This window comes from Cibotium barometz, chromosome 46 (assembly GCF_041138505.1).
Source record: "Cibotium barometz isolate CiBa-2024 chromosome 46, ASM4113850v1, whole genome shotgun sequence".
Lineage (NCBI taxonomy): Eukaryota > Viridiplantae > Streptophyta > Polypodiopsida > Cyatheales > Cibotiaceae > Cibotium > Cibotium barometz.
In genome coordinates, this window is record NC_141091.1 from 26,059,329 (window position 1) to 26,131,417 (window position 72,089).

The window sequence follows — 72,089 nt, forward strand, 5'->3', positions numbered from 1 at the left end:
TCTTTCCATAATCTCCTCTTCTTTGCTCTAATCACCTAAGTGCTCTTGTGAGGGCTTGTTGGCTGATCCTTTTTTTGAGTTGTCTTCATCCCATAAGCCAAAGAGGTTGAAGTTTTCTGGTTTTTCATCAACAAACTCAGTTTTTTTGACTGGTTTAAAGTTGGCACATGTACACTAAGTGCTCATCTTTAATGGTTTTGTGTATCACCCTTGAGGCTTTTGTTTGTAAGAGGCATAGGCATGTCATAAGCCATATGCTCTCATTTCCATGCCCAAGGCATGTTATTCCGCTGCATATTCAACTTTTTCATCTTCTAAGATGAGTTGTAAGGTTGAGCATACCATCACTAAGTGCTTGACCTTGTTGTTTGTCATGTTTTTAAGCATCTCTTGACATTGTCTTGTAAGAGGCATAGGCAACATTATGAGCCATGCCCTCACCTTCTTGAGCCAAGAATGATGTACCTTATTGGTTTGAGCATTTACCTCAACCACTTACTCACTTTCATTAAGCTTGTACCTTCAAACCCTAATGGGTATCATGTAACCAAAAGCACAAAAGCTTTTGTTGTAATCAAGGAGTAGACACTACCCTTCACCAATCTATAAGGCAAGTGGTAAGACCCTCCCTTTCCCTTTCCCATATAAAGCTACCTCATAACCATTACTCTAAGGAATTCCCTCATTGCCCATGGAGGAGGTATGGTATGCAGAAAAGCATCAAGTATGTTGAAGGAACATCTATGTGCAAACCACTTAAGCAAGGGTGGCAGCCTTGTTTTGATCAGTGTGAGAATTGTCAAGGTGGAAAGCAAATGGCATGTATGTCCAAAGCATGTGGATGCAAATAGCATGTATGTCCAAAGCATGTCAACTACAAGAGGTCAAGCAACCATCATTAAGGTGTACCCCACAAAGAGTGGGGTGCACCATCATTAAGGTGCACCCCACAAAGAGTGGGATGCATCATCATTAAGGTGTACATCTTCATCGACATCAAATAAAGAGTGGGGTGCACCATCATTAAGGTGTACATCTTCACCTTAATGATGGTGCACCCCACAAAGAGTGGGGTGCACTATCATTAAGGTGTACATCTTCATCAACATCAAATAAAGACTTAGATGGCATCATTATTAGCCTCCAAGGCTCTAGGAAAATAGTTGTAAGTCCTAGATAACCACACCACCATGAACATTCTATAAAGGCAACCTATGTCCAATACCACCTATTCCAATTTTCTTTCATAGTTGGTATTGAGGGGGGGTATTAAGAGACTAAGGTTTTGTAAAAGGGAAAGAAAAAGGTGTGTGTGTGAATGGACTTATGGTCCACTAGCTCACCTATTTAAAGGTGGAGCTAGAAGGTATTTGGTATTGAGCAAGAAGCCTAGTTGTATTTGAGCAACTTAATAAGCAAGATATTTTCTTGTATTTTGTGAGTCTCTCTCCTCCACATAGTTGATCTAGCATGAGCACCACGAAATCTTAACATAAGGAGGATCCTAGAGGGTTCTTACCAGGTGATGCACGGGCTCACGGTTGCTAGGACACCCATGCGTGCGTCGAGGAAGTTTCGGATGAAGTAAAGAGAAAGATTTTTGTGAATCAAATTTTGATATTGGATCTCGTTGGTTGGCCAGCTGGTCTTCAACAGAGAGTCCAGATGACTTATTTTGTAACACAATGGACTCAAAATTTTGGGAGGATGATGATCAGTAATATTAGGATTTCTATTGAAGGATTGTTTTAAAGACAACCAAATCTATTATAAATGGCGATTTCATATTGGGTGTGTCTGTGGAATGCCTACTTTAATTTTTGCATGAAACACCGGCTAGGGGGCCTGGGAACTCTTTTCCTCAGTACCCGGGCAAAACACAACCAAATCTTTATAAAGAAATCCCACTAATACAATGGTCTCGGGTGGTTGGCTAACCCATGGGCTAGATTGGAGGATTCCTGCGAAACAATTAAGATACGATTAGATATGCTAGTTAGATTAAGTCCTAAGAAGATCCTTGTTCTGTGGGAGGGAATCAGCGGTTGTGCCTCGTTAAAAGAAGGAAAAAAGCGGTGATTCTATGGACCAAGTGCAAGTCTCTTCTTCGATCTGACCACATGACTTCTTCAGGTTTGGTCGGATCAGTTTAACTAGTTAAGACTGACTCGTTAGATTAATTCCCCCGTTAGAAGATTTTTCCATGACGAATCGCACGTGCCTTCCAGGCGAGGGAAGTTTTTCTAGGCTTGGTTTTGGAGGAACCGCCGGGCTAGTCCCTTTCTAAACATCCGCGGCGGGCGAGGCCTCGAGTGTGGCTCCCCACCCTGCATGGGAGGCTAATGCTGCTTCCGCTGCCAGCACCCTCGGAGAGGGCACCGCAAAGGAGGGGCAGGGGATCTCACAGCTGGTATCAGAGCTTTGTCGAAAGCTAATAAGAAGAAATGAATTCTTATCAGAAAACTGTAATAAAAACTTAAAAAGAGCATTTACATATTGTATTTTCATTCCTTAAGCTTCATTAACGAAGAATTTTAATCAAAGAGTTTGGTTTTATAGATGGAAGTTCCACACTTATCTGGTGTTCCTGACCTCACTGCATTTGCCTTCGAGCATCTCATCTCTTCTGAGAACAAGTCGAGCCAGACTCGCAGGCCATTTTGAGGATCTATATTTTCCTGACCCAGCGGAGAGACGGCAGCACAAGTGGTTTGCAGGGCAGCATAAGTGGTTTGCAGGGCAGTATGTCCACGCCTCTTGTGACCAACGTGCGATGCTGAGGCAGAATCTCTCATTGACCATGATTCTCATGAAGCTGAAAGTGATACATGGTGTTATTTTATATCACTCAAGGCCTCGAAATTTCAAACTTTCCTGTCAAATCTACTGACTCCTTAGTCGCTTTATTCCTAGGGAGAAGATAGTAGCTCCCTTGGCAGTAAGGGAACATTTGTATCAGGGCATGTCTATAGCCCAGTATCGTCATCTTATGTGTCTCTCGAGGAGATTTTGACTTCTAGAGCCGAGCTGCTCTATGTACATATTGCAACATTTCTATAAATAAAGAAATGTTTTGTGGAAAAATTCCCTGTTGTATAAGTGATTGTTTATTAACGAATTGATGAAGTAAAATCTGTTACCAGACATATGTCATAGATCTCCAATAAGATCATTTATCTTGTTTAAGCAATTAATTTTCAAACCTCTTAAGTCTTAGAATCTCGTATACGATATCAAAATAAAAATTTAATAATATATCATTTTTGGCAGAATCATGAGGTGAGGAAACCATGGCCATCAAAACCAGACCCTCTCTCTAAAGACAAAGAGCTTGACCCCGACATTTGCAAGGCTCTTCACAGAACTCAACCACCAGGATCCTTCAATGGAGAAGGGGAGAACCTGGGCGAGGCTGTGGAGAAATGGGTGGAAGCTATGGAAGAGTATTTTGATGTCATAGGCTACAATGAGCGGACCAAAATGGCTCTTGCTAGGCTGAAAATTGTGGAAATAGCCAGGGTGGCATGGAGAAACCATTGTGACACCAACCATCTGGATAGGAATACTCAGTCCTGGAATGATCTTAAAACCTATTTGAGGAATAGATTTTGTCCCCCCCGGGTTCTTAGAAACCAAAATGAATGAATTTTTAGAGCTAAACAGGGGAGCAAAACCATCGAAGAATATCACCAGGCATTTGCTCTTCTACTCAAGTATTCACCACCCTTAGACGAAGAGCAACTTATGGCCAGGTTCATTCGAGGAATGAATGAAACCTTAGACACATTGGTCAAAAATGCCAAGCCAGTATCCATGGCAGAAGCTGTCAGAATGGCGAAAGACTTCGCCAAAGCTTTCATAATAAAAGTCCCACCAAAGCCAGCTCCCTCATCCTTCAAGAGATTCCAGACATCGGGAAGTTCTTCTAACCTTCCGCCTCCAAAGAGACACCAAGGTCCCAACCAGAATCTAGAGACGAGAAGCTTCAGGAATGAAGGAAGACCTTTCCCTCGAAGTTCTTTCTCAGTAACTTTGGCTCTTTCAAGAATGCAAAGGGAAGAGCTTCGAAGTGAGAACAGGTGCTTTGGATGTCAAGGATTTGGGCACCAGCTCAAGGATTGCCCATCTCCTTCTGTGGGCCAAGGAAGCCAGGGTCCCAGAATCAGAGACAAACTCCTTCATATCAATCCAATCAGGGTCCCCCCCACGCCAAAATCAAGGCAACCCTAGAAGAGTGCCAGCTCAGCCTACAGCCTCCATGCAAAGTAGTCTCCGAGAACTCCCTCCCAGAATTGGAATAACCAAAGAGAGAGAGTTCCACCTCAGACTACAGCAGCCAGAGCTGTCACCATAGCTGATGAAGTGGAGGAAGAAAAAGGACAGATCTATGCAGCAGCAATAGAGCATCAGGGGAATAACCATCAATTTTCAGTCCTCTAGAATCCAGCAAAGTACCAAGGTAAGCAATTCAAGCTTTTGATTGATTCTGGCTGTACTCATTCTTTTATTTTCCTAGGATGTTTGTGTAAATTAGTCCCAAATCAAAAATCACGGAAACCTAAGCAAGTGGAATTGGCCAGTGGAAAGATTCTTTTCACACACCTTAAGACAGACCTTATTCAGTTTAGCCTAGATGGGAATGTAATAGAGTGCCAGTCCAGAGTCCTACCCTTGGGAGTCTATGATGGAATCCTTGGAATAGATTGGCTCCAAAAGAATCAGGCTGACATTCATTGTCACAAAGGAACCATCGCTTTCCTTGACCTTCATGGGAATAAAGTTCAAGGAACTAGAATTTTTGGATCCCCAGTGCTACAATTAGTCAAGGCTTCTAAATTGTTAAAAGGGTTCAGAAAGAGGCAAGCTGTTTATGTCGTTAAGATGAATCCAATAGACATAAAATGCAAGGCTAAAGAACTAGAGTGGTTAAGTGAGTATGCAGATGTGTTCCCTGAAGAGCTGACTGAGATGCCTCCGTCTTGCAAAGTAGATCATGAGATCAAGTTAACCCCTGGAGCTTAGCTAGTAGCCCAGTGTGCATACAAAATGCCAGTCCCTGAATCCATAGAACTTAAGGAGCAGTTAAGACAACTGTTAAAGCAAGAATTCGTCAGACCCAGTGTCTCACCTTGGGGTGCACCCATTCTCTTTCAAAAGAAGAAAGATGGAACGTTAAGACTCTGTATTGATGACTACTACAGAGGACTAAATCAATTAACAATTAAAAATAAGTATCCTATCCCTAGGATTGATGAACTTCTGGATCGGTTAAGTGAGACCCAAATGTTCACAAAGATAGATCTCAAATCCGGGTACTAGCAGATTAGAATCAAGGAACGGGACATCCCGAAGACAGCATTCAATACTCGCTATGGGCATTATGAGTTCAGGTCATGCCGTTTGGATTGACTAATGCCCCGACAACATTTAATCGTCTTATGTAGGATATTCTCAGAGAATACTTAGATGATTTTGTTCTTGTCTTCTTTGATGATATCTTGGTATACTCAAAGAATGCTACAGATCATAAAGATCATGTGCGCAAGGTCTTGGAAATCCTAAGGAAACACCAACTCTTTGCAAAAAAGAGCAAGTGTTCTTTCTCTGTTGACCAGGTGGAATACTTGGGATTCATAGTGTTAAAGGATGGGATTTCTCCTGACCCCACAAAGATCCAAGCAATCGTAGAATGGCCGAAACCCGACAGTAAAGGAAGTCAGAGGATTCCTAGGATTGGCCGGATGGTATAGGATCTTTATACCTAGGTATGCTCAGATAGCATCCCCTTTAACTAACATTCTCAAGAAGAGTACACTTTTTCAGTGGACTGCAATGTGTCAAAGTGCCTTTGATAAACTAAAGACACCCTTAGTAACCAACCTGTCCTCAAATTGCCAGATTTTACCAAACCCTTTGAGGTAGTTACTGATGCCAGTGGGTTTGCCTTAGGCGGTGCTCTTATGCAGGAAGGTCATGCAGTGGCCTATGATTCCAAAAAACTCTGAACACATGAGAGAAATTATACCGTCCATGACTTGAAGTTACTCTCAGTAGTTTATGCTCTGAAGTTGTGGAGACATTATCTTTTGGGACAAAGGTTCACCTTGATGACAGATCATCAAAGTTTGAAGTGGATCTTCACCTAAAGGGATCTCAACATGCATCAAAGGAGATGGATGCAGACCTTACAGGAATTCGATTTTGAAATTAAGTATCAACCAGGGAAAGAAAATGTGGTGGCAGATGCGCTTAGCGCAGAAAAGCATCCTTGCTTGCAATTACAGTAGTGTCAAATCCATTGATCAGTGAAGCTATTAAGAGACTAAGGTTTTGTAAAAGGGGAAGAGAAGGGTGTGTGTGTGAATGGACTTATGGTCCACAAGCCCACCTATTTAAAGGTGGAGCTAGAAGGCATTTTGTATGGAGCAAGAAGCCTAGTTGTATTTTGAGTAACTTAATAAGCAAGATATTTTCTTGTATTTTGTGAGTCTCTCTCCTCCACATCTTTGATCTAGCATCTTTGATCTAGCATGAGCAACATGAAATTCTAACATGGTATCAGAGAGCTTGGCAAGATTAGGTCTTTTGTGGTGTAGAATAGGTCAATTTTCTTATCTTTTCCTTTATGGAGTTGAACCTCCTACCAATGGAGGCCTTCCAGTAACTTGTGGAGGCAAGAACTCGACGTGCTTTGATCTAAGAAAACGTAGAGGAGGTCTGGGCGCTCAGTTTTTTACAGCTCATCAAACGATTTCTCCTCTCCTGGCCGCGACATTGCCGCCTAAGCAAACCGGCGCACGTTTTCCTGCATAGCTAATGCCGTACACGAATTTGCCATGTGTAGGCATTGGCAGCCCTAGAGAGCTTAGGGCTTTTGAAGCCCAAGGTCCCAAGATCCTACAGCTTAAATCTTAGCCCTAATGGTGGGCTGAATCAACTGCTACAGTGGAAAAACCAGGCTGCTCTCCTTGAAAGCCATTGAAGCTTCCATTAAAGCTTCAAAATCAAAATTCTTTTTGCTCTAATCCTCTCCTCTTAGATCTAATCAATTAAGTGCTCTTGTGAGGGTTTGTTTTGCTAATCCTAATTTGAGTTTGAAGTGGTGGGCATACACCATGAGGTATTCATGAGCCTCATTCTCATCAAGCTCCATCAACAACATCTTCAAATGCACAAAGCTCTTCAAAGTGTGCTTATTATAAGCACTAATAGTGTTGATTAACACTAATGAGGCTTCTAATCCAACCAAAGGGGAGTCATTCCAAAGTGTTTTTAAACACTAAGAGTGTTCTTAAACACTAATGGTGAATCTAATCACCAATGCAAGTGTCATTAGTAGATGCTAGAAATGTGCTCTTAAGTACTAATCATGTTTTTAAACACTAATGGTGATCTTAATCACCAAACAAAGTGTTCATTGACACTAATGAAGCTAATCTCCATCAAAATTAATCACCAAACAAAGGGTTCATTGACACTAATGAAGCTAATCTCCATCAGAATTAGTGGTTATGCACAAACCCTAAATGCTAAATCATAAGCTTCACCATCTTAATCTCCTTTTTATGCAACATCCTTGGCTTGATTAAGGGTTGTTGCACTCTCATAAGCCTTTCTCTCTTTACTTAAGCCAAAACATCACAAATTTCTATTTTGGGTGTTCTCGAGAGAGGGCTTCCACACTTGGCAAGTCCTTGTCAAGTACAAGATGATGTCCAAAGGTTTTTGGCCATTCATTTCCGGCACTAAGGTTATTGATCGAACTAAGGCTGAAGATATTGAAGATGATGAGAGGGTACAAGCCATCATCATGCTTCATCTTGATGAGGCTCTCATTCACCATGTGGACCAGCTTCCGACTGCTGCAAAGGAGAAATGGGATGAGCTTGTTAAGCTCTATGGAGCTCGTGGTAAGAATTCCCAAGATCTCACTCAAAATAGAATTTTTCAACTTGGAACTCAAAGAGGGAAATGGCATTGGAGCCTTCATCTCTCACTTGAAGGGCCTTATGGCTCAACTTGCATCAGTGAATGCGAGAATGGATGAAGATGATCCAGTGGCTGTTTTGCTAAAAGGAGTCAAGAAGGTGTATCCCACTTTAGTCACCACCCTGAAGAACATACCTAATCCCATCCTTGAAGGAGTCAATCTTGTCTTGTGATGAAGAAAAGAGGCCAAAGGGAGAAGCTGAATCTTCAAATGCAACAACTTCATCGAATATCGAACAAGCTTTATCACATCAAGTGATCAAAGTAAGATGTGCAAAAAGGTGGGTCATTTGGCAAATAATTGTTGGATCAAATATCCCAACAAAATGAAATGTAACAAGTGATCAAAGTAAGATGTGTCCATTGCAAAAAGGTGGGTCATTTGGCAAATAATTGTTGGATCAAATATCCCAACAAAATGAAATGTAACAAGTGTAAACAATCGAGACATATCACTTCTAAATGTCCTAACAAAGAGTCAGAGGTTAACTTTGTATCAGCCTCTAACTCCACTAAGAAATTGTTTTAAATCTCAATGTAACCACACCTATATTCCTAACCTTGTACGCCTAATGTTATAAAGGCAACCTATGTCCAATATTACCTATTCCAATTTTCTTTCATAGTTGGTATTGAGGGGGGGTATTAAGAGACTAAGGTTTTGTAAAAGGGAAAGAGAAGGGTGTGTGTGTGTGAATGGACTTATGGTCCACTAGCTCACCTATTTAAAGGTGGAGCTAGAAGGCATTTTGTATGGAGCAAGAAGCCTAGTTGTATTTTGAGCAACTTAATAAGCTGTGAGTCTCTCTCCTCCACGTCTTTGATCTAGCATGAGCAAAAAAAATTCTAATAGAAGCAAAGGAGAAAATCATGCAGGACAAATTCTTTGCCCCTATTGCTACCCTTTTGATGCAGGAAAGCAAGACTCCTTAGGAAATGAGTCAAGTTCTTAGGTACAAATTAGATGAAGGATGCATGTATTATAATAATCGGCTATGTATTCCCAATGATGAGGGAATAAAGGGAAGAATTCTGAGAGAAGCCCATGATAGCCTGATAGTTGGACATCCAGGGTTTATAAAAACCTATATGTCTGTGAAGAAAAGCTTCTTCTGGCCAGGAATAAAAAAGGATGTACTTGATCATGTGCGGAAATGCTTAATGTGTCAGAGAGTCAAGGCAGAGAGAGTCAAGATGCCAGGGAAACTGGAGCCTCTAGACACAGATGAAGTGGGAATATATTAGTATGGACTTTGTCACTAGATTACCTCTAGTGCAATCAGGTTACAACTCCATTTTGTGGTAGTTGACAGGCTAACCAAAGTTGCTCATCTGATTCCAGTGAAAGAAACATACACTACAGTGGATGTTGCCAGAGTTTTCCTTAAAGAGATCTTCAGATTGCATGGCTTGCCTAGGAGGATAGTAAGTGACAGAGATCCCAAATTCACATCGAAATTTGGGACTGCATTCTTCAAAGCAGTAGGAACTTTCTTGGATCTCAGCCTATCACCTCGAACAGATGGCCAGACTGAAAGAGTGGCCCAGGTAATAGAAGATATTTTTCGGTCATGCTTCTGTGGGGCAAGGAACCCAAGAAGTGGTTAAGCCATTTGCATCTGATCGAATTTGCTTACAATGCTTCTTATCATCAAAGCATTGGGATGAGTCCTTTCAAAGCTTTGTATGGACAAGATTGCCTTACACTGTTGACCTGATCCGACCCATTGATTAGAGTCAAGATGTCCAGAAAAATGCTTGATGACATGGACTAGCAAATGCAATCAATCCGTAAATATATAAAGGTAGCCCAAGATAGGCAAAAGTAGTATGCAGATAAGAAGAGATCAGAGAGAGAGTTTGAAGAATCAGATATGGTCTTCATTCGAGTACGACCAAAAAGAAGTTCCTTATCCTTAGGGAAGTACAAGAAGCTCTCTCCCAAATACTGTGGACCATATGCTGTTATAAATAAAGTGGGCGATCTAGCCTAGAAACTTCTTCTGCCTCCCCATCTCGAGGTACATAATGTATTCCACATTATTTTACTTAAGAAATATGTACCCAGCCTAAGCCACATACTTGATGATGAATAAATAATCTCTCCGACTCAAGGCCAGATGGTACTCCAACCTAAGGAAATCCTTGACGTTTGGGAGAAGATTCTCAGGAGCAGCATCTGCCTGACTGGATATTGCAGCGACGTCATGGGCAATTCGCACCCTTTTGGGGAGGGACTCTGCATCCAACGCCTTCATGCGCTTGCTCTTGGCTCTTTGCTCGCTCCATACAACGTCCCATAACTGTAGACGTTGCATGTTGGCTTCAGGCGGGGCAGCATCTCTAAGATCACTGCAAGCTACTCGCATGCTCCCCAAAATGGTTCGTGTTATGTGCTGATGGTTGAAATCTCCAATCTTCTGTCTATCTAGCAGCTCAGCGTTGCCTCCGCTTCGAAGCCGACGCTGTGCATTTTCCCATATTTGGTCTATGAGATCTCGCATGAGTATCTCAGACTCGTTGATCTTTTTGACGACATCATCAGTACATTGTGATACCGTGATGACCGCTTCAACGCGAATTGCTCGCAGAACAATTTTGCGCTCTTCGGGAGAAAGCATGTTGATCGTCTTCGTAAATCTAGCAACTATCACTAAACACAAAAAAACAGAATATCAAACATTGTTGAAATAAACATCAAGCAAACGTGAGAGAACAGCAACAAGTATATCAATATCATCAATGTTCATACAAAAACGGAATATCAAATAATTTTAATGAACTCAGCATCATCCAATACATCATCAAACGTGAGAAAACAGCAATAAGTGTATCATTACTTATCAATGATCAAACAAAAACAGAATATATCAAACAACATTACTGAACTCAACATCATGCAATACATTATCAAACGTTAGACAACCGCAACAAGCGCATTATTACTTACGAAGTGTATACATTATCGAATGAGAGAGAGAGAGAGAGAGAGGGGGAGGAAGAGAGAGAGGTGTGACAGATAGAGAGGAAAAATTAAATGACATTTTTTATAGATTTGTGAGTTCCTAAAGAGAGAAAAATAATGTTTTGTAATCCTAAAGCACTCCTCATCTACATACCTATCGTGATAGAGAGAGATGTGAAGTGTATCATGAGAGAGAGAGAGAAAGAGTTGTGAAGTGTATCATTGCGAGAGAGAGAGAGAGAGAGAGAGAGAGAGAGAGAGAGAGAATTGTGAAGTGTATCATGAGAGAGAGAGAGAGAGAGAGAGAGAGAGAGAGAGAGAGAGAGGAAGAGAGAGTTGTGTGACAGATAGAGAGAAGAAACATTAAATGACATTTTTAATGTTTTTGTGAGTTCCTAAAGAGAAAAATAATGTATTGTTTTAATTTTTAAGTAAATAGAGGGAGAAAAAAGAAATTATTAAAAATTATGTATATTTTAAGAGAAATTAAAAAAAATCATTATCTACACATCTATCGTGTTGTGAAGTGAATCATGAGAAAGATAGAGAAAGAGTTGTGAAGTGTATCATGAGAGAGAGAGGGGGGTAAGAAGAGAGAGATTCATATTTTTCGAGTTACGAATCACGATATTATAAAATAAAACGTTTAGACAATATGATGTAAACTTTGATCCATGAAATACTAATGTCGCGTTAGCAACCAAGTATCGCATGGATCAAACACAATAAAAACAATACAAGTCAAATCAAACAAATTTACGATATTTATTCGACCGCGTTAACGATCATATGCCGAAATACGCAAGCAAATTTGCGACACTTTTTCGACCGCGTTAACGATCAAATGCCGCAATATGCAAAAAACATTTTATGCACTAGCGGACGACACCAACTTGCCGTGTTAACGACAAAATGCCGCCCGATTCTATGGGAATACCAATAGGATACGAACATACACTGGCCGCGTTACCGACCATATGTCCGCATTTGACAAAGGGAAGGGAAGGGAAGGTGACATCGCCATAACGATACTATGCTTGCCGCGTTACCGACTAGTACCGCTACGGCGTGCCATACTTACCATAGGACACAGACTAGCCGCGTTACCGACTAAGTGCCCCAGGGTAAGCACCATTCCGAAGAATGGCCTTACACACACACACCAGTCGTGTGGCGGGCCACCCAAATCCTGCCGCGCATTGCGACAATGGGCGGCTGCCCGCACGAACTCACCCACACACACATCCCTCGTGTGGCGGACCACCCACATCCTGCCGCGCATTACGACAGTGGGCGGCTGCCCGCACGAACACACCCACATACACACACACACACACACACACAAGTTTTCATTACCTGTGTATGCTGTCAGCAATGAAATCCCAAAGGGCCCCCCGGGCCCATATATATAGAAAAATGTAGCCCGCCGGGATATGTGACGACCCCTCCGGGACCCGCCGGGCAAAGCAAAAGCCCGGCGGGCCCGCCGGGGTATAGCAAAAGCCCGGCGGGATTTTTCCCGGTTACCAGGTCGCTTGCCACCGGCTTTTTTGTGAACATGTTAACATGTGAACATGTTAATAACATGTTCACACATGTTATTAACAAAAAAAATTTTGTGATCACGTGAATATAAAATCAGAGCTTGAGGCTCTTGGTCCTACTTCCGCTCCATCACTGGAGCTTCGCCCAAAAATAGAGCGATTTATCAACTTTTTTCATAAAATTTATGGTGATGTTTATAGAGCTAGTTGGTGAATCTAGAGCTTGGAGGATCGTGGGTGGTTCTTGTTTCCTAGTATCATGTTGTTCCTCTACTCACCTCTATGTTTTGTTAGCTCGTTTCCTCTCAAAGCTCTTCGCTTAAGGTGGATCCAAAGGTCTCTAGCCTTCTTAACTATAGGAAGCATTGTGTTGAGTGCTAGTTGCTTACTATGATAAAAGGCTTGGTGGGTTTGAGAAAGTGTGGTTTGATGTGCTACAATCAATTATATTATCATTTCTAGCTATTAGTCTAGATCATCAAAGATGAAGGTACATTATCACTTTATGAGGGAGAAGGTTCTAGTAGGTGATGTAGATTTGATATATGTCATGCACAAAGGAATAGGTGGCTGACATCTTCATGAAGGCACTTGTTACAAAGAAGCTCCACAAGTTAAGGAGCTTACTTGGAGTACAATGTGTGGATTTGAGCTCAAGGATAAGTGTTGAGATATTGAGCTCAACTAGCACTCATTGATGATCCACTTGGGTGGAGTACAATGTGTGGATTTGAGCTCAACTAGCACTCATCATTGATGATCCACTTGGGTGATAGCCTTTGCACTTATGCCACTAGCATGGTTGGTGAGATTATGGTTGATGTGCTGCCAATGGGGATGACAAGCTATGTGACAGCCACTTTGGAGTACTAGAGTTATGGCATAGTTATAGCAAGTCAGGTTCACACTATGGACCAACAATTGTATCTTATAGTAGGCTCATTACTTTCCATTATAGTATGTACTCTTATCTCTTTATAGTCACGTTCACAATATGGATAAGAGATAAGAGTACATAGCGTAAACCTTATCTCTTTATAGTCGGTTCGCACTATGGACCAACCATTGTATCTTATAGTAGGAGAGTACTTTCCCTTATGGTATGTACTCTTATCTCTTTATGTTAATGATTGTACCAAAGAGAAGAAGATAGAAGAAAATTTAGCCATCCATCTCTCTCTTGTCTTGCTCTAGGAGAGTACTTTCCCTTATAGTATATACTCTTATCTCTATAAAGGAAAGTACTCTTATCTCTTTATAGTCAGAGAGTATTTTCCCTTATAGTATGTACTCTTATCTCTATGAGGGAAAGTACTCTTATCTCTTTATAATCGGGTTCACGAGTCTAGGGTTTGAAAATGTCCACAAAAATTGTGAAAATTTCAAAAACTAGGGAAAATGAAAGAAAATAAGAAAGTGGCCAAGAGATGGATCAAAAACAAGAGCTTTGATACCATTGAAAGGAGGGAGGGAGATGAATGAACTCGTTTACATGGAGTTCCACATGGGCAAGGTTTCCATTGAAGCTTGCTCTTGTCAAGAAGAAGATGTATTATGAAAATGATTAGTAAGTGCTAATTATGATTAGGCCCAAGGCTATGAGCTAAGTGATGCCTATGTACATTAAAGTGGTCCATTCATGGCTCATGGATCCTGTTCACACATATACATGAAGTATGTCTCATGGAAACCACATTTTAAAATAACACCCATCACCATAATTCTGAGAGATCTATGCCATCAAAATACACATACAGTCACTAATATGCCTATATATAGGTACCAAAATGTCATTCATGATCCATCAAGTCCTGGACCATGTTTCTAGATTTAGTAGAAAAGAGATAGTGTGGGTTTGCTTATTTGAATAGAGGGAGGTGTTGTTGTTGAAGCCATTTTTCATGTTATAAAAAATGGAGCGTTGATTTCTAATACCTTATGCAAGTTCAGAAAAGAGTAACGAGATGATGTCATTATGGTTTCTATCTTCCAAGTGACTTGGGTTCTATCTCCAACTAAAAGGGTCCCATCTGTATTTAATATTTTTTCGTAGACATATGAATAAAATGAGAATAAAAGACACAAAGTATTATCCATCCTGAGGACTAACCATCTAGGACAAGGCATATCATTAGCTTCTCATTGTTTCATATTCAAGTCACTCATTGCTTTATGTATAGGACAAGGCAAACCATTAGCTTCTCATTGCTTCATATTTAAGTCTCACCCATTTTTAGAATGGCACATTTGGAAAATGTCATTTATACAATGTAAAAGCACTTTTTAAGAGAATAAAGCCTACACCTTTACCCAAAGGAACATTAGAAAAACTTAAACATGAAAACTTATGGATTTGCCTATCTTTAGAAAAATGTAAACATCTTGTGTGTGCTGCATGCAAGTATCCACATGTCTTTACCCCTACAAGGAAGATGTCTACTCTAATGAAGGATAAAATACTAATGGAATTGCTCTTTTTATGCTTGCATGCACGCACACACTTGCACGTGTGTAGCTAATAAATAATGTCTTTTGGTGTTCTTTTTGAGATATTTTTCCTACATCTATACAAACGTGGTAGGGCCTACATGTGTGTAGCCAATAAATAATGTCTTTTGTGTGTTCTTCGTGAAAGATTTTTCCTACATCTATACTTAAAGCAAAGGCGAGACGCCCCAAACCCCTTACAACCTCGTCGCACCTAGCAGGGTTCAAAACCAAAGACATCCCCTTGGGACTTACCACTATGCTACACGATGGTTGGTTGTTCTTTGTGTTTTCCACACAAATCTACACTATTGCACTCATTTTGGATTTGTATTTTGCATGCTCTCTCTGTCTCGGTCTCTCTCTTTACACATTGTGGAATTGCCATTTGCCCTTAAGGATTTTTAAGATTGCCAACCTTGTCCCCTCCCAGCCACACTCCTTGACCCTTGTTTGATGGCCCCCTCATCCACCCTGACTCTTGCCAGAGCTACGCCTCCCCATCTCTAATTCCCATCCTCCCTACTTGTTTACATTGAAAGCATAATAGAGAGAGGTTCGTTGGGCGACCACACCAATTCTACAATGTGGAGAGAGAGAGAGAGAGAGAGAGAGAGAGAGAGAGAGAGAGAGAGAAAGAGAGAGAGCTTAGTGCACACAAATAAAGAATTAAGAGAATGACGTTTGTAAAAAATGATATTTTAGGAAGAATTATTAGGTCATTATTAAAAGAGGTCAAAATGCTATTAAAAGAAGTTTAGACCCCTCCTTAGAACATTGTCCAACAAATTTCCAGCTTAGTTTAATATATAAGGTATAACCAATTTAAAAAAAACGAATTAGTTTGGGTGCATATTTAACTTGAGAGGGATTTCTTTTCGGAAGAAAAGCAAATTCATATCTATTTTTCAAGCACAAATAAATACTATAAAAGCAATAATATTGCCATAGTTCAGGAAGCATAGCCATGGCTGCTCTGTCGATGACTTGTGGCATCTGCCAGACCCAGCTGCGTAGCGTGCAGGAAGCTCAGGAGCACGCCGAGCTCACCGGCCACACCGATTTCGCAGAATCAACAGAGCCGGTATGCACAGTGGAATGTCATTGCTTTTTTTAGGGTTTCTTAAGCTACCCGGTTTGGGTTGTAGGATTTCGGGTTACCCTCTGTGTTGTTCTGATGCATATTCTGATCTGTTATCAGGTACTCAATCTCGTCTGCAGGACCTGTGGGAAGCCGTGCCGCACAAAGACGGTCTGTATAGCTGCGTGTGTGTGTGTGTGTGTGAGAGAGAGAGAGAGAGAGAGAGAGAGAGAGAGAGAGAGATGGATCTGCTCTCTTGTCTGCTTTTTGTTTTTTTTTTCTGGCTCAGCTTTTCTCTTGACGGATCGCAGGAGTGCGACCTTCACACAAAAAGAACAGGACATGAAGAGTTTGATGACAAAACCAGCGAAGCAGCAAAGCCCATCTCGCTGGAAACCAAAGCAGAGGAAGGCACTAGCGCCATGGAGGGCACCTCTGAGAGCGCAGGTGAGCATGGCAATTCTGTCAAACCTTTACATGTCTTTATGCTCATGATTGCATCCATAGACCATAGAACCCTAGAAAGACTGCATCCCTATGCCATATGGGGAAAATGCTAATTTCCTGGTTGATTTTTATGCCTATGATTGGATCAATAGGCCACAGAACCAAGAAAAATGCATTTTTCTGGTTAATTCTTATGCTTGGGATTGCATCAATAGGTGGGACAGCAGAGAAAAAAGGCTATTTTTGGGCAAATGTGTTGTTAACGGTTGCATCATGAGGCAGTACTACCAAGAAAAAGCCCTCAGTGCAGCAGCCTACTTGCACTGATAACAAATCAGTGTTGCTTATGAATATTGCATTAAAAGGCTAGTTTTTGCTAGTGTGTGGTCCTTTTTTATGCTAATGATTATATCGGCAGCCATAATCACAAGGAAAGTCTAAACTTAAATAGGCTTATTTTGCATTAAACTTATGTTTATATTTGCACTAATGTATGCATTGATATTGCGTGTGCCATGCCCTTCTTGTCTATGCGTTAGATCATCTCCCCTCTCCCTCCGCTTCCCCCCCGCTTCCCTTAGTTAGCGTTAAAAAAAAGGGTAATCCCTTGAGCTTTCTTTTTTGTTGGTTGAACTTACAGACCTGGTGATTCCTGAGGTTAACAAGCAAATGTTGGAGGAGTTGGAAAGTATGGGTTTTCCTCATGGACGCACAATCCGGGCTCTTCACTTTTCTGGTATGATTGCCTTTGTTTTTTCATGCGTTTTTCTCTTTATCCACTAGGATGCCTTAACTCTAAAGAGACATATGTCAAGCCACCATTTTGCAAAGGTATGCAGCATAAAATGTTCATGAACTTGAGTAGGCTAGGACTTCAGGTAACGGCGGCCAAATTATGCAAGTGGGAGACATAATTTGTTTTAAGGGAGATGCAAGGGTCCAAAACCCTAACCCTAGCTGATCATCTCTCAAGCACACAAATGTAGAGAAGAAGATGAGTGAGTGCTCATAAAAAAAAGCAAGAAACCCTAGCATGGCATGGATTATTTAACCTCCTATCCATATATATGCTAGCGACCTTGGGGCGTCCAGTGTGCACTTGATCAGCACACCATACGTAGGTGTCCCTCATGTCATCGTTCTGGCGCTTCACATCAAAGTCCCTAGGTATAATGATAGTCGCAAAGAACCTCATTGGTACGCAAGCGTTCACGCTTAATACGCTAAGTGGTGGTGTGTCGTCCTCCTATGCCTCCATGAATCATACACTTTCGAGTGCTCGGATTACTGGGGTCATAACATTTTCACCTCCTTTTAAGAATCATTGTTCTCGATGACAAAGGGGCCTGGGCTCCAATTGCATAGGAAAGTGGCCTGATGTTGTTGCATCCAGTCTCAGCATAGTCACAGGAAACAACTGAAATGGCACCCCTACATGAATGAAAATAAGTTTTCCCATTTGCTTGCAGCACAAAATTCACTTCCGTTTGGTTGATGGTCTCCACTGAAACGGAAATGGAAATGGGGAAAATGGCAAGGGGAAATAATGCCCTAGTGACATCAAGCATTTCTCCTCCAAAACCCCCTATTTCAGGGTAGTAATAGCTTCTCTTGTTCCTTCTCCTCAACAATCTCCTTTCTCCCAATCTCCAATCATATACACTCCTAAGTTCTTAGATGTCCGTGTGTTTATCCTCTCCCTTTCTTCTATTTTATATCTCCCTTCTTGTTGTGGCGTTCTCCGTTTCAAACAGAAAAAAATTGTCATTTCTGACCAACTCATGCAAGATCACATTTAAATTCTCAGAGCAACTCAACGAAGAAAATACTGGTCTTCTTACAATGATCAGCAGCGCTTTATTTATGACATCATGATGCTAGACTTGACCCTCCTTGTGCCTGTGGCAATAGTTCAAGCACAACAATATTGCTTAGTGTCCATGTCTATACCCAATGTAGCTTAGAACCAAGCAAAAGATAGGTCACATGTGCCTTTACACACAGTAGCACCCATGCATGCATTCATGACGATAAGGGCAGCAATGATTACAAACATTATGATGCACAGCTTCAAGATGATCTTCAACACTGGATAAACTTCACGATTATGTGACTCTCTCTCTTTCTCTCAGAAATGACAACATAAATAGTTGTGGCAATCTTCCAAAAAGTAATTCACACATGTATTACTCAAAATAAACTTAATGTTTACAGAGGCTTGCTATTGCTACCCACAAGTCTACACATTATTCCTATCTCAACCCTCTTAAGGTTTTGCTCACTAGACCTTCACAAGATATTATTCATCCTACACTAAGATTCAAAGAGATTCATGGCTTGGTCACCTACTTGTTAACAGATTTTGTCAACAAGCAAGTAGGATGGGGTGTCCTGAGGACATGATTATGCAGACAAGTGCAAGGATGAGAGGCTGGACACCGTACCATGTATTGTGAGCTCTTGTCTAGGGATAAGTCGTCAGTGTATTGCCTAGGGTAGTCAGGTCAAGTGGTGGAAGTCTCACATGATCCAGTCAGGCTAGTCTTGCACTGAACTTGTAACCCACTTGAAATAAGTAATGATGGACAGGGTGTCTAGATGCTTATTAGACGTATATCAGGCTTCCAGACAACCCTGGTCACTGTCTAGTGCTTAGGATAGTGTCCAGTTGCGTGTGAACCCATGCATCCAAGGTACCAGCATTAACTATTGATAAAGGGAAGTGTGTAGGCCTGTTTTATGGGCTGTGTACAGCTCCATGAATAGCCAAACAGGCACCCAATACAGTTGGCCAGATGGGAAAGGGAAGAGTGGCCATGGGCGACCCCTTTGGGCCTTTTTGGGGCCACAACCAGCTCTAGGCCAGTTCAGCCAGGCGATGAGTCCTGTAGGGGTTCATATAAAGGGCTATTCTGCCCATGGCCTCTCATCTCACATTCATGCAAGCGTCTTTCTGCAGGCAGCTGATTGTAGCCGGTTGAAGCAAAACACAAGCACTTCGTGACGTCCTGTCAAATCCCCATAGGATCTCCTCGTAGAACGCTCCTGGTACAAGACTTGAAACTTGCAAACAAACCAAACAAACGTGAAGGGGGTGCAGGCCTGACTCACCTCCCAACCTTGACAGCCGTGGGCAAGCCCACAAGTCGTGGCTGTCCCCACCGAGCCACGAGTTGAGCTAACTAGATGGACGTAATGACCAATCTCTACCTCGTGACGTCCCATACCACCACGAAGCTACCCTCGCGGGCCTCGAGACTGCTGCCGGCCTCAGCTGCATGAAGCAGGTGCACGTTTGCACTAGATCCAGGCTCCTGACCATAGAGCTCTCACAAAGTCACGCGAGACTCTATGACTGATGACTAACCATGGCCACCCTTTTATAGACTCTTGGCCGGTCATCGGGCGTCCACACTTGGATGCCCGCCTGTCCATACTTGGGTGTCCGCTCGTTAGTCTATCCCTAACTCAGCTCGCTAATCAGCCTGCCTAGCTCCAAGCTTCCCCAAACCTCGAAGCTAGTCTTGTGTGCGTGTAGCACACGGTAGATACACACTGTGCACATGACATACTCCCCTTCCTCTAAGAGCTCACTCTTGAGCTCACTAAAAAGCCATGGTAATCTCTCTGAAGAGTAGTCAATGTCTCCCATGTAGCGTCCTCCTCAACACGATCCTTCCACTTGATCTTGTATTCCGTAATCTTCTTTTATGAAATCCAAGAATCTTTTCAGGTTCGTGTGGAACAAATGTCATGTCCTCGACATCTATGATTTCTTGAGGAGTAACTAACTGGTTTGTTCCACCCAGTACTTTCTTAAGTCTACTGACATGAAATACAAGATGAACTTTTACATGAGAAGGCAAATCCAATTCATATGCAACTAAACTAATCCGTTGTGTAATACAAAATGGTCCACAGTATCTAGGGGATAATTTCGGAGATCGACCTGTTCATAAAGTCTCTGAATCTTTCAGAACTCGCAAATACACAATCGTTCTTTCAGAGAACTCTCTATCTATTAGAATAAAATCTGTCTCGGTCTTGAGCACTTCTAATAGATTCCTTCACAACTTGTAACATTTCTTGCATATCTTGCAAAAAATTACGTGCTGCAGCATGCTGAAGTTCTGAGAATCCCACTGTAACAGGTGATCTAGGTTGAAAACCATACAAAAGCATGAAAGGACTAAAACTTGGACTCGTATGCTTAGTACTGTTATATGGAAATTCTAACATAGGAAGATAATCCTCCCATGAACTCTGTCTTTTGGATACATATGCTCGAAGCATATCCTCCAAAATTTGATTCACTCTTTCAGTCTGGCCATCAGATTGAGGATGATCTGAGGAACTCAAATTCAAAGTTGTTTCTAACTTTTCAAAAACAAGTTTTCAAAAATCACTCGTAAACGAGTCCCTATCACTGACTATGTCCTCCGGTATTGCTTGATAAATTACCTTGCTAATTGCATAGCTGTAATGGTCTTCCGGATCGGTAAAAATCTAGCCATTTTTGTCAAGCGATCTACCACAACCCAAATAGAATCGTGGCCTTGATGTGTTCTTGGTAATCCGGTAATAAAATCCATGGAAATACTTTTCCATTTATTACCTGGGATTTGCAAAGGATGCAACAGCCCAGCCTGTCTAAAGTGTTCAGCTTTATTTGCTTGACAAACTTGACACTTGAGAACATAATCTTCTACATATCCTTTCATCTTTGGTCAATAAAAAGTGTGTTTCACTAACGATAATGTCATGTTTACCCCAGGGTGTCCAGCAGAAGGGGCGTCGTGACACTCCTTAAAAATCTTGAACCTAATGTCCGGGATCTGTGGTACATAAATTTTGTCATTACGGAATAGTAAACCATTCCGAATCATCCACTGGCCTCCTGCTACCTGAATGGTAGGCTGCTCAGTCATCGAGTCTTGGTCAATCAATGAGCTTCCGTCCTAGATCTTCTGCCAAAATGGACCAAAATAACTATCAGTCCTGCAAAGCCCTCTCGATGACTGAAATATGTCAGTAGAAATCTCGGTGAACGACAAAGTACTCACCTCTCTAATTCGACTAAGCGCATCTGTAACACTATTCATGGACCCTGTTCTATAACGAATCTCAAAATCAAAATCTTGCATTAATTCATCCCATCGAGCTTTCCTTCCTCTCAAATCATCCGAATCACACACATACTTGATTGACTGATGATCAGTCAATACCACAAACTTGGAGCCATATAAATAATGTCTCCAAACCTTGAGAGCGTGAATCACAGCATAAAGCTCCTTTCCTCCTTCTCAAGGGTTGGCCAACGAGATTGAGTGTCGTCTAGTTTTTTACTTTCAAAAGCAACAGGTCTACCATCTTGAAATAGAGTAGCCCCGATGGCATAGTCACTGGCATCAGTTTCAAGAACATAAGGCCGACTAGGATCGAGTAATGCTAAGATAGGTGCTTTCTTGACTTTATCTTTCAAAAGTCTGAAGGCCATATCCAGATCGTTATTCCAAGTGATAGGCTAATTTGACTTACGTCCACGACCTTTCAACAAGTCGGACATCGGTAGTGTGAGCTGAGAGTACTCACGCACAGATTTTCGAAGAAAAACAACAAAACCGAGAAAAGAACGAAGTTGTTTCACTGTTCGCGGTATAGGCCAGTCCAGAACCTTCCGAACTCGGTCATAGTCAATGCTGAATCCATCTCTAGTGATCTTGTGTCCCAAGTAAATGATGTCTGTCATGAAAAACTCACATTTACTTAATTTAGCATATAGTCGATTCTGTCTTAAAATAGTTAAGACAATCGTGAGGTGTCTAACGTGATCCTCAAGAGTACGACTATATATCAAAATATCATCCAGGAACACAACCACAAATTTTTCCAAATGTTCACGAAAAAGATCGTTCATCATTTGCTGAAAAGTGGGTGGAGTATCGGTTAACCCAAAAGGTAATATGAGAAACTCGTAATGGCCATTGGTAACCCCGATGGCAGTTCCTTAGGAAATACATCTTGAAACGAATCAAGTATCTTCTGTAATTCTTTGCTTTCAAATACACTTAATTCATTGACATCCATAGAAGGTATGAGAAATGAAGAAAGTGGAATCAATACACAATGGAAAGCAGTATACAAAGAAGAATCCATTATATTATCAAAATCAACTGTATTTACAAGAGGTCCCTGAGAGGGATGTATACAGTCACCTAAAATACTATACTGGGTGTTCTATGTTCAAAAGAAAAAATATGACTAGACCAATCTATTTGGACTTGAAGAGTCTTAAACCACTCAATCCCTAATAATAAGTCTACATGTTCTAGGTGTATAATATAGCATTCCAGAGTATCTTTGTAGTCTTGAATCCGGATCGGTAGCGTCTCCAGCTTTCGATCCCATACTTGCCGACCTGCAGATAGGCGTACCTCATAGTTATGATCGCTGGGCGTTGTATCAAGACCCAATTTCTCCACAAGTTTGTAATTAACAAAGTTGTGTGGAGCTGCCAGGGTCTAGAAGAATGTGGATTCTATGGCTATTCACTTCTCCATAAACTCGGAGAAGATCATGCAAGCCAAAAACTTTAGAGTTGAACAGACAATCAGAACATGTACTAGGACGAGAAAGTACAGTAACTGACGTACCTGTCAAAGACAACTGGTTAGCTGCCTTTGGCTTGGGTCCTGCGTTGGTCTTTGCACCCTTTTGCTTCGAGCACTCGTGACGCATATGTCCTTTTTCTTCGCAGATGAAGCAACGTCCCTCCTTCTTGAGCTTCAAAGCCTTAAGGAGACGTTTCTTCTTCGCTGGTGTCAAAGTTGAATTCTTCGAAGGTTGGTCCGAAGACTTTCCTTCAGTCGTGCTAGCCATTGGTGCGGAGAACTTCCTTTTGTGCTTGTTCCCCTGCACAGTAACGGGTTTAGACTTGGAAGAGACCATTGTATCATCATAGATACGAGCGGAATGAATGGTCTCGTCCAAAGTTTTGCATTTGTTGTTTTTAACCTGTAAACGGTATGAGTCGGGTAAACCGGCTACGAAGAAACCCAAAAGAGTTGTGGGATCCATCTTCGTAGCTTTCATCTGCAAGTCCCTAAATTTCTGGAGATAGACCTCATAAGCGAGGTCATGGTCAAAGTAGTAAACAAGGCAACAACATCATAGTCATCCTCTTTCTTAAGGAATTCTTTCTTGAAGACGTCTTCGAACTTTGTCCAAGTCGTTGGTTTAGGGTTGAGTTCCTTCCACCAAAGCAAAGCTTTGCCTGAGAGGAAACCTGTTGTTGGTCGGATCTTTTTCCCATCGTCATATGGATGGAACTGAAAATGGACTTGCCACTTATGTAGCCAAGTGTCAACTATCTCCTTGGTACGTTGCTTTTGCTCGCCCCTAAATTGTTCCGGAGTAGTATTGGGGCCTAAAGCAGATGCCAAGGTATCCATACCCGAAAGAGTAGATAGGGTAGTGGTCAACAAAGAGATGGAGTTCTGTAAAGCTTGCATCTGCACGGCGATTTGTGCTTGACGTTCTGAGGAAGAAGCTTCGAGAGCAACTTTAAACTCTTGGAAATCTGATTTTGATACATAATTGTCGAAAAGATCGGCATCGGTAGCTTCCGTAGGCAGGTCTTCACGTTCGATAAAGGGCTCCAACTCAGATTCTTGGGTCGACATCTTGAAGAGAGCAAGGTGAGAGAAAAATATTTATCTTGCACAAGGAGAGTGCTAGAGAACTTGAGAGCTTGAGAACTTGAGAGATGTGTGGCAAGAAGCCCGCTTAAGGGGAATATATAGGCTTCCCCAAAAGCTAACTTTAGCTTTTACTTTTGTGTTTTTTTTGGGACAAAAAATAAAAAAATAAAAAAATAAAAATAAAAATAAATAAATAAATAAATATATATATATGTATATCCTATTTTCTTAAAAAAAAGAAAAAAAAAACACTTATAAAGCAATACTTGGGTTTTTAAAAACCCTTTCTAAGGTTCAACAAAAAGAAAACGAAAGCAAAGACAAACGTGGGTTGTTTTTTTTCAAAAAAAAAAAAACAAAAGCTAAAAACTCCACGCCACGCTTTTGTGCTGTTCGCTTTTCTGTTGCGCCCATTTTCCTGCCACCCGTATGCCTGTAATTAGCGCCCGCCTGCCTGTGGGGACCACCTGCGCACGTGGTTAGCCGCTTGCACTCGGTTGGTGAAATGTACCTGGCCGTAACCGCCTGTGCGTGTACCTGCGCGTGTATTTGGCCGCCTACTGAAGTGCGCCTGTGACCCGCTGTCACCTGCGATGGCCTGCACGTAACAGCATGCCTACGTTGCCGCCTGCACACCTGCGCCTGCCTACGCATACAGCCCTACTGAAACCGATCCCGTCAAGTGGGAGGAGACTCCGTTGGACACCCACACGCGTAATAGCACAACTTAAATATCACACTATAAATGGACAACTCAATAACAACTGAAAAAACTGAAATGAAATGATGATCAATGGACACCAGCACTGGGGCCGGAATAGGCCGACCCCCCCCTCAATATATAATATATTATTGGGAGTATTTAAGTGATACAATGCTCCATGGGTTCAATGAACCAGATGATATCCATGTACAACTGAAATGAATACAGCTACCAAACAAGAGACTTGAAGTAGACCTTCGAGGAAGAGCGATCCACTTGAAGAAGTTTAGTCTCTACGGTCCCGTGCCTTCATTGGAATCCGCAGAGCGCGCCCCACTGGTGTTCTAAGACCACGCACAAACAGGCGCTCCCGTACTAATGCCTGTCTCTCCCGATCTCGGCACCCATGGACCGTGGTTCTCCAAAAGCTTGGACTACCCGGCACCAAACGGGTGTTTGTTGGGGTAAAGGCATTATGCCCACCCTTATAGTGTGTACTAGTCCATAAGTTTTATAGTACATAGTACACTTAGTACTTTTAATGTACTAAGTGCACTATGTGTACTAGAGCAAATATACATGTGTGATAGGGGAGTCACACACTCATACTCTTGAGTTGACTTATCCCCACAACTCTCTCTCTCTCTCCCTTCTTCTCTGTGTGTATGTCTCCCACATGAAACCCTAATTCTTCTCTCCTATCAACTGGTATCAGAGCCACGGTTGTGTCCGTGTGTGTGCGGGCGGGTGTGCGGAGTCGTCTTCATCGCGAAGAAGAAGCTCGGCTATGGAGCCTTGAGCTTGGCACGAGCAGAGGAGAGCTTGCTGTCGTGTTGGGCGTTGCAAGACAGTAAAGAGGCGGTGGCAACAAATAAGGCTGGCCAGTTCAGGCGTGTCAGCGCTGAGCAGGTACGCGCATGTGTGTCATCGCTGGGCGAGCACAACCCGGCACCACTAGGCGAAGGCGGCGGCAACATTGAGGTGCGCAGGCGTGTTATCGCTGGGCGAACACAACCCGCCACCACTAGGCGAAGGCGGCGGCAACATTGAGTCGGCACCTTTTCTTCGTTTTTTTTTTCTCTTCGCACGGAGGCGACAAGCGGTGCGAGCGAAGGAGGCGTAGGTGTTTACCGGCGTCGTCTGGTCCCTCGCCTGCCCAAACAAGGCCCACGTCTTCGACCAGCCCTTACCAGCGCCGTCTGGTCCCTCGCCTGCCCAAACAGGGCCCACGCCTTCGACCAGCCCAAGCTTGACCGTGAAGTGGCATCTCGACCACCTCTCTCCACAGCCGTTGCAAACAGGAGCCCTCCATTGGCTCAGTCTTCTGCAGTACGCTGAGGAGTCCTTCACCTGCACAGCAGCAGCATCATCAGCACGACTCCTCCCTTTCTGCAACATTAATAAAAAATTTCAGAGGTACATGCTTTAATTTTTTTTTTGGGGGATTTGCAATTGAGCAGGTACAATCATCAATTGAGCAGGTACAGGTGCCAAATTGCTCAAATTTTGAGCAAAATTGGCAAAATTGGGTGACATTGGTCTCATTTAGAGTCAATTTGCAGGAAATTGGATGTCAAAATTTGGGGCTTTTGATGTAATTGTGCCATTGGGCATTCATACATGTTGTATGATGTGAGCAATCTCACATTCAAGCCAAAATTGCAGGAAATTGGAGTGCAAATCAAAGGGCTTTTGTGCCGATTGGGTTGATTTGCATGCAGGCACTGGCATTTGATGCTTTGGGCAATGTGTTGATGCCTGTCAAGCACTCAATGTGCCTGTAAATCAAGGGGCTTTTATGTATTGGATGTATATGTGGCCAGGGGGAAGCATTGTGAAGACTCTGGATGCCTTCAAGTGCGTGAATGTACCATGTATGATCAGAAATTGATCTTGAATCAAGGGGCTTTTCAAGATTTTATGCTTGTTGAACTTGGCAAAGAAGCAGGGAATACTTTTATGCCTTGAACCCTCAGAAATCCACTTGCAGTCAAGGGGCTTTTGCTCAATTTCTGTCCAGGACTGTTGTATGCAGTGGTGGGGACTGTCAAAGTCTGATTTTGCCTCATTTGGACAGCGAGGAGAGCATTTATTGCTATTGTACCTGCTGGTACAGATTTGGTACAACTTTGTACAAGTTTTGGCATGGTTGCACATTGATTTGAGTGAGAAAAAGGCTCATTTTCAGTTGTTGTACTTGCCGGTACAGATTTGGTACATCATTGGTGAGCATTTAGTACTGTTGTACAGTACTTTGGAAGGGGAACAGAGCACATCTAAGGTGCTGTCCTAAATCTGCAGCAACCAGATTTTGGTGATTTTATCACATACAGTGGGAGTAGAGTTGCATTCGTGCTTCCGCCGCAGTGGGAGATAAACTTTGGGAGAACAACTGTGAGCACTCTGTGTGCTTTTGGTGCAGTGTTTTGCACATCTTGCAGGGAGTCAGGCATTGCAGGGAGTCAGGCATTGACAAAGGTTGCATATTGCTATGGCAACCACAGGTGAGAGCTCTTCATTGCTTCACATCAAGAAGCTTGAAGGCTCACATAATTATGATATTTGGCAAACCCAGTGCTATAATGTGTTGCTCCAGAAGAAGCAGCACAAGCCTATCAAAGAAAGGGGTGTAATGCTCGCTTCTCTTACTGCTGAAGAATGGGAAGATATGGATGAGCTAGCAAGATCCACTATCATGTTGTCTGTGTCAGACACTTTACTTTTCAGCATACGTGAAGAGAAGACAGCTTGGGGAATGTGGCAAAGATTGCAAGACTTGTATGCCCAGCAAAGTGCCTCAAGCAAAGTGTATTGGTTGAAGAAACTCATAGGTCTTCAAATGAAGGAAGGGGCGTCTATGACAACCCATCTAAATGAGTTTAATGGTGTTGTCAGCCAGGTAATCAATCAAAAGTTGGCAATGGACGATGAGTTCAAAGCCACCTTTCTCTTATGCACTTTGCCAGAGAGTTGGGACACATTCAGGACAGCCACTAGCAATTCAAATGCTATGCTGTCATATGCAGATGTGGAGGGTGCTCTTCTTCAAGAAGAGATGAACAGGAAGAACAATTCTGTTGGAAAGTCCAATGCAATGAATGCACGTGGGAGATCCCAGCAAAGGGGTAAAAGCCAAGAACGGGGAAGGAGCAAGTCCCGCTCCAAAAAGGACTCGGAATGCCTTTATTGTGGCAAGAAGGGACATATCAAAAAGCAATGCTACAAATGGAAGAATGATCAAAAGGAAAAGGGCAAAGGAAAAGACAAAGACAAAGATGAAGCCAAAGATGCAAAGCCAAAGGGCAAAAGTGGAGTCAAGATTGAAGAAGTCAATATGTCACATGCAGGTGATAGTGAGGATGAAGTCCTATTCACGTCTTCACTTGATGCCCATTCACTTCTTACAGGAGATGGTCATGGTATGCACTCATGGATCATTGATTCAGGTGCCTCCTTTCATGTCACAGGTTGCAGAGACTTGTTTGTCAGGTATACTGCTGGCAATGGAGTAGTAGTTTATTTGGGTGACAACCATGCATGCAAGATTCTTGGCAGAGGTGATGTGAGGCTTGTGTTTTCAGATGGCTCACAGCTTATGCTCCATGATGTCAGGCATGTGCCTGAGATCAAGAAGAACTTGCTTTCTACTGGACAGCTTGATGATGCTGATTATGTTACCACATTTGGTTGTGGAAAGTGGAAGATTAGTAAGGGCTCATTGGTTGTTGCCAGAGGCTCTAAGGTGGACGCTCTTTACTTCATGCATGCTGGTGTTTGTCACCATGCTAATGTAAATGCAACCGAGCTGCCGGAAATCTCTATGTGGCATAGCCGGTTGGGACACATGAGTGTCAAAGGAATGGAGCAATTGTCTCGTTTTGGTTACTTGCCTTCTCTAAAGTTCTCAAGTTTTCAGTTTTGTGAGCATTGTATATATGGCAGGCAACTCCAGTGCCCCCACAAGAAAGCTCTTGGACAGAAAGATGCTCAGTTAGAGCTTGTGCATACAGATGTATGTGAGATGCCTTAGCTTTCTTTGGGAGGGGCAAAATATTTTGTGTCTTTTATTGATGATGCCACACGCAAGGTGTGGGTTTATCCTCTTCGTTTGAAGAGTGATACATTCTCAGTGTTTGAGAAGTTTGTTGCTCATGTTGAGAATCAAACTGGCAAAACACTGAAGGCTTTGCGTTCCGACAATGGTGGAGAGTATATGTCCAAACAGTTTCAGGACTTTTGTGATGCTAAAGGCATCAAGAGGGAGCTCTCTACTCCTTATGATCCTCCACAAAACGGGACAGTAGAGAGGATGAACAGGACCATTCAGGAGAAGGTCCGTTCTATGTTGTCACATGCTGCATTACCTCATGGTTTTTGGGCTGAAGCTGTTATGACAGCCGTTCATCTTATAAACAGGTCACCTAACACGAGGTTGGGTGGGAAAGTGCGAGAGGAAGTATGGTCAGGGAAGCCTCCGTCCTACAAGCACTTGAGAGTGTTTGGTTGCGTTGCGTACGTGCACATACGCAGGGAAATGCGCACCAAACTTGATCCTAAGTCTCACAAATGCATATTCCTAGGATATGGTGACAGAGGTGAAATGGGGTATAGACTTTGGGATCCAGTGAATAGAAAGATTATACGCAGCAGTGATGTCATTTTTAATGAAACATGCATGTATAAGGAGCCTGGCAGAGTCATCTTTGATGATGATGGACATCATGGACAACAACCAAGGGCTGTAAATCAGCCATTACAGCATCAAAACCAGCCCTTAAATGGTGCTGAAAATGGTCCAAATGGACAGCCAGAGATGGCAGAAGATATCCCTATGGATATCTTACAGTTAGAGGAGATACCGGGCATGATATTTCAACCTTATGGCATGGAACAGGAGCCACCAATAGGTGATATGCAGGCTGGACAGCAACCTGCAAATGATGGTCATTGGGTACGGAGGTCCACAAGACCCTCCAGAGCCCCTGACAGGTTTGTTCCAGGGGTCGACTACTTGATGCTCACTGACTGTGGGGAGCCCTCATGTTATAAGGAGGCTTTACAGAGGGCAGACAAGGCTCTTTGGGAGCGTGCCATGAAGTCAGAGATGGATTCTCTGCACAAAAATGGAACATGGAAGTTGGTGCATTTGCCTACAGGCAAGAAGGTTTTGCCATGCAAGTGGGTTTACAGGCTCAAAGTTGCACCTGATGCAAAGCCAAGATACAAAGCCAGGTTAGTGGCTAAGGGTTTCAAGCAGGAATATGGTGTGGACTTTGATGAGATCTTCTCTCCAGTGGTCAAAATGACCACACATAGAGCTGTATTAGCTTTGGTTGCTCATGATGATCTGGATTTGATTCAGATGGATGTGAAGACTGCTTTTCTTCACGGTGATCTCCATGAGGAGATATATATGCAACAGCCAGAGGGTTATGCAGTGAATGGAAAGGAGAAGCTTGTATGCAAGTTGAAAAAGAGTCTTTATGGGCTCAAACAGGCACCAAGGGAATGGTATCATAAATTTGATACATTCATGAAATCCCAGGATTTCAGGAGAAGTGACATAGATCACTGCTTATACACCAAGAAAGCTTTGGATGGCAGTCTATTGATCCTCATCTTGTATGTTGATGATATGTTGATTGCCGGGAAATCTCGTAAAGAGATGGATGCCTTGAAGAAGAGGTTGCATCAGATCTTTGATATGAAGGATTTGGGTGATGCAAATCACATTTTGGGTATGCGGATACTTCGGGACAGAAATCAGCATGTGTTGTATTTGTCTCAGAAGGAATACATTGGCAAAGTTTTGCAGAGGTTCAATATGGATGGGGGGAAGAAGACTAGTACTCCTTTGCCTCCATATGTGAAACTCAGTGCTATGGACAGCCCACAGTCGGATAGTGACAGGGCTGATATGGCCAAGATTCCGTATGCTTCAGCTTGTGGCAGTCTCATGTATGCCATGGTTGCTACTAGGCCGGACATTGCATTTGCAGTGGGAGTGGTTTCTAGATACATGGCCAAACCTGGCAAGAAGCATTGGGAAGCAGTGAAAGGTGTCATGAGATACCTGAAGGGCACACAGGATATGTGCATATGCTTTGGCAAACAGGATGCATTAGTGCATGGTTACACGGATTCGGATTATGCCGGTCATCCAGATAACCGCAAGTCTACTACCGGTTATGTATTTACATTCACAGGAGGTGCTGTGTCATGGATATCCAGGATGCAGAAGTGCACTGCCTTATCTACTACAGAGGCCGAGTATATTGCAGCCACAAAGGCTTGCAAGGAGGCATTATGGCTATCTCGGTTAGTGGTTGATTTGGGTTATACAGGGGATATTCCATTGTTGCATTGTGACAGTCAAGAGTGCCATCCAGTTGGCAAAGAACCTTGTCTTTCATGCAAAGACGAAGCATGTGGATGTGAAGTATCACTTCATCAGAGAGGTGATAGAGAACAAGCAAATTCAGCTTGTCAAGATTCATACGGATGACAACCCGGTTGATCTGTTGACAAAGAGTTTGCCTCCAGAGCGATTTGCTCATTGCAGACACTTGATGGGCATTGGATGAGGCCAGTTTCAGCCTTGATATGGCCTTGTATATTATCATGTACATGCTGATTTTTTCTTTTCCTTTACTTAAGGGCACTTTGCCTTTAAGTGAGAGGTTGTTGGGGTAAAGGCATTATGCCCACCCTTAAAGTGTGTACTAGCCCATAAGTTTTATAGTACATAGTACACTTAGTACTTTTAATGTACTAAGTGCACACTGTGTACTAGAGCAAATATACATGTGTGATAGGGGAGTCACACACTCATACTCTTGAGTTGACTTATCCCCACAACTCTCTCTCTCTCTCTCCCTTCTTCTCTGTGTGTATGTCTCCCACATGAAACCCTAATTCTTCTCTCCCGTCAGTGTTAGCAGCAGTGAATATCCCTCGAATGTTTTACACCAAGGACCTTTGCTTGAATCTCATTCAATGAACGTGGTAGAGAGAGACGCCCGTAGCTGCCCGCTTGTGGAAGAGAGAATTGCCTGAATGCAGCTCGCTTGTGGGCAGGAGAAAGACCTGGGCCCTGTGTGTAGCTCGCTAGTGGGCAAGAGAAAAAGTGACGCCTGTTGTAGCCGCTTGCGGGTTAGAGAGGGTGGCGCTTGTGCGATGCCACTTGCGGACTAGAGAGGGTGGCGCTTGTGCGATGCCGCCTACGGGCAAAAGTAAGGTGGCGCTTGTGCGATGCCACTTGCGGACTAGAGAGGGTGGCGCTTGTGCGATGCCGCCTACGGGCAAACGTAAGGTGGCGCTTGTGCGATGCCGCCTATGGGCAAGAGTAGGACGCCTAGGCACAGCCGCCTATGGGCAAGAGAAGGACGAGTCGTCGGGTTGCAGTCGTTTCGTTGCAGTCGCTTGCGGGCAATAGAAGAATCACTAGTGCGCAGCCGCCTGTGGGCAGGCGAAGGGAAGGTTGCCTGCACGCCAAAGGTGGAGAGGATCGCTTGCGGGCAAAGGTGGCCGACCATGTACAGCTGGCCGACTCACCCTTTGCATGGGGGGCGGCCAGTTGAAGGTTTCCAAAAGGGGGGGGGGTGGTTAGGTGACCATGCACCCACCACCACCCACATACGGTTAAGGGAGGGCTCCCCTCCCTAGCATGGTCCAAGAGTGGGTGCCCATAATGAGTGCCCACCCTAAAAAGTGCACCATGAGATATTGGGGAGGCCGCCCACTCATTAATGAGTGTGGACTTGCAACCTTATAAAAAACAAAGGTTAGAAATAATGCCATAAAATAAACAAATGGAATACACTTACCACCTGTTCACACGCAACAGAACTCGTCAGAAGACAGAGCAAACTTTACGACTCACTGGCAGGCGTCCCCGCTCAATAAGTGGCACCAACAGGAATGCATGTGCAAACAGTATCATGGACATATCTCCCGTTCATGGAACAAGTACTAAACATTCATGTCGGGCACAATGATGGCACGACAGTAAGTATAAATCCCGGTCTTCCTATGGAGTGACAGTCCCATAGGTAAGACACAGATCCAAGCACGAGCCTCCCTATGGAGTGACAGTCCCATAGGCAAGACACGGCACAAATACTGGCTCTTCCATGGCGTGACAATCCCATGGATAGTCCAGGTCATACATGGGTGGCACCAGCCTGGCTCTCGTCCATACGACACCGTCCTGCTAACACACGGGTGGCACCAGTCTGGCTCCCGTCCATGTTATGCAAAAATAATGGCCCCTTCACATGAGACACCGGCTTGGCTTCAAGTGAACGAGACACAAATCTGGAGATGGACCAAATGGTCGGCCAATTGGTGACACCGACTGCCTCTGCAGGGACGCTTCACATGTCTGCGCACAACGGGTACCTGCTTGCCTACGTGTACTCGTCTGCATGCACAAACACGCATGTGCATATACCTGGCTGTCTGTTTTACTCGCCTGGCTGCATGTACAGGCTGGCTTTTTTGCACATAAGGCTGCTCTACCACCATCCAGGCGTTACTCTCTCTCTCTCTCTCTCTCTCTCTCACCAAAAACACGCATGTGCATATACCTGGCTGTCTGTTTTACTCGCCTGGCTGCATGTACAGGCTGGCTTTTTTGCACATAAGGCTGCTCTACCACCATCCAGGCGTTACTCTCTCTCTCTCTCTCACCAAAAACACAGCCGACATGCTTCTTCTCTCTCTCAAACTGTTCAAACAGTTGCAAACATACATCCCGCCTTCTTCTTTGCAAAGCAAACAACCCATACAAGACCAACCCTTCTTCACGGGTTCCTACGATGAAAAAGCAACATGCTGAAATTGAAAAACAGCAGTATGCACAGAAAAACAGCAAGCTTCTCGATCTCATACCTTTTCTTCGCTCTCATCTTCTCTCCGACTTGCTCGTTCACGAGGCTTGCTCTGATACCACTGTCAAATCCCCATAGGATCTCCTCTTAGAACGCTCCTGGTACAAGACTCGAAACGTGCAAATAAACCAAACAAACGTGAAGGGGGTGCAGGCCTGACTCACCTCCCAACCTTGACAGCCGTGGGCAAGCCCACAAGTCTTGGCTGTCCCCACCGAGCCACGAGCTGAGCTAACTAGATGGACGTACCGACCAATCTCTACCCCGTGACGTCCCATACCGCCACAAAGCTACCCTCATGGGCCTCGAGACTGCTGCCGGCCTCAGCTGCATGAAGCAGGTGCACGTCTGCACTAGATCTAGGCTTTGGACCATAGAGCTCTCACAAAGTCACGCGAGACTCTATATGGCTTATGACTAACCTTGGCCACCCTTTTATAGGCTCTTGGCCGGTCATCGGGCGTCCACACTTGGATATGCCTGCCTGTCCATACGAGGGTGCCCGCCCGTTAGTCTATCCCTAACTCAGCTCGCCAATCAGCCTGCCTAGCTCCAAGCTTCCCCAAACCTCGAAGCTAGTCTTGTGTGCGTGTAGCGCACGGTAGATACACACTGTGCACATGACACGTCCAAAACGCAGGGAGCAAGGCAATCAAGGAGTTCAGCCCTCTTCTGTTAAAAGATACAGTTTTCAAGCCTATGTGAGTGAATCTTAGTAAACCTTAGTAGAATGTTGGAATATCATCAGTGTCAAGACTCAAAACCTTAGTGATAAAGGTCTTTATGCAGTCATGTGTGAGGTTTTTTAGTAGGTGAGCTTGAGCTAGCATGTTGCTAACTAAAGCTTGCGTTTAGTGGCAGTGATGGAGGGAAAGAGGGAGAAAACTGCACAGTACAGTGTTGGGTCCCAATACCGCCACTTGGCTCCTACCACAAATGGTGTATTTGCTTTATTGCTACTATCTGCAATGAGTACAACTGTTCGGGATTAAACCAGCCCAAACAAAGGACTAACTTCCAAAGATGGAGCACGCTAACTGTACATGCATGGGCTGCCTGGAAGATGATGAAAAATATTAAGCATGCATAAATAACAAGCGTTTGCATGTAGCTAACACAAGCTTAGCACGATTATTTGTCACCCAAAAATATGTTTTAACACAAAAGACTAGTGATTCACGAAGAACCTCTTCCTTAAGAATAGCCAAGCCACTGCATTCATTTGCCCGAAAATAAGCATGAGCCGCTTCCTAACTTCATCTGAGCTCTTAACTGAACTCACTTGGAGCATCTGCGTATCAGCCAACCCAAAAATAATGAAGGAAAGTGCCTTCATGTTGGTACTCACCCATTTAGCCACAGCTTCAAGATCTAAGGCTGAAGGCTCCCTCTCAGTCCTGGAGACAATCCCCATCTGCATCCTCACCTTCCAAGCGTGGTACTTGGATCGGTCGAAACGATCGTTCTTGGTGAAGTAAAAGGCATTGGACACCATCTTATTGAATCTCTAAATCACCTACACAACTTCTCACACATACAAGGCTTTCACACATAGTCCAACAACATGTAAAAACACCACCACTAACTTTGACTCAATCTAGAAGCAGCATACACAAACACTCATGCAAAAAAAGCACATGACCAAGACAATCCTTCCTCTGATACCATCACGAAAAATATTAAGCATCCATGAAAAACAAATGTTTGCATGTAATGTAGCTAACACAAGCATAGCACAATTGTTTGCCACCAAGAAATACGTTTAACACAAAAAACTGGCGACTCACAAAAAGATTGCTCGCATGCAAGACAAAGGTTCTAAACAGGTTACAGAACCTTAATTGCTAAGATTAAACATAATTGCATGCACCATCATGAACATATTCGTTACTGTAGAGACTATTTAAAATGACGATTAGCAACACCATACACAAAGTAATGCGCTCAGCAGTATTCGACCACAACAAACACATACTACGTACTGTGATCAATGACGGAACAACACAAAGACGATCGCCATCTTCTCTCTCACACACAAATGTTTGCATGTAGTTAACACAAGCTTAGCACGATTGTCTGTCACCAAGGAATATATTTGACACAGAAAACTAGTGACTCCTGAAAAGATTACTCGCATGCAAGACAGAGATTCTTAACAGAGCCTTGATTGCTAACATTAAACATAATTGCATGCACCATCATGAACATATGCACCGCTTTACTGCAAAGACTCGTGAACCTCCTTCAAATGACGATTAGCAACACCATGCGCAAAGTAATGCGCTCAGCAGTATTTGACCACAACAAACACATACTACATACACAGAATAACATAAAGATGATCACCATCTTCTCTCTCTCTCACACACTCTCAATGAAGGAGATACTTAGAAATTAAACATTGTAGAGTGGACAGACTGCTTTCCACAAAGCAACAACACACAGTTTTTCATTAACACAGAAGATCATAATTACAATGTGTTAAAGCTCTCTCTAATTCTCTTGCATGTTAACGCACAAGTGTTTCTGATCTGCAAACTAACAAGGTCGTCTCTGAGGCTTCTGCATGTTACAAATTTTTAAAAAGCACTATGTGTGTATAAGACAACGTTTGTTTGCAGTGCTTGAAAGCTTGTAGAGTATAGGAAAGGCTGCAATTTTGAATGCTAATTCATCTAAATTGCTACAGGCTCATCATCCGTGGAAGCTGCAATCAATTGGATAGTTGAACATGAAAGTGATGCTGACATAGATGAAGTACCAATGGTATGTTTATAAGCTCCTAGTCATCATGAAAGCATGCACATTTTTTGTGTGCGCATGCTGCTTTTATAGCACTTATCATCAACGATGCAATTCCTTAATGGCATCTTGTAACAGTGGGTGCCCCTCTACTAGGTGCATTGAGCATGTATTCCATTTTTTATTTGCAACAAGTTTGCAATGTTCTTGTTCTTCAGTGCTGGGTATAAATGGTGAAATTCCAAGGTGTACCTTGGCACCCACTTGAATAGGGGGTGCTGATTGTCTGCAGCTTTGATACATACAATGATACATACCATACATACATATGTGTACATGCACTACATATGTAGGTTTACACACGCGCGCGCGCGCGCGCACACACACACACACACACACACACACACACACACACACACACACGACAGCCTCCAACCCACCTACCCACCCACATGCATGCACGTAGAACTTCATACATACATGCATGTGCATATATGTCCATCCATCCATCCGTGTACACACTTAAAAAAAAGTAAAAATCCAGTGTTCTATTACCAAGGAGCAATGTACATGGGGAGCATGTACTTCAAAGAGAAGTCATCCAATGAAGAAATGGAAAAAGACCTCAAATTGTGGGATATCAATAACCTCCAGTTGTTGTCAATAGTCATGTAGGGACTTGCAAAGATTGGCACGAAAGAAAGCATAAGCATCTAGAGAAGGTTGTCGAAACATAATATGGTTCCTAGCCTTCCAAATAGTCCAGAGTGCCCAATATCTCATCCAGATCATGAAAGTGTCAAATCCAGCCATGCAAGATGGCAAAACACCAAAAATCCATAAGAGTTTTTGACTCTACATGTTGTCCACATCTACAACATGTATCAGTGGAGATATGTCGTTTTGCCAAAAAAGTGGAGACTGGAAGTATGCTCACAAGGCATCTCCATCACCATTTGATATTCTTATTCATTCCCCATAAAGTATCAGCATGAGGCTGGATCCACGGGGAAGGAAGCAATGATTCGTACACATTACTTGTTGAAAGCGCATCCAATCGAAGAGGACTGGTATGACCAACAAGTTGCCAATCATGAAGTCTATCCTGATCATCTAGGGATGGGATGGCTTAAAAAGGCCGCAACAGTGTAGTGATAGTTCTCCACAGTCACTTGCAAATTGCAATGCAGACCCAAGTTATGTTTTAGACAGGCTTGTGGGAAAGTAAACACAAATCCCTCATGTGTTACAACATCCACCATAAGGTTAACTCCAATGGAGGCCAAAAAGTAGGCCTTTCGTGGTTCTTGTACCTCAAGTGGTTGAGGAAACATCAAAGACCAATGAGTGCTTTCCAATTGAAGAGAATTCCTAGTCAGTGCATCTCTACCATGGCACCGAATAGAAGACAAGGCTAATTTTCAATCACGAAGAAGGGAAGAGATGCATAAGGGCATCTTGGAAATTTTCCTTCAAATTTACTAAGCACTACTTCCCAAGTGAGAAATGTGCCAATTGCCATAAACTCTAGTCTTAGCACAGGTGTGCAAGCATTATGGCCCATGGTTGTCGAAGTTCATGGTGGCCTTTCTTGCCAAGAGCAGATCAAGTATATTTAGTCCACCATACATTTTAGGTGTGAAGACCAAAGATTGTCTTAGAAGACAACGCGCTCTCGTATGATCCTTGGTTTTCCACAACAATTCCAAGGCATTAGACATAACCGTGTACACACACACACACACACACACACACACACACACACACACGACAAAGATTTTGTGTAATGTTAAATCTTGTTTGATGAGAAATAAAGTTGATGAGTTTTCGCTCGATTTGGGGGTTATGCTCTAAGATGAGATGCAAACATTGTAATCTAGGATATGTTGCTTTTATATCTTTCAACATTTTTCGTGGTGATGCCAATAATTGCATGCACATGGTTCTTGTGCTGGTGACTTTTGTGTGCGTACATCATCTTGGGGACTCTCTGCCCTATCCCTGTTATTTCATAGTTGTGGTCTAGGTCATTAGTTTTAGCAACATTTTGAGGACTACATCACATCTTTGTAAGTACAATCAATGCTAATGCTGTATGCGATTTTACTATCTAGTAGTCAAAATGTACTTGTTGAAGGAGCTACTTCCAAAAGGAATTGAGGTTTTGCTTATTCATTCTTAGTGGGTACTTTTCGATGATTATGCTCTAGGTATGGGACTCATAATTTTGCCTCTTTACATTCTTCAAGTTTTGGTGGGTTAGAGCCTAGATTGCTCAGCAATTTAACAATTGCATGCACATTAAGCTATTGTGCTTGCAACACTTCTGTGCATATATCAAGCTTGGGAACTCTCTGCCTATCTTGTACTACATGATTATAAGATAGGTCGTTAGTGGCCCAATAATATCATATCTTCACTACTCTTAATGTTAATGTTTTGTTGGCTACACTGCATAGCAGTCCCACCTTGATTGCCGACTCGTGATATCATCATGTCTGTTGTGCTTCTTTCTTGTAGGTGTGTTTTGATCTTGAAAGATAGGGAGGAGATATTTTTTACTGATAGTGAGCCTTTATTGACTGAAGCTAGAGTTCATGGAAGTGAGCCCTCATGGAAGTTCTTGTTTTTGTATGTGGTATGTGCTTGCAGATTTCAGCAAAAAAGAATGCTGCACAACATAATTATACTCCTGAAGAAGCCAAGGCAAAAATGTTGGAATTACGGTCAGTATTGAAGCACTTGTTCCAAACTTACAATCTAATACACATACAGGGTACTCTTAATGTCTACTGTGCAACAGCAATATCATAGCATTGTGAATATGTAAAAACTCATGCTTGTTGCAGTGAGCGTGCTCGCAAGAAGAAAGAAGAAGAAGAGAGACAGATGGAGAGGGAACGGGAAAAGGTACAAGATAATGTTGGCATTCTGAGCCGATCTGTTTCGGACTGCGAAGAAGTTGATAAGTCTCATAAAATGTCTCCTAGGGGTAAATAAATACATCAACATAAATTTACAAAACGGGCCTTTTTTGGCAATTTGAGGAAAAACTTTGAAGTTTGTTAAGAAAAAAGGGTCATTAGGTAGGGTCATCATTCACATTACTATATTTTAATATGATCCCTCCCCCCCGTTCTCCCCTCTTCCGAAGAGTTTGGATGAATCTTTATCAAACTGCTCCTTCCTACCTCTCACACCTTAAACAATTGTTTTTGTTAATGTCCGTGTTTTCATGAAGAGCAGGAGCGCATACGCATTGGTAAGGAAATACTGGAGGCTAAGCGTATTGAAGAAGACAATGAGCGCAAACGGTGTGGATTTGTATGGTTTTTGGAAGAAAATTTGTTTCGTAACTCATGAATGTGCTGATGCAATCCTGGATGCCCTCTTTTAAGCAACAGTTTTCTCTCCTTGGTGCAGCTTGATACTTCTTAGAAAGGCAGAAAAAGAGGAAGAGCAGCGAGCAAGAGAGAAAATCAGGCAGAAGCTGGAGGAAGATAAGGTTTGTATGTTTGCCTGATAAAAAAAAAACCTTAAGAAATAGCTCTTCTACGACTGACATTTATCTTATCAGCATTACTAGGCATACAGGTGAACCCCCCACGTAGTGTCTCTTTAGGTAACACGGAGCCGTGTGGAGTGGCCGTGACAGCACCCTGAGCAACCTTTGATTGCTTGCACACCTAACCTGGGTATGAGGACCCCTTTGCAAAGAAAAATTGGAGGAGGTCTCTAGTTTGGACGCTGCTGGGCTTGTGTCTGTGCTGTGTCCACCTTTATCAGGTTTATGTGTTTTTTCCATCTATGACTAGGCGAGAGGAAGATCTGCTCTACAGACCATGTGCAGTCCACATCGTTTGGGTTTTTATCAAATCGGCTTTTGCCATGTAAAGGGGAGATGCTGTCCGTTCACTTTGTGAATGCCCCGTAGTAAAAATAGAGTTAGTCCTTTTTTTTGTGCGTGTGTTGGGGTTAGGGGGGGGGGGGGGGTTGAGAGGGATGATTGGAATAAGGCATATGTTTTTGCTGGCACAGCGCTTGTGCCTTCATAATATGCATGTAAATTCCTCTCTTTGTGTGGGAGCCAATGTATGGGGTTGGTATTTGGTGTATGCTGGGGAGGAGTAATTTTTTGGGGGACTTGTGTGTGTGTGCATGTATTGCTTTACTTTGTTGCATTTTAGTCAGGTGTCAGTGCAGGAGAATTTAAGCCGATCATCTGAATGCTTTTTCTTTCTTGCAAACGACATGCAGGCAGAGAGGAGGAGAAAGTTGGGGTTACCTCCTGAAGACACCACAAAAGTTCAGCCTTCGCCTCCAGTCGTGGAAGAAAAGAAGGTGATTGGTTATCACATCAGAAGTTGTAGGCTAGGTATAAACTCTGTGTTGCCTTTTTATTAAGCGGGGTTCTTACTTGATTCGTTTGTTTGTATTATCATAAAGAGTTATCTTCCAGTGAGGCCTGCAACAAAGGCAGAGCAAATGCGTGAATGCCTACGGAGTCTGAAGCAGAGCCACAAGGTCAATCGAGTTCTTTTAAGAATACCCATTTTTTAATTTTATTTACCGTGTTTTGATCACGTGAGGAAGATTAGGCAGTCTAGCCCCTGTAATGTGGCCACAAAAGCTAAGTATGCCTTAGCATACATCATTTTCTAACTCAAGCTTGCTGCATATAGGAGGATGAAGCACGGGTGAAGAAGGCGTTCCAAACGTTGCTGACTTACGTCGGCAATGTTGCACGCTCTCCTGATGATGAAAAATTCAGGAAAATAAGGATGAGCAACCCATCTTTTCAGGTATATTTTTTTGTGTACAGATGCTCTTTGTAGTTGAAAGGTTGTCTTAAGCTATGGTATGGACGGGCTAATATAAAGCATGGCTTTTGTTGAGGCAGGAAAGAGTAGGGAGCCTCAAAGGAGGAATACACTTTCTTGAAATTTGTGGGTTTGAAAAGGGAAGTGATGAGTTTCTGGTACTTCCTCGCGACAAAGTGGACGTTGCTGTCCTCAATACTGCAGGGGCTGAGCTCAACTCTGCTATTGTGAACCCTTTCTTTGGTGTCCTATAGTCTGAGATTTTGGGGGAAGAGTCCTCACAAGTCCTCGCGAGAACTTCTTTCTAAAAGTCATTTCATGCAAAATCATTGAAGAGTCTAGTTTTGTAATATGGAACCTTTTGATAAATAAGTTAATTCGTATGGCACTTCTTTATGCTAAGAAAGTGACCATGGGCTTGCTGCCTTCACGGTTTTAAGAGTGATAAGCTTTCTGTCAGTTCTTGTCACTGTTTTAAGAGTGATAAGCCTTCTGTGAGTTCTGAATAAAAACACATTTCAAGTGGTAAGGCAAAGGAGAGGTTGAGAAGAGTATAATGATCGACTCGGGCTTGATGCCTATGATTGGTTAGGCGGTGTGCTAAGTACAAAGTCATAAGAGTTGTATGCACAAATAGAAAAGACACTAACCTTGATGCTTGAAAGTGAAGTTTGAATCATGTAGGTAGCGAAGGGAAATTGCAAAATGGCAACTACAAGTCCAAAATTCATATGAAGTATGCACAAGTGGAGAAGACACTGACCTTGATACTTGAAAGTGAAGTTTGAAGCCTGTAGGTAGCAAAGGAAATTGCAAAATGCCAACTATAAGTGCAAAACTCACATGAAGGACGGCTTGCTCAAAGATGGTCATATGAGGTTCTCAAGGCGATGTAGTTGTAGGGGCTGACAAGGTCTATGAGCAAAGGTCTATGTATGTGTTGGGTTTTCTTTTTTATTTTGCAGCTTTTAAATAAAAATTTATTATATGAAGGTAGTAATGAACAAGAAGCTATGTTGTGGGTAAGCTTTGGTTGATGCAAAGTGGGTTTTATTTGGGAAAACAACTAGAAACTAAGTGAAGAAGGTTACGTAGTCAAAGTTTTTAACTATTTTAAATGCCATTTTTTTGGAGAACGTAGCTTGTATATCCTATCTTCCCTTTTCCCTTATAATCTTGCAAGCTAGCTAATTGTAGTGCATGAGCTATTCAATGGTGATATGTAACAAACATGAAAGATAAGACTAAGTTTGAATTCTTTCATGTAATAGAGCTAAGCACTCCATTATTTATTTGTGGTAGTAGTATTGTTTCTTTCTAGTTTCCCATAGAAGAGTTGAGAATATTCTTTGCTTGTGGATGACCAATTTTCAATAGGCACATGCACAAAGTCATTGCTAGGTCGTAATGTAGGATGGCAAGAGTGTCTATAGACATTCATTAATTAATTAATGAAAGGCTAAGGTTCTACACCTTAGGTTTCTTCATATCGGAAAGATTTTATCAACATGGAAAAAAAGAATATTAATATACAAAAGGAACTTTTTAATTGTTTCCAAAAAGTTTTTCCACATCAAAAACATAGGATTTATAGACATTCACCTAGTGAATTATTTACAAATTTATTGAAGTGCATCGCAAGCAAGATCTAGATGGAGCGCAACAGGAATATATGCATGTTGAATCTTTCACTAGCAAGATCCTCCATGCATTTCCACATGCTCTTGCCTTCGTTGAGCTCATGCTATTTCTCGGGGACAACCCAAGAGGCGCAAGGGAAGAACTTGCCGCTCCATATCAGTTTCAAAGGAGTCACTCCAAGGGTTGCCGACATTTTATTCGGCATGAAGTTCTCCATGAAAGCAAAATCCCACTTGAAGGTGTTGAGAGAGGTCAAGCAAACTCGATTTTTGAGATTGTCGTGACCTTACTATGCATAGATAGTTCTGCTTTGGTTTATTTCATGGATAGAAACTGTTGGATAAGGGAGAAGATGCTCTGCACACTCACATAGACACACACACACACACAATGACAAGCTCAGAGAGCGAGAGACAAAGCTCGATAATAATACTGGAAAGTACTCCATGATAATGATGAGTGGAATACAAGAGTACTAATAGAAGCCCTAGCCCTAGGGTTGATGTGGCTAACACATGAGTGTGTTCACATGAGCAAAAAACCTCTGCCAGCACAGGGTAAAAAGTGCCCGTGTGTAGGGCTGTTCACACCAAGATCTTTCAAGCTAACTAGGCTAACAAACCCCCCTGAAGTGAATAGTGTGAACTTGTACAGGGTGTCGCTGACTACCTGGAAAGAGTTTTGGTAAGCCCATCTGCTACATTGGCTTGTGTAGGCACATAGGTCAAGGCAATCTCTTCTGCATGGAGCCTTTCTTGACATAATGATAATGCACCTGAATGTGCTGTGTCTGCACGACTGCATATGCGCTCTGACTGTCAGTGATAAAATGGTGGTAGAAGATTGCTGTCCAATACCAAGATCTGTTGATAGACGGCAGAGCCATACACATTCTACAATAGTTGTGAATGTTGTGCTGTACTCAGCTTCACAACTTAAAGTGCCTAATGTCGGAAACAGTTACCACTGTTGACATCTTGGTGTTACAATGTCATGCCCAATAGCTGTCAGTGGAGGTGCCAAGTATAAATAAAACACATTTTTGCTTCATTGTGTGTTAATGCCAAAGCTGAGGCAATGATGAAATCTACTCAACTATGACATTTCATACTGAGTTTCCAGACGGGTATTGCATATGGAATAAGGCATCCGACAAATCACTAATAAGGTGCAGCATCGAAAGCTTCATTGGAGGTAGCTGGACGCCCCCCTTGATTGCTATGAACTGGATACTTTAAATAGTGCAAAGTCTAATGTTTGAACATCAAATGCATATTGTTAACGTCACGAGCAAATTGTCAAGGCCAATTTTTGCTAACTCTGCTGAATGTCAGTAGGAGCAGAAGGCTGAATGCATGAATGATCATCCTCTAATGTATCAAGAAGAGAAGGTGGCTCCTCATGTAATGTAGAAGCAACAAGGGCGGAATCAGTAAATAAGATGCATGACCGGAGGCAGTGCGTGTTTGACTGATGTCAGCGAGAGATCACAATGGCTGCATCCTCTTCAATAAATGCTCATTCATGGCATTAGTGCAATATAGGAAAGTTGGGTTACCGAATCTGACTGAATGGTAGGCAGCAGAGTACCAATTCAGAGCCAAAACAGACTTAGCTGAGTTAGAAAGAAACAGATAATGTGAGCACTGTGAACAACAAGACATAAATTGTTACGGTCCACTGAATACCAATACATCTTTGTCAATGGACAAGATGACAAGGTGGAATCAACAATGGAGTGGGCTAACAAATTTGACAAGTGGGGGCAGCATGGTAGACAATGTAGAGCATAGGTCTTGTATGTCTAGCTAGCGAGGTCGACTCATCCTTCGCAGCAGGTATACTTCCCTGAGAGGATCCACCTCCCTTTTTGATACTTTTTGATGAGCTTATTTACTGCAATTATTGACTTTGCATGAATTCTAATGACCATTTGATAGTGTAAATGGAAGCCTCATGACGGAGCGCAGTACCTCTTAGTCTCCACTTATCCTCGGCATGTCTTCGGCTCCAACTGTTTCTCAGCCCCGACGATAGCTCTACATCCGCTTCCATGGATGAGTTAGCCAACCTCAAGAAGGAGCTTGAAGATTTCAAAAGGTCACAAGAGGACGTGGCCGTGGCAGCTCTCAGGAAGGAGATCAAGCAGCTCAAGGTCAAAGATCCCAAGACGAGTCCATGGTGGTATGTAGCTCGCAAGGCCATCTTCCAAATGATTGTCCCACTAAGATATTGCTCATTTTGCTTAAAGGCAGGCCATGAGGACAAGGAGTGTTACTACCTTAAGGGACTTTGCCTTATGCAACAACAACTTAAGCAAGGTTCCACCTCGTTTAATCCCTTCGCCGCTGCCGAAGACTGCATGGTGACCCCAACCAGTAGTGCTTCAACTTCTGCCCATGCCCCTAACCACCAAACCAAAACCAACACCCTTCTTGAACCCTCAATCAGCTGGAGTAGCTACCCCCCAATCCCAAGCGTATATTAACCCTGTCACCACTTTTCCCTCCTACTTAGCTGCCCCACATACCCTTCCCTCCCCCATGGCTACTTTTGTACAAACCCCTCCACCACCCTAGGCCACATCATCTCAACAGGAAGCTCAAGTAGCCACGGTAGCATACACCAATACCCCTCGTCCCGGAGCAACCCTAACATACAACCCCCTACCTATGCAAATCCCATATCAAAGCAGGCACTCTCCCAACCTATTAGCCGTACCTCCCACTCGTGCCGGTCCCCCAAACACCCAAGTCTATAAAAACCCACCCCCGGTAGTCTATGTGGCCGCTAACAACACGTATGGGGCCAGGCCTAACCAAAGCTTCACCAATCACCATCCTCCCAACAACCCCACCTGTCCTCTTATATGCTACTGTTGTGGGGGGAGTAGCCATGTGCAAGCTCAATGCACTGTACCAGAGGGCTTGCCCCCATGCCTCCATTGCCCGGAGAGCCGAGACCACTACACGCGGGATTGTCCTAGAACCCCACTGGTTAACATGGTGGAAGTAGTGGTGCCATCTCCCAAGGTTGACACTCCAAAAGTGGCACTGGTGCCATCTCCCAAGGCAGAAACTCTAGTAGTGGCGGCCGTCACCCAGTCCCAAGGTGCCCCAAAGACACCAACTCCTCCTCTTGATGGTGGAGTTTACCCATCCATTGTGGAACAAGCTTATAAGGAGGCTGTGGAGGAATTCATTCAAACACCACCCATGGAGAATGAAGCAGTGCCTACCTTGGTCATTCCCCCAACCACCACACCTTCAAAGGTGGATGAGGAGTCTACTCAACCCAAGGTTAGTAATTTACATTGGGAGGAGGTGTTGGCATGAGAAAAGGTGGAAATCACCCTTTCTCAATTATGTGGTTTGAGCCAAGAAATAGGAGAGAAACTACTAGGCTTGGTTGGATTTGAAGGCAACTAGGGGTGAAGCCACATCTAGTAGTAGTGGGCAACGGCCCAGGCAGCAATCAAGGGTATGCCTCACGGCCTCGGGAGTGGCCAATCACACCGAAGCCCGAGGGTGATAGTCTCCGTGGGAGGAACTCAAATTGCAGGGGCCATTGTGGGTGGTGGTTCTAGTGTTAACATCATGCCTGAAGCTACTAGGCAAGTCTTCGTCGGTCTCTGAATTACCGAGCCAGCTCCCTTTTCCATCCGAGTGGCAGACCAGAGAGAAGTGATGCCCTTGGGTCTAGTCAGGCAAGTTTCGATCACTTTTGAGGGATTAGTATTTGAAATGAATTTTGTGGTGTTAGACCTCCCACTAGCTAGCAGGGCCTACAGTTTGCTCATTGGAAGGCCTTGATTGAGGGTAGCTCGGGTGATCCAAGATTGGGGCCGGGACAACTTGCATATCCCTAACCCGGAGGGGATGATGACCTTGCCCTTGGAAAAAGGCCTCGACAAGAGTGCAAGGGGCACTGCCCTACATGACATGATTCCCGTTCAGGAGGAAGGAACCAGTGTGACAAGGAAGAGTAGGAGAGGAATGGCAAGGATTCCTAGTGGATGAGGCCTGGGATCCATTCGGCTCAGAAGGAGAGGCAGCATAACCTCTATGGAGTTGGTTAAATTCCTATGAGGGGTTCCAGCGCAATATGCTGGACATAGGGGAGTTGGACCCAGACCCCATTCAAGAGGTGTCCTAAGAAAAAGAGATCTCAGAAGAAGTAGTAGTTCGGGATTGGACATGATTCTTGCTCACTCTGGCCTGCTCTTCTGCACCAGTGCCTCAACAGGAAGAGATAGAGGTTATAGGTCTAGGGGAGCCAAATTTTTCTCGACAACCTAGAAAGAAGGTCTCTCAAGACCCCACCCATCCCCCCCTCTCTCACCTCACGCCCCCCCTCCTCCGCAGCCCCCGACCCCCTCTCTCACCTCACCTCACCGCCCCCCCGGAACCTCACTCTCTTTTGTGCGCGACACCCCACTCCCCCTCTCACCCCCATCGCCCCTCCCCCGACCCCACCTTCCACCCCTCCCACCCCTCCCCTCGTGGCTCTCACCCCTTCCCCTTTCACCTATCGCCCCCCTTGACCCCACCTCCCAGCCCCCCCTCATGGAGCTCATCCACCTCCCCCTCTCTCACCTCATGACCCCACACTCCCCTGTGCCTAGCCCGCCGACCCCCCCCTCTACTCACTCCACTGACTTTCAATCCCCCCCCCCCTTGCCCACTCACCGCCCCCCCCCTTTGCTCACTCACCTGACCCCACACCTCCCACTCACCCCGCCTCCCCCTTGCTCACTCACCCAGCCCCACCCCCTCTCTTCTGTCCCCCTCTGTCACCCCCCGGCCCTTACCCCCTCACCCCATCAACCAAGCACCCCCTCCCTACCACTCCCCACCTTCTGAACCTCTCACCCGTCACTCCTGTACCCCCCTGTGATGGTGCAGATTACCGAGCAGTGCAAGGTTAGACGGCCATGGCAATGGGGGACATGCGTTGAAAAGCTATGCCTCTTTCAATGTAGAGAATCAAGTTGAACCCAACTTTGTTGGCTATGTCTATGAGAGATTTTGATTTTTTAAGGGCTTTTCTGATGAAGCTTGCCATGTCTACGGCTATGGTTATGGAGCTTGCTCTGGAACAGCTCCGATTTAGAGAGAGTGAAGCTTCTTTTGGCTATGGTTATGGCTATCTTTGGGTTGAGCTGCTAAACTATTGGAGAAGGTGATCTGCAACATGTGAAGCTTCTTCTAAACCACAAGCCCAAGCTTGTCACAACGACTCCCTTTACCACAATGCCCTTTCTTTGCTTCACTATGCAGCTTCCCATGGCCAACCTGATGTCCTCTTGCTGATTTTGGAGAATGGGGCTATGGTGGAGGCCTTGATTCATCACAACCAGACACCCTTGATGTTTGCTTGCAAGCATGGCAGTCGCTTGCATTGAGCTGTGGTGGAAGGGGGAGCTAATGTCCTCATGTTTCGATGCATCCCATGGGAGGACTTGCAGGCACTATACTACACACAGTGGGCACCTCCACTGCCTTTAGATAATCTTGAAGCAGCCTCAGATTTGGGAGCACGCCTTTGCATTTTCAGACCGACGTGGGTGAATTGAATGTGTATAAGAGCTTCTAGCATGGGTTGTAGATAGGTTGCAGAGAAACTCTCAAGGGCACACAACATGTGCAGCTCTTCTCAACCCTTTTGATTGCAGAGCCCTTGGTATGGCCATCTTCGTGGCAGTTTATGAGCAATCTTGACCCTGAAGCAAAAGTTTTGTTAGAGGCTGCCTTGGCACATGCTAATGATGCATGGGAGAAGCAGATCTTTTTTGTTAATGAGAAGCTGATCTTTTATGTACTAGCCATGGCTAGGTTTCATTTTGTATCTTTGTATGCATGGACTTCACACTAGAAGTTTTTCTCGGACGAAGTGGCAAGTGATTATTGTTTGGATAGGTTTTGTGCTTTTGTTGGTGTTAACCTTCTTGCCGGATGCTTTGGCCCGGGGGATGACAGTGGTAATACAAGTAGTAATGGCTTGCTGGTGGATGAAGTGCCCATGAGCTCTCAATTCAATCATTTTTCCCACAGCTCGCTTGCTGGATGAAGTTGCACAGGAGCCTAGTTGAATCATTTTTATTAATTCTTTATCTCTCCAGAAGGTTTGCCTAGAAGGATCATTGTATGAGGTATGCCTGGGAGCCTACTTGCCAGATGTTTTTCCCAGAGGCTACCTTACCAGAGAACCACATGTTTTTTCTGTTTTTTTGTGTGGCATTCATCGGGACGGTGAATTGAATAGTAGTGGGCGACCTGTGGATAGGAAGCCAGGTCCTCCACACTCCACCAAGAGCCTCCCTCCATCACCTCCGATTGCTTTGGCTGCCTCACCGCCCCAATGCCCTCCGACCGCCCGTCGGTACCCTCCGGCGGCTCCGAGTGTCATCACCCCGCCGGTGCCCCTTCGACATCTTTAACCACCGTCACCACTGACCATCATCACCACTGGTGCCCCTTCGACATCTCCGACCGCCATCACCACCAATGCCCTCCGACATCTCTGACATGCATGGCCAACTCCGATGGCACTCATGGAGGTAACACCCCTCTCCCTTTCCCAAGGCAGGGCGATATCCTCTTCGAGATCCTCTTGAGCACCATCTTCCTTTTCCCGAGACGGAAGATCTTCCATCTACACATGTGATGAGGGTTGGGACTTTGAGGAGGAGGATGCTCCAGGAGGAGGACACCCAAGGAGGAGACTTTCTCTTGTAGGACAGGCATTCTAGCACCTTTTGGGCAGTCGACACTCTCTCTTATGTCACATTCACTCTAGCACATTCAGTGGAGAGAACATTCTCTGGTGTATGACATTCTCTATGTTGGAGCACAGTTTGGTATACAGTGTTGCGCTCTTGTGGTGTTTTGTCTATATTTTTGTGTGAGTGAGGTGAGTGAGTGGTCAGTGGTGGGTGTGGTGTGAGTTAGAGGCATGTAGGGGTACTGCGGTGCTAGGTGGTGGTCGGAGAGCACGGTAGACATTTTAGAGCATAGGTCTTGCATGTCTAGCCAATGAGGTCAACTCATCCTTGGCGGGTATACTTTCCCGAGAAGATCCACGCTCCCTTTTCCCCAACCCTCGTGTTTGTGTCGGTAGTCCTCGAGTTTCCTAGTGAGGACCGACGCAGTCATCTACAATGATTAAGACATCACCATCAACAATACATATCATGTGTCCCCCCTCAAATGCAGCCATAGAGACAATTCTGTTGACAAACTTCTCTAAAGCATAATCAGTTGAAGACAGATCATTACCAAGATCAATGTCAAGCATAATCGCATCATGCAATTCTGTATCAGATGAACCAACAACTGACAATCGTGCATGTGATGAAGTATTCCCACCTTTGATCGGTTTGCAATGTCAAGAGCTTGTGTGGGAGTTGCATAGGTGGCAACTCCTGAGCCATAAACTAACATTGTAACCACATAAGAGAGGTGAAGTTAGGGTGACCACAATGAGCGACGCATAACCAAATCAGCAATATGTAGGTCGGAAGCTGCAAGGGGAGTCAATGGTCGCGCACAATCTTCAAGTGAGAATGTACTAAACATGGAGTCAGCAGGTTAGAAGCTGAGGTGGCATCAGTAGAGGTTGGAAGCTGACATGGCATCAATAGGTCAATAGGTCGGAAGCTTGATGTGGCATCAGTAGATCCGAAGAAGCTGACGTGGAGTCAGTAGGTTTGATGCTAACATGGAGTTAGCACTTCCAAAGGTGGCGTGGTGTTAGCAGATTCGAAGTTGACATGGAGTCAGCAGGTCTAATGCTTACGTGGAGTTAACAGTTTCAAAGTTGACATGTCGTCCAGCAGGAGATCCAAAGCTGACGTGGAGTCAGCAGGTCTAATGGTGACATGGCGACAGTAAGAGACCGGAGTTAACAGTTTCAAAGTTGACATGTCGTCCAGCAGGAGATCCAAAGCTGACGTGGAGTCAGCAGGTCTAATGGTGACATGGTGACAGTAGGAGATCGGAGTCAACAAACGTATAATCTGACTCTATTGAAAGTAAACCAGGCAAGATCAATAAACCCGGCCAATTCTTGAATATGCTCACAGCTGAAAATTGAAAGCTGACTGTTGAATCTAAAGCCTCACATGCTGAACGCTAATGGTGGTTGAAAGCTGAATGCCAAGTGTTAAAAGATGATTGTTTTTTTGCTTAATGCTCAAGCCAAATGGTTGAAATGTCTTAGGAAATCTTGAAGCCAAATGACTGAATCGTTTGAAAGGCTGAAGTTGAAAGGTTGAATGTGGGAGCCGGAGAGCCAAATGTTAAATGCCATAAGCCAAGTGCCAAGTGCCAACGAATGCTTAAAGCTGAAGCAAAAATGACTGAATAGCTAATTGTTGAAGCCGAATGCTTTAATGTGGAATGCATGAAGAAGAATAGCTGATTGAGGAAAGCCAAATGTTGAATGGATGATCGAGCAAAGCCGAGACTGATACAGCTGATGGACGAGGAAGTTCGATGCCGTGAGCTGAAAGTCGAAGGTTCAACTAGGCCAATCTAATGGACGCAGCTTAATGGTTGACTAGGCAGAATCGACAAAAATAGAAGTCCAATGCCGAAAGGAGTGTTGAATGGCTAAGCAGGTGGAATTGAGACGGACTCAGAAGTCCAGTGCCAAAAGTTGAATGTTAGTATTCAGATAGTAGCAACAACAATAGCAAACAATAGAAAGAACAAAACTCGACAGATACCAAAATCCAATGCCGAAAGCTTTTGAAAGCTTGAGCTGAGTGTAGTGCTAGTGTGTGGGGTTGGTTAGAATGTACGACAGCATAAAGAAAAGCTGACCAATGACAGAGGAGGTAGAAACCCTAGATCTGTGAAAAGTGAGAAGTGCAAGAGCTTACCCAGGCTTGTGGTGGCGGGTGAAGATGAATGGATGTATGATAGCATAGATGTAAAACACCAACAATGTACATGAAGCTTCACTGCTTAAGAGACTAAAGGCGAGGAGCTAATGGCTATGCAGCCAAGATATGAAACCAGCTTTGAAAAGCCAACAGGTGGCCAAACCAATGAGGAGAGCATCAAGGCCGATGGTAGGACGTCGAGGCAGGAGGAGGCGCGAATGTCAATGGCAGGTGCCGCCAGTTGAATGCGCGCAGGCTCCAAAACCAAGACATTGAAACTAAGGCCGTAAACCTTAGCTCTGATACCAATGTTGGATGAGGGAGAAGATGCTCTGCACACTCACACAGACACACATGCTCATGCAGTGAGACAAGATCAGAGAGCGAGAGAGACGAAACTCGATGTTGGAAAGTACTCGATGATAATGATGAGAAATGAGTGGAATACAATAGTACTAATAGAAGCCTTAGCTCTAGGGATGATGTGGCTCACACACGAGTGTGTTCACATGGAGAAAAAGCCCCTACTAGCACTAGGTAAAAAGTGCCCTGTGTAGGGCTGCTCACACTAGGGACTTCCAGGCTAACCAGGCTAATAGAAACATTGTGGATGAAAACCCTGAAATGTAGTTTGTGCATATCCTTCATGCAATAGCCCAACATTCCCTCAAAGCTATGCATCTTAACTTTATGGAGAGCATGACACATAACAAGGCCACCATTAGGCTTGCATGTATTCCAATGCATGTATGACTTCAATGTATTTGCCCAGGTCTTCATGACCATTTGACAACGTACGTGATTCATAGTCCCACCCTTTTGTAATGCAACCCTTGCTACACTTGTTCTATGGGTGCTTAGACAAAAACATCAAGATGACCGCTTCCAACACCAATTGTAACCAAAACTTCGAAATCCTTAACCTTCACAGGTTTTAAAACTCTGGACATTTATCTCTTCGTCAAAGGTGCATGCATGGACATGGACTTGGATACGCCTGCAAACAAGCATGCAAGCAAGCATGCAAACAAGCATGCAAGCAACATGAAAAGAAAGAGGTCAAAAGTGTGCAGAAATATGCAAAAAAGAAGCATGCAAGGAACGTATTTCCAAGAACCTATATTTCCACAGTCATTGAGAGGTCGTAACCTAGGACGATAGTGCCAATGGAGGCCCTTATCTGGGATCTCACCAACGGAGCCCCTATCCGATGCCTGTTTGTCTCCCACCACCGACCTACACGATCGACAAAGAAGTTTCCAAACAGCTACGGACACATGAATAGAACCAACAAAGACATGAGCCTTTACATGTGCTTGCTAATGTTGACAAGCCTAAGACTAGCCAACTAAACACAAGAAGGCGCACCAAAACCAGAAGAACAAAATAGAAGTGGCCAAAATATAATGAATCCCACAAGAACAAAATAAAAGTAGGCCACACAAGCAGCCAACCAAATAGAAGCATGCAAACCGAATATTTGCACCTTCTTTTGCGCGACAAGGCTAAGATGAGCCAATCGAACATAAGTAGGCATCGGAAACCCAAAAGAATGAAACATAAGCATCCAAAACACAACAAATGCCACAAGAACAAAATAAAACCAGGCAAAACTAGGATGCTTGGGTAGTCTTATCCGCTGGTACATGATGTGATCGAACAGACATGAATTTGAAAAGGGTGTTAGAGGCACGCCTTTTGCTTTTGATCGATGGAGATCTTGAAGCACCTCACAAAAAGGATAATTACAAATTGGTTAGCACATCTGAATTTGAGTTACATGTCGTTGTTCAAGTCATACAAGTTTTGTGCTTGCTTGTGTGAGTAGAAAAAAAACCATCAAGTATGACAGGGAGTTGGCACAATCCTCCCCAAAATTTTATAAATATAAGGGAACATGCCCTTCCCCTCGTTTCCCAAATGAAAGTAGACCAAAGATACACCTTCAGTGGTTGAAAGAAGCCACTAGTTTGTTTGAATATAAAGAGAGAAAAATAGGAATATCTTTGTCAGTCTGCGATACTGAAGTTGATGATGCAAGGAGTTTTGTGTGATATTGTTTCACGATTGGTGATTAATGTAGAGGTATAACTGTTGTCAGTGCGCATGAGTTATCTTCAACCTCGTAAACAATGCCACAATCTGTAAAAAAACATTCAAATCAGGAACAAAATTAAGATGCAAGCAAAGCTTCTATTGCAAGTGGCTATAGTTTTTTAGTTAAATGTTTCTTTAAAAAAGCCCCCCCCCCACCCCCCCATCCCTACATTCTATGCCAGAGCTGGACAACCCTTCTTTGTGTCCATGTCTACAACCTCGCCCTCTAGTGTACATATCAACCAATGTGCTGCCAATAACTAGATTTGTTTCAAGTAGCCCCATCCGTTCAATTTCAGCATGCATTTCTTGCCCTTTTTCTATGACTCCTCTCCCACAAGATTTCAAGCAACAAACATAGATCACAACATCTGCAGACACACCCTTAATTTGCAACTGTTCATCATAACAATAAAGTGCTTGCCCACCTTGCCCTTTTCTAGCATATCCTACAATCAAGGCAACTCATGAGAAAATGTTCTGACTTGGTAGCCTATCAATATGCACTACCACAAGGCTTATGTTCTACCTTAAAGGCTTTGTAGTCTGTGTGAATTGTTGGAGAGGGGAATGACCTTATCTATGGAGAGTCCCTTCTTTGCAAGCTTCTTCTTGGTTTCTTTCCGCTTGAGGCCCTTGCAATCATCTATGAAGAGGTAGCTATATTATGAGACTCAAGGATTCGTTCTGCTATGCTTGGGGGTAGCTTTGATTTGCTTTATTTTTACCTTGTACAATGCTCCTAACGACTCCACCCCTGTCCCAACAGCACCCACTTGGCAAACCAAGGGTCATCTAGAGCTCCTTGTCAGAAGAGCCTCCAATTCTTAGTAGTATTAATAGGTCTTATGTGCTTAACTTTTGGCGGTTTGATAAGCTTAGGTGCCGTCTCCTCCCTCTTCTCCCTTTTAAGCTACATGCTTAAGAGGGAGAAGAGGGAAGCACATCACCACGCAGGGCCGATGGGAGTAGAGAAGGAGAAGGGGATTGGAGACATCGAAGAGATGAGAGAGAAGGAGGAGGCGTAGCAAGCCATGGAGCTGTTGGAGAATGCGCAGGCAGAAGCATAAACAAGACAAGAGAGAGAGTAGAGAGAGCTTGTGGACAAGATCACCTTTTATATTAGCTTGAAGATTTAAAATAGCAATTGGCCAACAAGAGAATGTTGAACTTGTGCAAGGGAATGGATGAAATAGTGAATAATGGGAGAACTCTTTATATAGTGACTTGGGAACTAGTCGGCTGCTCCTCCACGACCACATAAATCAAGAAAAAACATATGAAATATCAAATAAGTGGTACAACCCCAAAACACTGAGATGCATAAATTCTAACACCCCCTCTGTAGCTCATAGTGTGCAAGAGTCGGAAGAAGATAAGCCGATGAAGATGCAACCATGGACTCTCCAGCATCGTGAATAATGGAATCACCTCGGAGAGAGCACCCGCCAACTTGTTTCCTCGAAACAAAATGCTACCACAAATAGCAAGGAACTTTGCTTGGCCACGAATTCCCACACAAGTGTGCAATGAACTCTAAGAATAGATGATGAGCTGTTGGACACATTGCGCCCATATTCCCCAACAGTGGATGGTGAACATATCACGTCCCAAAAGCCTTGAACAATGAACTCAGAACATATCCAATTCATAATCTCTGCTACACAAAAGATAACCATGTCCTGCTAGATGTCTAATGCTTGGAACTCTGAATCAGGGTCCCCATGCCTAGTAAGTGGAGCTATAATAAGCTCCCTCTCCCGCCGCCGCCCACAAGCCTCCTCTAGCTGGAAGCACATGGGGGGAAACTGCATGTGTAGTGGAGAAGTACACCATTTGGGTTCTCATGAGCCTGGAAGTACCATGGGAGCCCTAGAAGTGGTACTAGAATTTGTATCACTGTCGTGTGTCGTGTCGTTTCCTTTTCTTTGAGATGAAGCCTTGCCCTTGGTCTTGTCCTTCTTCTTGGACAAACAATCCTTGGATAGATGCCCTCTTTTCCCGCAAAGAGAAGTAGCGATTCTGACCTTTCTTCTGAACTGAGAAAAGTGCCTTTGTCAGAAGTGTTGACTGACACCTTTAACTTACCCTGTGAAACGAGAACAGACTCTTCCTCCAAAAGGAGGGAGCTAACATCATCAAAATCCAACTGAGTGGATGTGACCTGGCCTTGCAAAGATCGAGAAATCACATCATAGTTCGGAGGAAGCTTGGTGGGATAAGTGCAGCAAGAGTGCAGCCAGCTAAGCAAAGGACAAAGGAGCACCACCCATAGCCAGTAATAATTGGTCATGGATAAGCTTGGCCTTCATGAGGAACGAATGCATGGAACTGCCTTCAGGGAATAACAAACCATAGAGCGCTTCCCTTGCAAGGTAACTGCCCTCATCGGCAAATCTCGAGCAAAGAGATCCTCCAATTTAGACCATACCTGATGAGCATTGGTGAAAGTTTGCACGGCCGGTGAGGCCTCCTCTATGATGGTCTGCACAAGCATTGAATGTGCCTTTGAGTCCCAATTCTCCCAGTCTTGTAATTCCACAACAAATTCATCCTCCTGATCCCTGAGTCCACCTCCTATAGTTTTGAGGACACTCAAGCTTCCTCCTAGTGCCCTGAACAATATCCCACAAACCCTTGTGGATGAACCAAATCCGCATCTGAAGCTTCCAATGAGCATAGTTGGGTCCTTTCAACTTGTCATCCTTGTTCGTACAGGGGGGAGCCATATCCACAACAATAAGAAACACAGATCTTAGCTCTCAAAAAAACTTCTCTCAAGTGCTTTCCAACGAAGCAAAGCTCCAGAACCAATCAAACCCCTCTCAAACTTAAGAAACAAGGAGGCTAGACAGCAAAACAGTCCAAGAACTACTGGGAACCTCCTACCGGAAGGGTAGGGACTCATGGAGGAAGAAGGAAATGTATAACCACTTGTCTAGCAACTCTACATGATGCAAGAGAACTCACCAACAATTGATGCCAGAGCAAAATTTGTAGCCAAAACTCCACTACTTGCCTTTGTAGAAGAAAACACAACCAAGAACCTAGCTGGCTTGCCTCTGTAGGAGAAAACGCAGCCAACAAACTAGCCAGCAGCAGCAAGGGAAGGGGTGGCTAGACCAAAAAAAGCAGCAAGGCAAGAAAACGCAGGCACTGTTTGGGACTGATTTGCTAGGAGGAACTAGCACTTCTCATCTCCAAAGCTTATTTTCTAGCATATGCAATTTATTACTTTAACAAACATTGTACATGAAGATTTTACCATTATTGCTTGTGGCTAGTCCATAGGCAATAATCCAAAAAAGGAAAAAGCAATGTGCGGTGTATACAAGAGAACACTTACAAGAAGTAGAATCTCTCACATCACAAAACTTAAAATTTAGATTACATAGTAACATAAATAAAGAAGAACACAGTAACATAAATAAAGAAGAATACTAGATTATTAAAGTGATGCACTAGATGGCAAAGCCCTAAATTGGTGTGCTCTTGTGAAGGGAGCTTCAATGGTCGATCCAAAATTATTAAGATGGAAGTTGTATGCTAGTAGAAGTTAGGGAGTGTTTATGTGGGGTGACCATGACATGACCATGTAGGTCTGTAGTTATAGCTGGTGCCACCATTCACAATGTAGACTCTGCCCATATAGATACACTAGAAACTACAATGTTGTTTTCACACCTTGTGGCTATTCAGGCTTATCTTGGACCTCGTAAGATGCTAGGACAAGGTGTCCAAGAGCAAAGTCTACCTACTCTATGTGTAGACTGTTATGCGATAATAGTTCACTACAGGATGCAACCTATTTGGTAGTGCAAAATCTAATCCAAACCGTCTCTAAACCATCTAGCCTCTTAAGCTACCATCCCATGTGAATACGGGGATGCGGGTCCTTCGGCTGCTCAATCATGGCTACTCCTCATTATGGGGAATGTATAAATATGAGCTAGCTGGTGCTTGGACAATAAAATATAAGAGTACAGCATTGATATCCCCACCCATTCATATCTTATTTGACTAACCCAAGGTGTAAATCATCCCTTGATACCAAACCTAGCTCCCAGTCCAACAAATCAACGCGTTGCTTTAGAGGCAAGGTTTTGAACATCTACTTACTCTATGTATATAAACAAAAAAGGAAATTATATGTGAAACTAGGTTTGGTAAATCTCTACTTATTCCTTTTGATCAGATTCAATCTTGTAACAAGTACTTGTTAAGAGCATCCCACATATTCTTAACCCCAAAGCATGATTGTTTACCTTAGAAAGACACGAGGCTATAAACATTAACCTTTTGCTTTGATATATTGAGGTTTGACTTTTTTAAATGGTAGTTAAAAAACAATGCAATGAGATACTTGTTAAGAAAAAGTTACATAGTCTTAATCCTAAAGCTTAGGTATTTACCCTAAACGATGACTATGACTATAAATATTATCTTACATCTTGAGATCCTAAAGGTTTCTTGGATTTTTTTAAAACATTGAGCATGGCCACTTGAACTACCAACAAGCATGGATCAAACCCACATCTTCGTGCTAAGACATCACCGCTTTACCAAAACAACTAACCGCAAAGGAAAAATGAATTTTCTTAAAAATTTGGCATTTGAAATTTAATTTTAATGATGCTTGATCTATGCCACTTTTATCAACATTTATGGTCTCTATGCTTGATATATGCCACTCTTATTAACATTTATGGTCTCTATAAAATACAGTTTCAATGAACCTTTGTTCCAAGGAGCACTAAATTTTAGCGATATCATAGTTGACCTACATCAATAATTCTAGAGATTATCTTATTTCTTTCTTTTATTGAATTTTAAGGCTTTTAATTTTTGTGGTTTGTTCCTATGGGTAGGGCGTATTTGGGTAGGGTTAAATTGGATGATTGTAGCCATATTTGATAGTGATGTGTGTGAACACACTAGGACCACCCGGGGCACTTTTTCCCTCTATAGGAGGTTTTTTCCCCGTGCTAGCATACACTCATCTTGGGGTATACTTATCATTTTTGTATAACACACATTTATTATCTATCTAGCATCTCATTTTATGCTCCCTTGAGCTTCATTGTGTGTGTGTGTGTGTGCATTCCTGCAACCCTATTTCCAACATTTGGTATCAGTGCATATGCTTCTTGCCCTTGTTTACTATTGCTGCCTACCCTTCACCTCGAGTCGCTTGTCTTCTTGAGAAGTCCTTCTAGGAGAAGAAAGAGAACCATGAAGTATGTTATACTTTGTACTTGTACTTTGTATTGTAGTTTTTCGGTCAGATTTTTGTTATGGGTGCATTTTTGGGGCCGTTGGCATGGCTTTCAATTTCGTGCAGACATCTCTGGGGTCCAAATTTGCACTGCTCATTGGATTCTAAAGTAGTATTGTCAGATCTACTATAGATGGGTGTTCAGATACATGTGAAAGCATCATCAGGACACTCACCACATCAGATCTTGTCTATGAGCTAAACTTTAGCGACATAAATCTCTACATCATCTTACAAGTAAAATTTTTACTCACTGTACTTTGCATTTCTTTCATACACCTTGCACGTATCCATTATCAGTGGCCCTATTAGCCACCATGATTTCATCAAAGGGTCACTTAGCACTTGCAGGTTTTGTGAGATTACTTGATTGGGTATTATCAGAAATGGCAGACAATGATGTATTTCATATGTTATTTGTTGAGGATAAGCTTTATATGGGACTACCTGTTATGGTCCTATATGATGTGGTATATATTGGTCAATGGCCCTATTAGCCACCGTGATTTCATCAAAGGAACACTTAGCACTTGCAGGTTTCATGAGATTACTTGCCTGGGTATTATCAGAAATGGCAGACAATGATGTAATTCGGATGTTATTTGTTGAGGATAAGCTTGATGGGACCAACTACCTGTTATGGTCCTATATGATGTGGCATATATTAGAATGTTATGGTTGGTATTGAGAAACGTCTTAGTTCCTCTGATAAACATGATGCAGAAGGCACATCTACAAACACGGACTCGGTTTCACATGGTGTGTTACCACAGGATAGCATACCTCCTACACAAGAACAAACAAAGTGGGATGGAAGAAATGTGGATGCACATGCATTGCTTGCTTTGTTAGTCAAGAGGAGTATCATTCCTCATATTCAGTCATGTAGAACTACTATGACATGCGTGTGATGCACTTGCATCATTGTAACATGTACTTAATCAAGCACATGTTGCTTATCTACGCAAGCAATTAGAGTCAGAGCATATGAATGAGGGTCTCTATGGACAATTTCCTTACAAAAATCAAGGATTTTAAGGAGCAGTTGGCTAGTGTTCATGAAGTTTATTTTGACAATTCATTGGTGCCTACTACTGTCTTGAATCCGTTCCCAGACTCGTATTAAAGTTTTGCTTCTACCACATCAGACTCATGGATGAAAGGCAATCCAAATGCCTTGAAGTTTGAGTTGGTTTCTGTGCTCTTGTAAAAGAAGAGAAATCCACACAACATTAGGAACTCAATGGAGTCTTTTTGGGCCCTTTAATTTGCCATGAGGTTATGGAAACGTTTAACTTTTTGACAAATAGGAGCCTGTCATGTAAGCAAAAACCAATGGTTTGTAAGAGAGGTGTAAGAGTGGTCAAAGGGTGCACTTTTTCCCCCAAAAAGGGGAGGGGGAAATTTTACAATTTTCGGACCTCCATAACTTCTACATACAAGCTCCGATTTGAGCGGAGATTACAGATCCGTGATCTACGCATCAAGAGCTTTCCATAGATATGTTACATGATATGGTTTTATCCGCTAGATTTTAAATTCTATTTTTTCCCAAAATTCAAATTCGAATAAAGTAGCCGTTTTGAAGCTTCTAATTAGAAAACGTTTCTTCTTAAGAGAAAAGGTTTGACTCCCTTAAACTGCCAAATAAAAGGGCCCAAGAAGGGCCCAAGAAGACTCCATTGAGTTCCTAATTGAATAGATTTTTTATGCATACAAGAGATCATGCTTTTGCTACTAGGCAAAGCTAAATCCTTTCCTCAAGGTAGTTACAAGCCGAAATTAGTCATCGAGCAAGCCTGCAGACAAGGAAGGTGACAAGCCAAAGAAAAAGGGCAAATGCAACTATCTCAGGAAACCTGGTCACTACATTAAGGAATGCAGGAAGCAGCTAGAGGAGGAGAAAAAGTAAGACTTAAGTATGGATGTAGCTAATGCGTTAGCGTCTAATGCAAAAAACAAAGAATCTACAAACTATGTACAAGATGATTGGGCTTTCATTGTGCAGTGTAGGTATGACTCTTTGCATAAGGATGTATGCATGGCTATTACAAATGTACATGTCTAGTATTTGGCAGTGGTACTAGTAAGCACATTACTTCTCATCGCAGTTTGTTCTCATCACTTGAATCTGCTCCATAGGGAAACACTATTACATGTATAAACAAATCCTCATATCATGTAAAAGGAGTTGGTAAAATTGTTCTCACTATTGTAAATGGTGGAACAATCACACTCTCAGATGTATTATATGTACCAGGGATCAAGAAGAACTTATTATCTGTCTCTGCCCATTAGTAAGGCTGGCTTAGTGGTTCAATTTGTGGATGATAGATGTATTGTTCATGATAGCAATGATGGCAATACAATTATTGATTTTGGTGCCTTGTCTCATGGCCTTTACAAGCTAGATGCATATGAAAGAAAAAATCATGTTGTATGTACAGTTTTTGCAACAAAGACAATGGGTGATGCTAAGCTATGGTATGCATACTTTGGTCACTTGAACTTTGGTAGTATGCTGCATTTACATAGCAAGACATGGTTTCTGAGCTGCCACATCTTGAATCCCCTATTAAACATGTTTGTGAGGGTTGTATTATTGGAAAAATGCAGCATGCATCATTTCCCAAAGATGGTTCAGTTAGAGCCATCCAAAAATAAGAGCTTATGCACAGTGATGTATGTGGTCCTATGCGGACACTGTCTATTGGGGGCTACCTCTATTTTGTCACATTCATTGATGATTATTCTAGAAATACCTGGGTATATCCATTGAAATAGAAATCAGAAGTTTTTATGTGCTTTCATCACTTTGTTGATATGGTTGAAAATGTTTCTACATGTAAGATTGGTACCCTGCGTACGAGGGGGGGAGTATATGTCTGAGGAGTTTTATGCATACATGGTTGATTATGGGATAAAACACCAATGTACTGTGCCCTATACACATCAGCAAAATGGTGTAGCTGAACACAAAAACAAATCTCTCATAGATGGTACATTGTATGGTCAAAAGTTAGGAGCTACCTCCTGGTTTTTGGCTAGAAGTAGTCATGTGTGCAACATATGTTTTGAATAGGTGTCCTAGTGGCTCACTTACACATTTTTTGTTACCTTGCTTATGTACTTGTGCCTGAGAAAATTCCTTAGCCACTACCCTCCTTAACTGATAGTTAGTGTACTATGGTAGTTGCAAATGAATCTAGCATTTCATGCTCGCACAAGCACATTGAGGTGAATGATCCACATGGGAAATTAGCTTGGCTTATGTGTCAACACAGGACAACATGGCATATTTATTCATGAAGGCTCTCTCACAAGAGAAATTTAAAGATTTTCGCAAAGCTTTGAACTTATTTCCCTTTGGGGATTAGTCTAGGCTCCCTCTATCAGACCCAAAGAGCCTGGTACATCTGTGTACTTTTAGTGCTAGCTCACTCCTTGTTCATATCATCACTCCCAGGGGGATTTGTAGCCATATTTGGTAGTGATGTGTGTGAACATACTAGGACTAGCCAGGGCACTTTTTCCCTCTTTAGGAGTTTTTTCCCCCCATGCTAGTATACACCCATCTTGGGTTATACTTATCATCTTTGTACATCACACATTCATTATCTATCTATCATCTTATCGTGTGCTCCCTTGAGCTTCTCCAGTGTGTGTGTGTGTGTGCGCATTATTTCAACCCTATTTCCAACAATGATATGTTGCATTTATATGAGCCATTCTTGACTGTAAGCATGAGGAGATGAAAGAACAAAGGTAGGCATAATAGTTAAGGTTAATGGGATGATGTGCTACATATATGTGAGCCATACTTGATGGGTAAGCATGAGGATATGAAAGAATGAAGGTAGGCATAATAGATAAGGTGTGTCAATCCTTTTTCTATGCACTTGGGCCCAATTATCAGAGAGATGTGGAAAAAAGTAGTTGCCTATCCAATGGCTTCCGCTATCAACAATAATGTCTCACCAAAATCTAATGCCCTTTAATTTCAATTTGGCACCAGTGTAAATGTTGCATCTCCTAGTATCTTTAGTAAATGAACAATAGGACTTTTTTCTAGTTTGATTTAATGTTTCTTTTCTTGGACCACATACTTGGCATAAGACTTTCACGGTCTTCATTTATGTGTTTGGTCTCATAGGCCAATTTGGTCTTTTGTGGATGTTGAGAGAATTTTCATTCATTCATTCATTCACTCTCTCTCTCTCTCTCTCTCTCTCTCTCTCTCTCTCTCTCTCTCTCTCTCTCTCTCTCTCTCTCTCTCTCTCTCACCAAGTATTGTTATACCATAACACGTGAATTCACACCATGGGTTTTCATAAGGCTAATTCATAACATTATATGTACATTAGGGGAATATTTGTGTATGCAGTGTGCATATAAGGATATGTGTCTCTCGAGGAGGGTGTTATATTATACACATGGGGATTTACAAACATGGGTGAATATAGGAGTTCGGTTAGGTTTGAAAAAGTGAGAACCCCCCCTCGACCCACCGCCCAAAAAGAAAGAAAAAAATTCCTATAATTATTGGATTATTTAAAAAATATATAAAAAATAGGCCTTGAACTATTTCTTGAAATAAGGTGCATAGTGAACACTAAAATTCCTTGTTTCCTTGTGTGAGCTTAAATTGAAACTAAAGGTATTACTTGTCTTAAGCATATTCGAGATTGCAGCTAATTGAAAAGCTGCATTATTTGCAAAGGCATGTGTAGTAGTGATACTCCAAGATGTTTTTGTGAAAACTTCATCAAGAAAGAAAATAAATATTTATATTGATGGGTATAATCTTTGAAAAAACAATGAAGTAAATGGAGTATAACAACTAAATAAGAAGAATCATGTGCCGCAAATAAATCACAATAAGGCTTAAGAAGTTGGATCACATGTGTCATTACAGAGTCATTGAATTTGACTCTCAAGGTGTGGGTGTGGCAACAATTATGCCCACATGTGGGGGACACAATTATATCACTTAACTTCCTCTCAATGTTCACAAAAAACCAAGGTTACTGTTAGGTGGATGAAATACTTTTTTAAAAATCAAAAGAAAGGGAATGGCATGGTTGCATGGCGAATTGTGAGGATTTATTGTGGTGTGAAAAGATTATTATTATTATTAATTTTTCTCCCTCCCTAGGCAAAATTTATCTTGAATGTTTAAATTTGCACGTTAAACAATTTTTGACATCTTAGTTTTGCAATTAAAGGTTTCTAAACCTCCTATCATGTGGACATAAATTGGAATTTTTGATTCATGTTAAAAATACTTGAAATCTTACATGTAGGAGTATTTGTTTGTAATTATTTTTGTGAACACTACTCTCTTACACAAATAGAGTCTTTGTTATGATTTGAACCCTAAAACTGTGAGTTGGGAGGTTTGAGCTCTAAATTTTAGAAAGTGATTCACACTCTCCCAAATAAAACAAATTGCTCTTCCAAAAACAGACTATCAATTTTTACCTTACTACAACATGAGACCAATGTGGAATTAAGGGTGGGATTTACTACATTGTTAAAGTAACAATGATCCATCAAAGTCTCATTGATACACACACAAAGTTTTGTGGTGAACCAAGTACCAAGGCTAGGGTTACAAAGGGGATTCAAGAAGATACAAATGATTAAGATATCGATTTTAACGTCTCACATTAATGTGAGGAGAACATCCTTAGACCATGCTTCTTATTTATATCCATGGCTCTCCTTTTTACATTAGAAGTAATGCCCCTCCCCCCTTCCCTCCCTCCAAGTTTTTAATGGTGAGGCTTTAATCACTAGGTCTAGGTCTTGGAAATTGCTCAATATTTTTTGTTTATTAAGGAGTTAGGGAGCATCATATTGCTTATGTGAGAAAAGAATTTGTAGCATTTCCTATAAGAATTAGTGTGATACTAGTCTTCTTCAATCTCCAAATCGTTGTTTGAGTGGAGCACATGATGGGGTGGCAGTGGGGGCAAAATGGGCTCATCATGTTCATAAAATAAATCCTTAGTTTTATTGATTGGACAAATAGGGTACTTACAAATTCTTTTGAAAAGGGATACAATTGGGCTAAGCCATACAAATAAACCCTTAAAGGGGATATATAAAATCCTTAAAAGGGGGATGCAACAAGGCTAAGCCACATTTAAAAAAAAACCTAAATAAAAACGGAGACTTCAGGGCTGGTGCCAATATACTCTAAAACAAATGCACCTAGATGCTACATTTAATGCTAAATTACAATAGTTTAGTGTGTGGATTTATTGTGGTGTAATTAAAGGTTTCTAAACCTCCTATCATGTGGACATAAACTGGATTTTTTAATTCAATGAAATGTCAAAAATACTTGAAATCTTACATGTAGAAGGTTTTAGTATTTGTTGTCAAAAGTATTGTGAACACTACTCTCTTACACATAAAGGGGCATTGTTATGATTTGAACCCTAAACCTATGAGTTGGGAGGTTTGAGCTCTAAAGTTTAGAAAGTGATTCAAAGTCTCCCAAATAAAACAAATTGCTCTTCCAACACTAGACTATTAATTTTTACCCTACTACAATATGAGACCAATGTAGAATTAAGGGTGAGCTTTACTACATTATCAAAGTAACGGTGATCCAATAAACTCTCATTGATACACACAAAGTTTTTGTGGTGAACCAAGTACCGAGGCTAGGCTTACAAAGGGGATTGAAGATACAAATGATTAAGATATATACATTTAACGTCTCACATTAATGTGAGGAGCACATTTAACGTCTCACATTAATGTGAGGAGCACATCCTTAGACCATGCTTCTTATTTATATCCATGGCTCTCCTTTTTACATTAGAAGTAATGCGCCCCCCCTCCAAGTTTTTAATGGTGATGCTCTAACTACTAGGTCTAGGTCTTAGGAATTACTCAATCTTTTTTGTTTATTAAGGAGATAGGGAGCATGATATTACTTACATGAGAAAAGAATTTGTAGCATTTCCTTTAAGAATTAGTGTGATACTTTAATGTAGCAGAATTATTCTCTACGTGGAGCACATGATTGGGTGGCAGTGGGACAAAAACGGGGTTTAAAAAAGGGCTCATCATGTTCATAAAATAAATCCTTAGTTCTATTGATTGGACAAATAGGGTACTTACAAATTCTTTTGAAAAGGGATACAATTGGGCTAAGCCATAAAAATAAAACCCTTAAAGGGGATAAATAAAATCCTTAAAGGGGATAAATAAAATCCTTAAAAGGGGGATGTAACAAGGCTAAGCCACATTAAAAAAAAAACCTAAATAAAAACGGTGACTTCAAGGCTAGTGCCAATATATTCTAAAACAAATGCACTCAGATGCTACATTTGATGCTAAATTATAACAGTTTATTGTGAGGATTTACTATGGTGTGAAATTTCTCTTGAATGTTTAAATTTGCACATTAAACGGTTTTTGAAGTCTTAGTTTTGCAATTAAAGGTTTCTAAACCTCCTATCATGTGGACATAAACTGGATTTTTTGATTCATGTCAAAAATACTTTAAATCCTACATGTAGAAGGTTTTAGTATTTGTTGTAAAATGTTTTTTTTGTGAACACTATTCTCTTACACAGTTCTAAAGGGGCAATGTTTTGATTTGAACCCTAAAACTATGAGTTGAAAGGTTTGAGCTCTAAATTTTAGAAAGTGATTCACACTCTCCCAAATAAAATAAATTGCAGACCAATGTAGAATTAAGGGTGAGCTTTACTACATTGTCAAAGTAACGGTGATCCAATAAAGTCTCAACAATGATACACACACAAAGTTTTTGTGGTGAACCAAGTACTAAGGCTAGGCTTACAAAGGGGGTTCAAGATACAAATGATTAAGATAAATATTTTAATGTCCTACATTAATGTCAGAAGCACATCCTTAGACCATGCTTCTTATTTATATCCATGGCTCTCCCTTTTACATTAGAAGTAATGCAACCCCCTCCCCCCCCAAAAAAAAAGTTTTTAATGGTGAGGCTCTAACCACTAGGTCTAGGTCTTGGGAATTACTCAATCAGTTTTTTGTTTATTAAGGAGTCAAGGGAGCATGATCTTACTTATGTGAGAAAAGAATTCGAAATCGGGCCATCCATAGCATTTCCTGTAAGAATTAGTGCGATAGTGGTCTTCTTCAATCTAGCCGAATTGTTGTCGGCACGTGGAGCACATGATTGGGTGGAAGCGGGGAAGAAATGGGGTGTAAAAAAAGGGGTCATCATGTTCATAAAATAAATCCTTAGTTCTATTGATTGGGCAAATAGGGTACTTACAAATTCTTTCAAAAAGGTATACAATTGGGAGCTAAGCCATACAAATAGAACCCTAAAAGGGGGGCAAATAAAATCCTTAATCCTTAAGCCACATTAAAGAAAATAAAATCCTGAAGCCACATAAAAAAAGACCTAATTAAAAAGGGCTGGTGCCAATATATATATATATATATATATATTCTAAAATAAATGCTATATTTAATGATAAATTACATATAGTTTATTATGTGCACTAAACTCGATGCCAGCTATTTGGCGACAATATATACACACGATCCAATTAATGGTGAGGCTCTAATCACTAGGTCTAGGTCTTGGGAATTACTTAATCTTTTTTTGTTTATCAAGGAGTCAGTGAGCATCATATTACTTATGTGAGAAAAGAATTTGTAGCATTTCCTATAAGAAATAGTGTGATACTAGTTTTCTTCAATCTAGCCGAATTGTTGTCTGCGTGGAGCACATGATTGGGTGTGAATGGGGCAAAAATGGGGTCATAGTGTTCATAAAATAAATCCTTAGTTCTATTGATTGGACAAATAGGGTACTTACAAATTCTTTTGAAAAGGGATACAATTGGGCTAAGCCATACAAATAAAACCCTTAAAGGGGATAAATAAAATCCTTAAAAAGGGGGATGCAATAGGGCTAAGCCACATTAAAAAAAAACTAATTAAAAACGGAGACTTTAGGGTTGGTGCCAATATATTCTAAAATAAATGCACCTAGATGCTACATTTAATGCTAAATTACAATAGTTTAGTGTGAGGATTTATTGTGGCGTGAAATTTCTCTTGAATGTTTAAATTTGCACATTAAACGGTTTTGAAGTCTTAGTTTTGCAATTAAAGGTTTCTAAACCTCCTATCATGTGGACATAAACTTTTGATTCATGTCAAAAATACTTTAAATCTTACATGTAGAAGGTTTTAATATTTGTTGTAATTCTTTTTTTTTTGTGAACACTATTTTCTTACACAAAAAGGGGCCATGTTTTTATTTGAACCCTAAACCTATGAGTTGGGAGGTTAGAGCTTTAAATTTTAGAAAGTGATTCACACTCTCCCAAATAAAATAAATTGAAGACCAATATAGAATTAAGGGTGAGCTTTACTACATTCTCAAAGTAACCGTGATCCAATAAAGTCTCATTGATACACACACAAAGTTATTGTGGTGAACCAAGTTCTAAGGCTAGGCTTACAAAGGGGATTTAAGATACAAATGATTAAGATAAATATTTTAAAGTCTCACATTAATGTCAGAAGCACATCCTTAGACCATGCTTCTTATTTATATCCATGGCTCTCCCTTTTACATTAGAAGTAATGCAACACCCCCTCCCCCCCCCCCAAAAAAAGGTTTTTAATGGTGAGGCTCTAGGTCTAGGTCTTGGGAATTACTCAATCAGTTTTTTGTTTATTAAGGAGTCAAGGGAGCATGATCTTACTTATGTGAGAAAAGAATTCGAAATCGAGCCATCCGTAGCATTTCCTATAAGAATTAGTGTGATACTGGTCTTCTTCAATGTAACCGAATTGTTGTCTGCACATGGTTGGGTGGCAGTGGGGTAGAAATGGGGTTTAAAAAAGGGGTCATCATGTTCATAAAATAAATCCTTAGTTCTATTGATTGGGCACCTACAAATTCTTTTGAAAAGGGATATAGTTGGGTACAAATAGAACCCTTAAAGGGTGGTAAATAAAATCCTTAATCCATGGCTCTCCCTTTTACATTAGACGTAATGCAACCCCCCCTCCCAAAAAAAAAAGAGTTTTTAATGGTGAGGCTCTAGGTCTAGGTCTTGGGAATTACTCAATCAGTTTTTTGTTTATTAAGGAGTCAAGGGAGCATGATCTTACTTATGTGAGAAAAGAATTTGAAATCGGGCCATCCATACCATTTCCTATAAGAATTAGTGTGATACTGGTCTTCTTCAATGTAACCGAATTGTTGTCTGCATCGTGGAGCACATGATTGGGTGGCAGTGGGGCAGAAATGGGGTTTAAAAAAGGGGTCATCATGTTCATAAATTAAATCCTTAGTTGTATTGATTGGGCACTTACAAATTATTTTGAAAAGGGATACAATTGGGGGGCTAAGCCATCCTTAAAGGGTGGTAAATAAAATCCTTAATCCTTAAAGCACGTTAAAAATAAATAAAAATCTTGAAGCCAAATTTTAAAAAACCTAATTAAATAGGGCTGGTGCCAATATACATGCATACATACATACATACATATATATATATATATATATATATATATATATATATATATATATATATATAATTCTAAAACAAATGCGCCCAGATGCGATATTTACATTATATATATATATATATATATATATATATATATATATATATATATATATATTCTAAAATAAATGCTATATTTAATGATAAATTACATATAGTTTATTATGTGCGCTAAACTCGATGCCAGCCATTTGGCGACAATATATACACACGATCCAATTAAGCTTAATTAGCTTGCACGTTAATCAACATGGCTGCTGCTGCCAAACCAAGCTTTCCATTAAAGCTGTTTCCCACTACCTGTCTCGTGGCCTTCTTACTGATCGTGTCTCATTTCTCTCTGCTCTGCCATGCCCGAGGTTTACGTCCAGAGATTAGGGCAGGTAATTAAAGGAGGTTTACAATCCAATTGTGCAATTTATCACCTCAAATCACGAGCTAGGATGGTTATTATCATGTTAATTATACCAGCTGCAGGTTCGGGTTCCACTGCAGGTACAGTACCCATGAAGCAGCCGCCGCCTATTATTCGAGCAGCAGTATGTTGATCAAGTCATTGCCATTAAATTCGTGAAGAAAACAGAATTAAAAGCGCTTAATCACAGTTTTTGATCGATTTGTAAGAGATCACGATAAATTATTGATGTAAAACTCTGCAGTCTTAACCTATAATGGCTTGGATTTTATGCAGGCATTGCTTTTATCAGTACATGCGCAAGTCAATAGTCTAGCAAGCCAGGGCTCCTCAGGCAATAATTGTTGCTGAAGCCTCTTTGGATCATTAATATTGTATCATTAGCACCCACATTAATATATTATGAATACAATAAACTAGAATGCTTGGGTACTTTTATCCTTTTGATTGCTTGCACTTGCACAAGCATGAGCATGAACATCAAGCTTATGATTATATTTGACGTGAGGAATCGATGGACATCAACAGAGATCTCAGATTACATCACAAAGTAGATAATTCCAAATTCATTATTCACATTTGAATTTGAGTCACATGTCATTCATCAAGTCATACTAGGATTTTTGTGCTCGTTTGTGTGAGTGAAGTTAAAAAAAATTCATACATAAAGTATGGTGGCGGGGAGTTGGCACACTCCTCCCTGAAATTTAATAAACATAGGAGAACATGCCCTTCTCCCATTTCCCAAATTTAATAGCATTTTCGATATTGAAAGTGGAGCAAAATACCTTGAGTGTTGAAGACGGCCATTAGTCCTACGTATTGATTCATGATACAAAACGCATTTTCAAATGTGATAATGAATTTGTAATTTTTTAATTTGTGAGGTACTTTGAATCCCCATCGAGCATAAGAACAGGCTTCAAGCTCATCGATTGCGGATGTAGGTCTAGCATTATGCTTTCAAATTCATGTTCATTCAAGCATTTCAAATATGTTCTACACTACACAAAGTATGCTACCCAAGCACTCACACAAAACATGGTAAAAGAATTAAAAAAAAACAATCTTGTTTTGCAAGCTTCAGAGCATGGAGTGCACCTGGTTTTGATGATGTGTGTGTACGTGCATGTGTGTGTGTGAGAGAACGTGCATGTGTGTGTGTGTGAGAGAGAGAGAGTACCTGCTTACGTTTATGCACCAAGACATCTTGTGCATAAACGTAAGATGTCAAGCTATGGAGCCGTCTTCACAACAGCCTCCCAGTGCAAGTCATAAAAAGTGGTGATGGATACAGGTCTCCTGCTGGTATTCACCATAGCCCTGTGCTGAATGCTCTTGTAAATGCCATTACTAACAACCTGCGACACACCCAGTATGGACCATACGTACTCAGTCCATGGCAACTCCATGCAAGTGGAGCAGATTTTGCATTACAAGTTTGTAGGAGCGTTACCTCCATTATGTGTGCTACATTGATGATGTACGCGTGAGGGAGAGGCTTGAGAGGGTACCACTCACCATCTCCCCCCAAACTCCCTTCACTTCCATCTGCCAAACGAGCAGCAAGGACACACAAGAACCACACTCTGGAGATCCCCCAAACGGCCAGCGAGGTAGAAATCAAGGCCTCCTACAGATGGCTGGCCCGCCTCTATCACCCAGATGTGGTGGCCATGGAAAACAAAGAGACCAACACACCAAACTTTTCCTGTAGATTACGTTGCCTTGTCCGACACCCAGAGTCGGGCTACCTACGATGATCTCTAGCTCTCCATGTAAGCTCTTCAAGCAGCCGATTACAGAAGGAGAGCATATTCTCAAGCGCAGGACTATAGTAGATCACTGCTCCTCTTCC

The 72,089-nt window shown here is 42.3% G+C and overlaps 1 protein-coding gene and 1 long non-coding RNA gene across 4 annotated transcripts; both read left to right on the forward strand.

Moving 5' to 3' along the window:
* Positions 1 to 15,342: 15,342 nt before the first annotated feature.
* LOC147612068 (ubiquitin-associated (UBA)/TS-N domain-containing protein) lies at positions 15,343 to 41,775 on the forward strand. Its single transcript, XM_086783910.1, has 14 exons — positions 15,343 to 15,427; positions 15,842 to 16,069; positions 16,187 to 16,237; positions 16,378 to 16,513; positions 17,154 to 17,249; positions 36,497 to 36,573; positions 39,202 to 39,275; positions 39,399 to 39,459; positions 39,796 to 39,863; positions 39,973 to 40,054; positions 40,807 to 40,890; positions 40,996 to 41,073; positions 41,232 to 41,351; positions 41,450 to 41,775. The coding sequence occupies exons 2-14, from the start codon at positions 15,953 to 15,955 to the stop codon at positions 41,621 to 41,623; spliced, it is 1,218 nt and encodes a 405-aa protein (XP_086640036.1). The 5' UTR covers positions 15,343 to 15,427; positions 15,842 to 15,952; the 3' UTR covers positions 41,624 to 41,775.
* A 28,283-nt stretch (positions 41,776 to 70,058) lies between these two features.
* Positions 70,059 to 70,613, forward strand: LOC147612069 (uncharacterized). 3 transcript variants are annotated; one of them, XR_015263590.1, is made up of 3 exons: positions 70,059 to 70,199; positions 70,288 to 70,355; positions 70,508 to 70,613. It is a non-coding gene; the product is annotated as an uncharacterized LOC147612069 (long non-coding RNA). The 3 variants fall into 3 exon arrangements; XR_015263591.1 differs by having other exon boundaries at positions 70,294 to 70,355; XR_015263592.1 differs by having other exon boundaries at positions 70,312 to 70,355.
* Positions 70,614 to 72,089: the final 1,476 nt, after the last annotated feature.

What these genes read in the sequence shown, in the direction of transcription:
- LOC147612068 (XM_086783910.1), top strand. Translation starts at nt 15,953, where the DNA reads ATGGCTGCTCTGTCGATGACTTGTGGCATCTGCCAGACCCAGCTGCGT. An exon ending in GAAGACAATGAGCGCAAACG is followed by an intron (nt 39,864 to 39,972) that starts GTGTGGATTTGT and finishes TCCTTGGTGCAG; the next exon opens with CTTGATACTTCTTAGAAAGG. An exon ending in CAGTCGTGGAAGAAAAGAAG is followed by an intron (nt 40,891 to 40,995) that starts GTGATTGGTTAT and finishes ATTATCATAAAG; the next exon opens with AGTTATCTTCCAGTGAGGCC.